The 69,351-nt window shown below is 28.2% G+C and overlaps 1 protein-coding gene across 1 annotated transcript; it reads left to right on the forward strand.

Annotated features, from left to right (window-relative positions):
• Positions 1-2,991: 2,991 nt before the first annotated feature.
• On the forward strand, positions 2,992-55,617 carry LOC107445848 (uncharacterized). The gene is made up of 3 exons (XM_016060337.4): positions 2,992-3,137; positions 48,413-50,974; positions 54,648-55,617. The coding sequence occupies exons 2-3, from the start codon at positions 48,735-48,737 to the stop codon at positions 55,555-55,557; spliced, it is 3,150 nt and encodes a 1,049-aa protein (XP_015915823.3). The 5' UTR covers positions 2,992-3,137; positions 48,413-48,734; the 3' UTR covers positions 55,558-55,617.
• Positions 55,618-69,351: the final 13,734 nt, after the last annotated feature.

A 69,351-nucleotide genomic window follows, 5' to 3' on the forward strand; every position in this document is an offset into this window, starting at 1 on the left:
TATTGGTCTGATGTTCCCGTCTTCGGTTAAATTTTCCTGTAGGAATATCTCACTGAAATTCGCTGCAGAGTAAGAGGTGGTGGCTTTTTCATAAAATTTGATACTTAATTTATCTGTATGTTTTGTCTATTGCATCTATTTTGAGGTCATAATGCATTGTGTCATTTCTTACGAGCCGTCTGGTTTATTCTGGTTGACTATTAATTTATTTATCTGAATTTATCTTATATTTGTCAAGACTGGCGAGACATGTGTAAGGATGGGGCGGATCATGGATAAATAGAGCAATCTTTAGAGTTTTAGTGCCATGTTGGATTGATAGAGTTCGCTGCTTGTGCTTTGCTGCTTATACTTTTGATGTGATCGTTCTAGTTGAATTTGATATAAAGGATGAGTCCTAGGTATTTGCCTTTATCAGTTATTGGTATCACTTCACTGAATATAATTAACTTGCTTTGTGGTAGTACTTTCTTCCTTTTTTATATCGGATGATTAGAAGTCGTGATTTTTGGCCGTTTACTTGAAATTTCCACTCCAGGCGCCACTTTTCTATGTCCTGTATCTTTTCTTGCAGTTTACTGAGGGCTCTGCTAGGATTTTTGGATTTTACTATTAATTGGAAAGTGAATGAATGAAGAGCTTGTATACAATGCCTTATGCAGATAAGGGGGCCTGCTCTACAACGCCCTCTACGCTTCATTTTTTTAAGGTTATTGGTGGGCAGTCGGGAACGCTACTTTGCATAAATCAGTTGCTTCTTAGCAATTGTAAAGCAGTGTAAGTAGCTATACTGATCGAGAAGGTCACAGTATCAAATTACTCGCATTTATTCTAGTTAAAGGGCGCGATCTTGAATGAACAAAAAACCAGATATCTTTAGTTGTTGTCAGAAGGAAATTAACAAGAGATATTATATTGTGTTAGAAAAATTGAACACCCTGAATAACTCTTAACCTAATAATTGGATTATCATGTACTAAAACTCCGAAGGTTAAGGGTCCGAAACGTCACAATATCAAATTATTTTTCTTATTAATGAAGAAAAATTGCATGACATAATCCTTATTAAACAAATAAGAAATATTTTTAGTGATCTCCAGCATGAAATTAACAAAAAAAATATCGCCAAAGTGAGCAATAAGTTAATCAGGGTGTTAATTACCTGAATAACTTTTGATCTAATTATAGGATTCTCAAGCAATATTACATCATTTCGGATACTAATTTCCAATCTTAATATTTCAAGGACCTACTCTTAGTAAGTGCAGACTTTATTCTAAGTTACAAAGTTAGTCTCAAACACATATAAGCAAAACTTTCTCTGAATAAACATATATTTATTTTGATGGATTATAAATAAAAATATTTGGGGCAGTTGCAATCTAGAAAGTATGATCCAATTAATTTAGGCAGGAGAGCGAATGAAAGTTTAGTCCTCAGAATGTTTTTCTTTCTTTTTTGTACATTTCTCTATCTCAAAGAAGTAGCATTTTTTAATTTTTATTTCACTTTTCCGCACATTTTGCTTTCTTAAATAAGTCATATTGTCACAGAGAAAAAAGTGTGGACAAAGCTACTTGAATACTGAAAAATTTAACGCGTTTCTGGCACTATGGGAATACCAAAAAACTAGATAATTTTTACCGAAGCGCTTTGGTAATGATCGAGTTCGGTAAAATTAACAATAAAATATAGATTAATAACATGTGATGAAATTTTTAAATTGGGTGAGATCTGGCAGTTTTACCATGATACCTTATCCATAAAAACAATTATTACCATACATAAATATTGATAAAACTTGATACTTAAACGCAATGTATTCCATTAAATTTACTTTCCCTATGATTTTCAGTTTTGTATTTTGTACTATTGATTTTTTTTTAACTTTTTATTTTCCGATAAACCATTAATGTATGAATGGAAAAAATTAACACATTAATGGTTTAAACAATTAACAAAGTTCCGGTGAAATGGTTTGAGTAACGCATATTCCGGTTTTATTAACCAAAATTCTTTTTTTTTTACCAGAAACGTATATATATATATACAATATATATATATATACAATATATATATATATATATATATATATATATATATATATATATATATATATATATATATATATATATATATATATATATATATATATATATATATATATATATATATATATATATATATATATATATATATATATATATATACAATATATATATACAATATATATATATATATATATATATATATATATATATATATATATATATATAGTCAATGCTGATGCTGATTTTGAGTTAATTTTAAAGACAAATGGTCGTTATCGAAGCTAAAAATATAAAATGCGTGAAAGTGTTATCAAACGTTTAGAAGTTGTTGCAATTTTAGAGAATCGCGATAGGGATCAGAGATTGGAGCCCGATTTGTGTACAATATTGGATTCTTTCTTGCAAACCTCAAGGTAATAAAAAACTCAAATTCAAGTCCAGTTATGATTTTTAATTTTATTTGACACACATTTAGTTTTATGTGAATACTATTTATACGTTGAAAACTATAAATAAAAATACACCGAAACATATCTAAAAAAAAATGCTAAATAAATAAATCTAGTCATTTACACTCTGTGCACGGACAATAAAATTATCAATAAATGATGGCATTAAAAAAAAATTAGAGTTTAATTTCAAAATAGCAAACGACAACAAGGATGATCTGGGGGTCATCATCCTCATCAAACGTACTGAAGGCAGTTTAATTTAATTTCCTCAAAAAAAACCCTCTCCATTTCATGCGTTCCAAAATATCACGGCATTAAAAAATTAACACACAGAAGTACAGTTTTTATATCATAGATATCTTCAGCACGCGTAGTCAACGCTGTCATAAATTTAAGAAGCATGTGGAGGAATAAAAAATGAACTCATCATTTTAGAAGAAAAAAAATAAACCTGTCAGTGGAACAACAAGAGGAAAATGGCAACCCAAACACCGCATGTGTTGTCAAAAGCTTCGTTCGAATTTTTTCATTTCTCCTGACATAACTGGTCTAGAGATGAACGGATGAGAACGCACTCCTGTCAAACAAATTTTAACAGTTGGAATACACTTTTTATAACAGTGATTTTGCGCGGGTGAGTAAAATATTCTTTTCCTTTTTTTATTCTTTAGATCTTCAATTACGATAAAAGTTTTTGTTTTCAATAATATAATAGTAGTTTTATAAAATTATAATTGTTGACAGCGATATTGTTGTAGAATAGTTGGAATATATTTTTTTCAAATTATGATTTTGCGCAGATGAATAAAATATTCTTTTTTTCTTCCTCCTCTTCTTATTTTATTTTCTAGATCTTCAATTATGTTAGGAATTTCGTTTTCAATTACTTTGCTTTTTGTTATGATTTGCCTTGATTATTGCAGTTTCATTAAAATATAAATATTGACTAAGATATTAATAAATACAGAATAATATAAATTAATTATTTTAATCATGATTTCGTGCGAATGTGTAAAATATTCCTTTCCTTTTTTTATTCTTAGATCTCTAGTTACTTTAAAACTTTTTAGTTTCAATAATATAATAGTAGTTTTATAAAATTATAATTGTTGACAGCGATATTGTTGTAGAATAGTTGGAATATATTTTTTATAAATTATGATTTTGCGCAGATGAATAAAATATTCTTTTTTTCTTCCTCCTCTTCTTATTTTATTTTCTAGATCTTCAATTATGTTAGGAATTTCGTTTTCAATTACTTTGCTTTTTGTTATGATTTGCCTTGATTATTGCAGTTTCATTAAAATATAAATATTGACTAAGATATTAATAAATACAGAATAATATAAATTAATTATTTTAATCATGATTTCGTGCGAATGTGTAAAATATTCCTTTCCTTTTTTTATTCTTAGATCTCTAGTTACTTTAAAACTTTTTAGTTTCAATAATTATAGTGTTATTGAAGTATAATTGTTTACCGCGATATTGATGCCGAATAATTGGAATATAATTTCTTCAAGTAATGATTTTGCACAGATAATAAAATATTCTTCTTTCCCCTCCTCTTTTTCTTATTTTATTTTCTGGATCTTCAATTATGCTAAGAATTTCGTTTTCAAAATTATTATTGCAGTTTCATTAAATATTATTATTATGCAATTGAAATTTTGCATCGATATTAATCGATACAAAATAATTGAAATAAATTTTTTTAATTAAGATTTCGTGTGGATGCATAAAATATTATTTTAATTTTCTATTCTTATATCTTCAATTAGGTTAAAAAAAAATTTCATTTTCAATAATATATTTGAAGGGTTATTAAAATATAATCGTTGACGCTGATATTAAAACGGAATAATTAGAATATATTTTTAAGTTATGATTTCAGGAGATGCGTAAAGTATTCCTTTCCTCCTCCTCTTATTTTATTTGTTAGATCTTCAATTGTGTTAAAAAAATTTATTTTTATTATAGCAATTATATTAAAAAATAATTATTGATTGAGATATTAATTGATACATAATAAATTAAGTGCATCTTTTTATTGTGATTTTGAAAGGATGCGTAAAATATTCCTCTGTTTTTCTAGAATTTTTTTCAGATTTTCAATTACTTTGAAACGTTTGGTTTTCAAAAATATAATTTTAGTTTTATTAAAGTATAATTGTTGACAACGATATTGTTGCAGAATAATTCGAATCTATTTTTTTTAAATTATGATTTTGTTCAGAAGAATAAAATATTTTTTTCGTCCCCACTTCTCCTTATTTAATGTAAAGTATTCTTTTCCTTCTTCTCTTCTTATTTTGTTTTCTAGATCTTCATTTATTTTAAAAAATTTTGTTTTCAAAAATATTATTGCAGTTTTACTAAAAAATAATTATTAACAGCGATGTTAATTGATGCATAATAATTGATATGCACCTTTTTTAATTGTGATTTAGTGCTGATGCGTAAAATATTCCTCTTTAAATTTTTTAAAAATTTTCAATTATGTTAGAACTTTCGTTTTAAAAATATAGTTGTAGTTATATTGATACAGAATAATTAGAATATATTTTTTAAAAAAAAATTGTGATTTTTTAGAGATGAGAAAGAATTCTTTTCCTCTTCTTATTTTATTTTCTAGATCTTCAATTACGTTAAAAAATAAGTTTTCAAAAATATTTTTACTGTTTTATTAAAAAATAGTTATTAACTGAGACAATAGGTACAATATAATTGAAATGCATCTTTTTAATTGTGCGTTTATCCGTGTGCGTAAACTATTTTTCCTTATTTTTTTAAATTTTCAATTACGTTAGAACTTAATTTATTAAATTATAATTATTGATCTCGATATTAAATTATTAAAAATAATTGGAATATATTTTTATAAATTATGTTTTTGTGCTGATGAGTAAAATATTCTTTTCAATTTCTTATTTTCTAGATCCTAACATCGTTTTCAAACATATTATTGCAGTTTTATTAAAATAAAATTATTGACTAAGGTATTGATAGGTACAGTATAATTGAAGTCATATTTCTTAATTGTGATTTTCCTTGGAAATATTCTTCTTTATTTTTTTAGATCTTAAGTCATGTTTGAAAGTTCTCGTTTTCCAAAATATAATTAAACTTTTATTAAAATATTATTATTTATAGAATATAATTGATAAACACGCAGAATTGTTGGAATGCATATTTTTTTTAAATATTGGAATACACATGTTTTTTCAATTTCTTGCACGTGAGTAAAATATTCTTTTCTTCTTCTTCATCATTTTTTGAATCTTCAATTTTGGTAAAAGTTTTCGTTTTCAGAAATATTATTGTAGTTTTATTAAAGTATAATTATTAGCAACAATTTTAATGGCTACACAAGAATAATAATTAGAGTATGCTTCCTTTTAGAGTGTGCTTAATTTTGCCCCGATGAGTAAAATAATTTTCTATCTTTTCTTTCTTTTTTATCATCAATTATATTTAAAGTTATATTTTAAAGAAACTATAATATTGACAACTATAATTATTGACAGCGAAATTCATTGATATGCATTCAGAATGATTGGAAAACACTTTTTTTAACTGATTCTCTGCAGATAAGTGAAATATTGGTTTCTTCTTTTTTTTTTTCTTCTTTTTTTTTTTTTTATCTTTTAGATTTTCCTCAATCATGCTTAAAAGTTTTCATTTTCAAAAATATTATTGAAATACAATTATTGACTACGACCTTATACTTTTACTGAATAATCGATTTGCACTTTTTTAAAAATGATTTTGTACTGGTTCGAAAAATATCATAATAGTAATTCATTCATAAATAAATAATAAGTATTTCTTTAAACTTAGTCTCAATATTAAAAATGATCGATTTCAAAATTCCTAAGGCAGTATTTTTCAAGTACTGCGATAATTATTGATTCAAAACAATACGTGAAAATTTCTTTAATTATGAGTATGAGCTTGTGTGAAAAATATTATTATTCTTCTTCTTCTTTTGAGGATTTTCATTTCTGCATTAAAAGTTTCATCGTGTGAAAAATATTTTGAAGAAGAAGTGAGAAAATATTGTTATTTACATTTTTTTTAACTTTTAAAATCTTCATTTTAAAAGATTTCTTGTATAAATCGTATTTTTATTTATCTGTTCCAAAGCCCAGATATTTTTTTACATCTAGATGACATATACAGTTAAAATTCATAGCTTTGCTTCGAGTGTAAAGCATTTAAACTGAGGCTTTTTTATTTTCCTTGGCGAAAGACCTAGCTAAAATGTCTATATTTAGTTATGTAAAATGTTTGGAAATTTTAAACCAAACCTCTTATTTTTTTTCTATTTAATGACTTTATTATGACTTTTTTAATGTGGTCACTGATTAGTTCTGTATCAATGCAGACAAACTTTAAAGTAAAAAGTTTTAGTTCCTTCAGTAAAATATAATGTAGATTCAATTCAGGAAATTCATTTGTAAGTGTGTAGTATTGTTACTCTTCAAAATTTGTCGTTGTATTCTTTTTATTTCTTTTTATTTTTATTCTTTTTATTTCTTTTTATTCTTTTTATTCTTTTTATTTCTTTTTATTCTTTTTATTCTTCTCATTTCTTTTTATTATTTTCATTTCTTTTTATTCTTTTTATTTCTTTTTATTCTTTTTATTTCTTTTTATCCTTTCTGTTTCTTTCTATTCTTCTTTTTTTCATCATTTTTATTTCTTTTTATCATTTTTATTTCTCTTTCATTATTTTTATTTCCTAATTAACTTCCAGCACTAATGTGTTAACCAATTAGCAAATTCTTTTAACTATTTATTCACACTATCACTTTTCCTTAATCGCCTTTGTATCGTTAGTTTCATTTCATTTCTTATTTCATGAAAAACAACAATGCTTTGTGGGAAATGATCTGAAACTCTGTGAAAAGCCAACACCATAAGTTTTAATTTCGTATCAGATTTCCTACAAAATATTTATTTTACGGTAAGAATGCATAAAATTACTATGAAAAATATCATATAAGATTTATGTCAGTTATGCCTCCATTTTAACGTTTAATTAGTAATTGTTTTTTTAATTAATATGTTTTATCTAAATTATATTAAATATATCTTTACATATTTTTTGAAACTAAATTACACTATAATATGGTTCAACTTGAAATTATTTTTCAGAGATATTAGTTATTATAGATGCATTAAAATATAGGTTATTTAAATTGCATTATAATGTATTTATGTTAAAATATAAATGAAATAAATCTAAATATATGTTAAATACATTTAAATATAAGTTAAATATATTAAAATATAAGTTAAATATATTAAAATATAAGTTGAATATATCAAAATATAAGTTAAATATATTAAAATAAAATTCCATTAGCTTAAGCTATTTTATGTGAAACAATAAATTAATATTTATTCTTAAACTTAAATTTCAAATTGCGTTTTGTGCATTTTTAAAAAAATTTATTTTCGCACTGAACTATAAGTTGTTTGAACCATATGTATAGTATACGCTTTACGAAGAATAGTACAAAATGTATGAATAATAATTTTATACAATAATAAATAATAACAAATAATAATAATAAATAATAATTATAATAATATAGTAATTATGTGCCATATTAGGATTTGTGAAGATTAATAAGAATATTGATAGATAATTCATGAAGAGGTATATGACTAAAAACGAACCTCACTTTAAGTTAGTTTAAACACAATTTCTTTGAGCCAAATTTTAAATGAACAAATTCCTACCAGATATTCATATAATACTTAATCAACTTTAACTGTAAAAGTTTTTTTATTTAAAATCTTTTTAATCAAAAGTATTTTTTAAAACTAAATAACGACAACCTCGAGTGGGCTACGTCAAACACTTTGTTGGTATACATTTGCCCGTAAGCGTAAGATGATATATTACTTTTTTAAATAGTTCCATAATAATTGATTAGGCTCTTTACTAGTTAATTTTTTTATTTTTTCAAGCAATTTTTAAGAAAATATGCTTAATTTTTATATAACGCACAAAATAGCGTGATTAAAACTATCTATATTTAAATAATTTTTGTTCATTTGTCTTACAAAAATATACTGTTAAGGTATTTTGTTTTACAAAAATAATGATTTGAATACATTTTTATTTCCTATTTCAGTTTCTTTGAATAATTCAAACAATCGTGGGTTCAATAAGAAAGGTCTTTCAAAATATTTTTGAATGCAAAATCTTTCAAAATGTTTTTATTTCTTTTTACTAACTTTCTAATTTAAGAGCTTTTTAAAAAGTAGCTTGTGTACGCATAGTTAATTAATAATATAAAGATTTGCACTAAAAAATCAATTTCTTTTAATATAAATTACCTTTATCTTTTAATACTAATAGAACTACTATAGTTAATGGTGTTAGTTATTTACAGCTTGTTTATCAATTATCATTAATTTTATTGGCAGCCGTATTAAGCCGTATTAATTAAATAGACAAACATTTCTTTATGTGCATTATTTTTCACAGCTTTGAAAATTAGTTAAAATTTATTTATTGGAAAAGATATTATTTTGTTGCTTAAATTCTTGTCAAATGAAGTTTATACATCAATAAATACTTTATTAAATCATCATTTTTATTTCACATTAAAAATGAAAAAAAAAAATAACCAAATACAGGATGGTATTTGTGATTGTTATTTTCGAAACAATATGTAACTGAATTCGAGCCTTGAACGAGTAAAATTATCAAAACTTATTAGGAAAATTTTAAGATAAACTAGCTTTTATTTTAAACTCCTTTTGCTTAAAATCACATTAATTAATTTTTATTGAAATTGTATATAATTAAACCACTATTATCATGATAAATTTATTTATTTGAAGGAAATACAAATAATGGAACACTTATTCTTACTGTAGAAACTTATTTCTAAAATTTTTGATTTGATCAACTAGATGAAAACAGAATATTTTTTAGAGGTAAGCGAGTTCCTTAAAATTTAATATAGGAATTAGATGTTTCAATTAAACGTAATTAACATTTTTTAGTGCATTTTAATTATATTTTTAATTCTGAAAAAAAAAATTTTAAGTTACCTTATATTTAAATAGTGTTGGCCAAAAAATAACTGCTTTTTTTTAAAACTTTCATGCCCAGACCCCATCGCATTTCTGTTCTTTTGTGTTAATATGAATCAGAACATATTTAAACATCAATAGTATCTTTTAGTCAGCAGTCTAGATTAATTCTGTTTGAAAATCTCTTTGAAACGGCTCAATCTCCTGCGTAAATTATTATACAAGTTGTGTGAACTATTTAGCGTTATTAAAACTAAAATTTAGCTTTTTATAACCAGCATAAATTATTAAGTATAAGTGAAACAAATATATTAAATAGTGCTTGTCAACTTATAAGAACTGTTCGGTTTCAACTTCTCTTATCCGGCAAGCTTTTAGCTGAGGTTCTGCTTCCAGTTGCCAATGCAAGAAAATAAATTTGATCGGTTTTGTGACCACATAGATATGTAAAAGCGTTTTATAAAATATAGAGAAATTAATATATTAAATAAATAATATATTAAATAAATAATATATTAAATAAATATTCTGAAAAAAACTGAAGTGGTAAGAAATTATTAAAAACTTCATTTGCTTCATGTAAATAGGAAATAACAGTTGGCATGTTTCAAGCTCTCAGAAACAGGAGTTCATTTTCAAGACTTCCTTGATGAAACAGAAGTAATTTGAAGTATAAAATGAAGAGTTAGCAATGAAAAATGGAAAAATAAAGGGGAGAAGCAAAAATGGGAAAACCGCAGTGGTCGAGTGGGACAAATCTGGGTAAAATGCATTACCACGAGCTAGAGGTGGTTGAGAACTAATTTCGTCAACAAGGGAATCAGCATCCATATAGATCATAAATAGTTTTGGCATTTTTGAAATTAAATTTATATCCAAGATTCCAACAATGTGCAGCGATTGATGATTTCTTCAAGAAAAAAAGGATTGAAGAAATCATCCATTTATGCGCATTGTTTCTCACATTTATTTTTCCATTTTCCATTGGTAATTTTACGTTTTATATTTCAAATCACTTTTGTTTCTTTTTATTCACGTCTGTAAAGTCTTGAAAATGGGTGTCTGTTTTTGAGTGCTTGAAACATTTTGACTGTTATCTCCTATTTAAATTGTTTTTTGAAGCGAATGAAGTTTATAATCACATTAGTAAGTAATAGATGCAATCAAACAATAGATACACGATGTTTTTCTTACTTCAAATTTTCAAACTTATTTATTGCTATCTTCTTGTTTTACGGCAATAAACAATTTCGAAATTTATAATGAATTTCTCTTCATATTTGCGTGTAAATACCGTGTATTGTATCTTTTCATCGAATTATTTTTGCTGCTCTAAATGTTCAAGCTTTTGAACCCGTTATCACTAATGATAAACTCGAAGTAGAAAGAACAACCTTAAAGTATCGGAACTCGCATGGTTGTCCAAGCATGTCTGATATCTATCTTTTCCATCAACAGTCAATGAAAAGACATTGCGTGAATTATTACAGTTTCACTTGAAGACTCTCTTAACTAGTCCAAATTAGAGTTCTTTTTCTTTCTTTTTTTGTTTACAAAAAGCTGTGGAATAGAGTTATTTTTCTGTTCTTTGCATTGAAGTTTCTGAAGTATAGGTCCGGTAGTGTGAAATTAAAGTAAGGCAGAACCTTTCTAACTGTCAGTTAAAAACAACCGCGAAAGTGTTTTTTTTTTAAAAAATTCTAAAAGCCGAACTATCATTAGTCGATAAATACGAAGAACTTCATTTAAAATCGTAATAATTGCGTAATTTTGCTTAATTGTAGTTTCGCTTAACTAGTTCTAATAAAATTTTTATGTTTCAATAAATTGAAGAATAAAATTACTTAAAAGAAATTCTTGAAAATTAAAAATTTAAATTACTTATAAATTAAGTTATTTAAATGTCACAGCGCAACGTGCAATACACTATCTTAATGTTACACGACTACGTTTAAACGAGTGAAGCTTACTCTTACCTTTAGCAACAAATTTAAAAAAAAAAGAGATAAAATTTTCAAATTTAAGTATCTGAAGAGTTGTTATCCCTATCTTTGATTCAAGCAAAAGCCAATAGAAATGCGGAGGATTAAAACATTTGCTTATATTCATTGCAATGCATAATTACAACTTGCGTCTTGAATCTTATATATTCTACACTTATTCATTTTTTAAAAAACGGAATAACTAAGCACAAATGAAAGTAGTTTTCTTTACCGATTCGAAATGTGAAACTTTCTGTAAATTCAATACGTAACGCTTGCGAAATTAAAAAAAAATGCAAATATAAGTAGTAAGTGGCAATCTTTTGTGTTAAATTGTTAATTTTTAATTATTTTTCGATTAACAATCTCGAAGATCTTTAAACGGTGCGCAAAAAAAATTAATAAATGGACCACCCTGAATAACTTAAGATCTAATGATCGGTTTTCACGTTCTAGGACTTAATTTTGATGGTTTGAGGCGTTGATCTCAAATATACTAATTAACTAGTGCAAAATATTAAATTACGAAATCAGACACAAAACACGTACTTTCACAGAATAAACATACCTTTTTCTCGACTTATTCGGAATTTTGAGTCCCAAAATATGGAGTACTGCCGCAATCTAGGAAATAAGATCCCAGCATAAGTTGGGTCCGGAGCAAAACCACTAAGCTAAACCACTTGTCTAAAGTTTGAACCACTTAATGTTAATTTTACTTTTTTCCGTACTTCGCCAAATCTCGAAAACTTCTTAAGTGAATTGAAAAATTCAAAAATTCTTTAAAAAAAACACAATTAAAAAAATAATGAAAACACAATCAAAAATTATTTTGTTTAATGATAATTTTATGCAAAAATAGCTTATAGTAAATATTTTCTTTAAATTATTTTATTTAATGGTAGTCGAAAACTTTTTGAAATGTAAGGCATACAATTTTATTACATCTTTTAAAGTATGTAATTTTTCTTGGCAAAATATAACGTTTGACTGAATTTGGTCAAACAGTTTGCGAGAAATCAAATTTTAAAAATCAGATTTTTTTAAATTTCGATTACACAAAAAATATTCGACCAATTTCACTCAAACTTGGTATCTTGCTTAACCCAAATTTTTTGAGTTTATTGATGAAAAAAGATTACAAAATGACATTTCACTTATCAAAATCAGCTTCCGGTCGCCATTAATTCAGAAAATTTACGTTCTATTGTATATCATAAGGCTAATGAATCCATAAGTAATAAATCATAATAGCTAATAGTTGATATTAAGAGATAACTGATAAGTTAAAAAATGAAACCGACAATTTTCATTTGTTTGAAATTCTTTTGCCATTTTATTTCATTTAAAAAAAAATGAGAATTGCGTGTTTTGAAACTAATATAGTTATTTAGATCATATGTTACAGACAAGAACTGATGCCTTAAAACTAATTTTCTTCATTTTTGTCCTAAATTTTATTTCTTATTTAAATTGCATTTATTTTTATCTAACGTAACCGACATAGAGAGATCATACGTGATAACAAGCACAATAGCGGCCATCTGCATGTCATTAAAATGTAGATATCAAAGCTAATATAATCAGTTGTCTCTTCGATTTGAAAATGGGAAATGAGTTCATTTGAATGAAAAAAGGTTAATTGCAATAAAAAATAGTAAAAGGACCAAGATATCTCGAAAAGATATAAAAAAAAATATTTTCTCGGTTAGGTATTAGGTTTCGTTATAAAAATGAAAATTATATGATAAAAAATATGCAAATTTTTTCTTATCCGGTTTTGTAATACCGCGATGAAAAATTACCTTTCCTTTATATGGTGCAAAATCTTAAAAAGAAAAAATGGAGAAAATGAGTTTTTTCTGTAAAAATTAAAGAATAATAAAAAAACCTTTATTCAAGAAAAAAATGAATAAAAGATTCAATTGGAACATCCTGGATTTAAGATAAACAAGCATATTTTAATTTTTGTAGTTTCTGAAAGAATAATTGTCTTATTAACCAATCAGTTTTTTTTCGTTTAAATTTTTTTGAGCTGTTATTAATGAAGCTTTTAAGTAAGTATTATTATTTCTAGATATTTGGTTATGACCCCGAAGAGCAAGAGCATCAGTAAAAATTCAGAAATATTTATTAAAATAGAATCACATGAAAAAAAAATTAGTTGGAAAAACTAATATTATATGGGAGAGCTAATTTACTATTAAGTTAACGGTTACATTTTTTGATCATTGAATCCAATCTTTAGATTATTATGTAGATTGCATGTTAGTTTAAGGTTTTCGTGTAGGTTTTGGAATGCCTAAACTTTATGCATAATGTTTCTTACTGTACTATTTCTTTATATTAAAATTATATTAAGCATGTTTTATATTTAGGCATTTAATAAAAATTAAAATTTTCATTCTCGAACCCCCCCCCAAAGGGAAACTTTAAGTCTATTACAAACTACACTCTTTCAAAAGGAATAAATTTTTATTTATTTATTTACTAATTGAGTACTCGTATTTCGTACGTGGTGGGAAAACCGTAAATAATCACCAAAGCGTTATTTATAAACAATTATGCATTAAACTGAAAAACATACTTTTCGATACAAGTACTCAGCTAAAATGATTCAATGGTTTCTTAAATTTATTATTTTTTCGCGCATCCTCCATTAAGGAAAACATGTTTTTAGTAGCTCATCTCAACAAAATGAAAATTAACTGTATACAGTATCATTTGTCTTGATACTGTTGCTCCAGACGAATTCATAATAGTCAGAATTTGCCACAATCAAACAATTTTTTTGGGTACTTATTTTTTTCGAGGAATTGAAACAAGCGTCTTTGCACAATATCCATACTAAAACTGCACAGTACTGGTGCTTCTTTTAATAAGAAAGAATTGCGCTCATATAATATTTTGTACCTATACTAGTATTTTCTTAACTGCATCAATTACCATAACACCAGTAGTTTCTATCAAAACTAATTACCATTAATAACTAACTATCATTCAAAAAATTATTACCAAATTTTTTTTTATTGGCTATAATAATAGTAAGACGATTTTTTCTACTATTCTTAAGTTAATTAGCACCTATTTACCATTAATTTTGCTTTTTGTCCAAGGTTTTTTTTTAAATTTCAATTAGTACCTTCAACCAAAACTAATGAGGCATCATTGGTGTCATATGGCGAATTTTACGTTTCTCCGAAATGAATTAGTGTTTTTTCTCCATTAATTTTGCTTTTAAGTAAGTTGTTTATTTTTTTATTTCAAATTCCATTGACTTTTCCATTGACTTGATTTTTTTATTTCAAATTTAGTTTCATAAAAGCAAAATGAGCCCTTGATTTAAGATAATTGCTTTTATGACTTCCGGAGCTGGGTCAGCTACGGTTGTCATATTTATCCATTTTTTCATATTTCATTGCTTCTTTTATCATTCAAAAATTTACTACCAAAATTAATTATCATTGGGTATAATAATAGTAAGACGAATTTTTCTAGCATTCTTAAATTAATTAGCGCCATTTTACCATTAATTTTGCTTTTTGTCCAAAGCTTTTTTTTTTAATTTCAATTAGTACCTACAACCAAAATTAATGAGGCATCATTGGTGTCATATGACGATTTTTTACGTTTCTCCAAAATGAATTAGTGTTTTTTCTCCATTAATTTTGCTTTTCAGTGCGTAGTTAATTTTTTTATTTCAATTTCCATTGATTTCAAATTATTTAGTTTCATAAAAGCAAAATGAGCCCTTGATTTAAGATAATTTCAGAAATACTAATTTAGTGATATAATCCATCTATAGTACAAAGATCATGTTTATAATTGATACTTAAATGAAAAATAATTAAACTATAAGGAGCGTGCGAGAAACTCCTTTTTCGGTCAACGTGAACTATAACTTGGAAAATATTACTGATTTTATCTATAAAATAATTTATAAAACTGAATCATATATAGTTTAGTTGAAAAAATTAGATAGTTCTGAAAATTTCAAGCGTAACCCAGAACTATCTAATCGAAACTTCTGAACGATTTTTAAGATCGGCATCTAAAAACTGCCCCTTTCATCCATCGGTCACATTACCGGCTGCGGTCAGTGTGCGGGTGGGTGACCACTTGGATCAGTCTGCGTAGGGACCGAGGGTGTGCGGTATCGGTCCTCGTTAAACTGTGCTACCGTAAAGTGTTCGACTTCTCGTGCAGGTCGTTGGGCTACCGAAGGTGCCATCCCCTCTGCAGAGGATCAAAATTGTCATGGCGTGTCCTCGGATCATCCATAGGGATGTTTCCCAGACCGTCGCCAATAACCCATTGTGCAGCTCTAGTGCGACGTAAATGAACTACAACAACAATCATCCATCGGCCAAATTTTAGAACGCTACACTGTTCGAAAGTCCGGATCAAATTATGATGAAAAACACAGGCGCTCACCGTAAAATCACTTAATCACTCTAAATAAATAATATATTTCTGTAAAATTTACGGTATAATATTTTATAGTAAAAATGAATTTTACGGGTGATGCATCCAAAGTTCCGGTATTTTATACAGTTATTTGATCTGGGTTTTTTATTGTAACGAAAACAGTTCTGGAGTTATAAGAAAGAAACACAGATAGACAAACTCTTCATTTTATTACGATGGATTAATATTAAAGGTGACCATTATAATTTTTTTTTGTCTTTAGTGACCATTGCAAATCGAACTTTATATTTCAAAAATAGTTGTAATAATATTTTGGGGGATTTTGCATTTTCTATCATAATTAAGAAGAAAAAAATTCAAACGAGAATGTCAAGATTACTTTCAGCTTAATTTAATCTCTAAGTCTCGTGTGTGAATATTTTTATTGATGCGTATCTTTTCCGACATGTTTCTGTGTGAATAGCGGAAACTGGACGTTTTTTTTTATTTAAATGACAATTCTTATGCTGCCTAGTCGGAAATCCTTTTTGGATGATATGCATCAGTAATTAATCAATGTTATTTTTCTTCAATAAAGGAAATCAAAATAGAATGCTGCATAAAAACATCTTCACATTTTTCGCAACTTATCATAAAAAATAGATTTAACAATTAAGTTGCCTAAAACGGAAAAGATTGGTAAATTTCATTCATTATGTTGCTTTATGTAAAGTGAAGTGTGGGATTTTTTTGAGTAATTAATGTGAATTATGAATTAATTTTATGTTTATGGCTGCCGAAATCCTTTTTCCTTGTTTTTATTTTTAGCAACTAAATCACGTTATATTTAGTAAAATGATGGTTTTTTTCCCATATCATGAATAGATTAATTTTTATAGTATTTGTTGTGCAGTTAAAGAAATGTAAAGATAATTTTTTATAAAATAAATTATTTATCATTTTAAACAAAACATTTTATCTTGCATAAAAATATAAGACCCTAGTCGTAAATATGTTTATTTTAAACTAGCCTTTAAAATTTATATATTTTTTTAGAATAATAAATTTTCCTATTTTAAAAATTAATTATTTTTACGTTCTATCTAAATTAATTTTATTCCTTAAAAATTTGCTTTAATTCTAAAAGACAAGTAGAAAGTTGATTATAAAAATAGATAGTTTAGCCGAAAGCAGGAAAATTTACCTATTTTTTTATTTTTTTAATATTATTACATTTTTAGGTTCTTAAAGAATAAATTAAATAATAAGCAAACAAAAGGTGGCTGGGGGTTTATATTTTTGGTCGATTTTTCACTTGCACCTTGCTAATCAAAAAAAGTACCTAAAAATCTGTTAAAAATGTAACTAACAAATATATTCGTCCATAGACTAAGACAAGATCGAGCGGAGTGTAATGTTTTATGACCAGAATGCTCTTTTTCAACTGGTTTCAGCTTCAGTCTGTTTATGCATGTTAATAAAACGTTTTTTTTTTTTTTTGTAAAAATATATATAAAAGCTGCGTTGTATTTAATAAATATAATTTTCAATTTATTTCTTATTTTAATCGAATTAAAGTAAGAATATTCTGCCATGGGGAAAATATTCTCGTAAAATTACCGCATGTTAATGGAATTTCTAATTAAAAAAGCAATATAATTCTGGCAATAAAAACAGAAATAATGACCTAGTGCACAGTTGCTTTAGTATATTACGTTGCTAGGTTGAAGCATATTATCCTGCAAAATGATACTTGTTAAATTCGATGACGTGTTGCCAAGGTTTAAATTAAGTAGGAAGAGGTTCAATTTAAGACCCTATAGTCAATATGATTCAACGATCTACGACCATATGATTCAACACTGTACCGATTTTCCAAGAATGTAGAATCATTAAAAAAATTGAAATGCTATTAATAAACACAGAATAAACTATTTGAATCTGCTTAATCAGAATGCTAGTAACGCTGAGAAGAATTTATACTAAAATTTTATCAATGTTCAATTTTTAAAAAAAATATTTAATATGACTGTGTACATCATTGAGTTAAATTAGAAAAAATATAAAAGGAATATTGAGTTTTTTTCTTCAGAATTGTTAACCTAAAATAAATAAAACATCCCCGTAACAGCCCGTTACTTTTTTTTTATAACCGTCGTTGAACAGCCGACCCAAATATAAGATTACGACTATCAGTCTTCAGTTCCGTAGCCTTTAATTTTGCACTCAATCCAGAAGACAAAGTTTTGGGGGAAAATTGCCTTCCTGAAGGTCTTTTTTCATGGAACTAACCCACATTTACGTTACATGGAGAGGAAAGACACTAAAATCTCTTACGGTTAGTATGATTAAAAGAGGACTCTAACCCATGATCCGTCTTACACTGAGGATACTTTGCGTCAGGTATGACCCGTGAGCGCTTCATCCTCTGAGCCACAGCTGCTCATCAGCCTTTTATTGGATTAACAGTGTTTCCCAAGGTGTGGCACGCGTACCCCCAGGGGTACGGGAACAGTTTAGCGTGGGTACGCGTTCTTATGCGAAATATCTTGCAACAAACGAAAATGTCAAAAGTTTTTATTTAAAAACAAAGCTAGTCATGAAAATTTACGATTACGTATTTTTCTATTGGCCATTTTTTGCAGAGTTAACAGTTAATAATTAGTGGTGTCAGCAGCCAGTTGTGATTTTTAACTTTTGTGCAATTTTTTATAGTAAAAAATTCATTCATTTTTTTTTATTAGAGATACTCAGCGTTACTAAAAATTTAGAAAGGGTACACAAAAGTCATAAGTTTGGAAAACACTGGATTAAGGGGACATTGGGCTTAAGGCTCATTAATTTCAAGAGTAACGATGACTGTGGTAATGTAATCAGTATTGAAAATAACCTGCCTTTACTTACCAGACAACCTGGAACCCTTCGATCTGAAAATGTTGGGCTTCAAGGCACCACTGAGGATTGGACCCCAGTCATTCACAGAGACAGTTCATTGCACTTAACCTCCGAGCCCATCATAACAAAAATAAGAAAGGAAATACAAAATTTTATTTTCAGGTGACTAGAATATTTTCTTCTAATTTGAAAAAAAGCATTCGAACATTTTCTATTTTAAAACGCAGCAATGCCCCATAACAGCGGGAAATATTGTAATATTTTACGACCACACAATATAAACGACGTGTTTCTTTAACAAAGTATTCATAATAATAGAGTTAAATAGCTTAAAAATAGAAAGTGTCGAACGTTTGAAATGAAAAAAATTGGGTTATTAACACGCATACAAAGTCCTAGGTCACGAAAAGTGTTTTTTTTCTTTCTTTAAATCAAATCAACATCAGAGCATCTCTTTGCTAAAAAAACACGTTTAGCGTTAAACTGTTAATAAAAAAAATCTTTTGTTAATAGCATTTTGCTTTAGGTGGTTTTTCATTATAAATATTCATTAGCACGAACACACTTCATTTTGTTTTAAAAAAAGAAAGTGTTCTGAGATTTGCATTGTTTATTTTTTTGTGTGTCAAGATTGTGATTTATTTTGAAAACAATGTTTCTTTAAGTAACATCATAAAGGTTTTTTACGAAGATCACATCAGAATTTTTACTTCTTTTACCAACCTTTCTTAAGATCTATTTCAGACATTGTTTCTAAATGATAAGTACTAGAAAATAAATTATTTTAGTAGGAAAATTTAAATGAAATATTTATAGAGTATCAGATAATTTTATTTCACAAATTTTAAGAAACCAGCAAAACATTTTGGATTTTCTTGCGCATTCACCTATTTGGATATCATATATTAAATAAATGTAAATATTTATTTTTTTAATACTGCTAAAATATCTTATATACATTTATACACATTTGTTATTAATTGTAAAAATTAGTAATACTTTTAAGACTTATTTTAACGGATTATAATGGAAAAGAGAAAATGAGAGAAAATTAAGTTTATGCAAATTTATCAGTATAATACAAATTATTATACATATATGAATATCAAATAAATATTTTTAATACTGCGAAAATTTGCGATATAAATATTTCGAGTGTCGAAAAATAATGAAGAAATACTTTGATTTAGCAAAAATTTCTTATACAATTTTTTCATTTTAAAAAATAAACTATTTATTTTTCATGGTTTAAAACTGTTAATTTAATTTCAGTTTGATGCTTTTTTTTGGCTTTCCTGCAAGTTATTTATATATAAAAATATTATTTTTCGCTTTCTTATTTTTTTTAGCATATAGCAGTTACAATTTAGTATCCTATTAACAAGAAAGAAATAGTTTTAGTTAATATCTGTGAATAATGTCATTTTCTAAGAAACGGCTTTATTTATCTTTTAGTTTTCAGTCTTTTTGTAAAATTTTGCTTACTCTATCTTAAGAACAAAAATTTTATTGTATTTATGTTATCCTATATTTTGTACCACTATCGATAGTAGTAAAAAAAGAAAAAAAGATCTATTTATCATAGTTTTATCTTTTTTTATGGAACTATATCATTTTAAATGCGTTTAATATCATAAAATGCATTGTGATCGCGGCTAGACTTCAGTAATTGATAGGTTACAAAATTTCCTAGATACTATACAAAAACAAATAAAATCTTTACTCACCGGATTTCTTCCTGTTTATAATATATGTATCATATTTTCATTGTTTCTGTCCGGTGTTTGGGGCAATATTTTTCGAAAAATTTTATTGTTTAGTGACATTTATGTTTTAAAGACGTGGATTTTATTATCTAACCTATTTGAATCAAAATTTATCAGTATAATTCTTTGAAAATAAAATAATTCTATGCTTGCTTTTTTAAATTATTTTATTCTCTTTCTTTCATGTTAAGACTACGCATTTGACAAAGATGCATAATATCAATAAGAATAAAATGAAACATTATTTCTAACTGAAAATAGTCAACTATACCGGACTATAATGATCTATGTCTTTCCAATAATATATTCGTAATAACGAGGTAAATTTTATGAAATTTATCAGCAACGAATATTATTTAGAAAATAAAATCTATACTTTATTTTTTTTTAATTTAATAATTTATAATAAGATAGCAGGTTTACAGCATATGTAGTACATAGCTGCCAACTCTACTAGATTCTCTAGTAAACTACTGGGACTCTTTTTACTGTTTCTCCGGTCAACTGGTTTAATTAAAATTCTGCTTGTTTTTGTACATTTAAGAAAATTCCCTAAAATTGAGTGAGTTCCATAAAAAAATTCTCATTGAAATGGAATTTTTGTGCAGATTATTGCTTGATTGCTTGAATATTTAAATAAGTATTATTGATATATAATGAAGCGAACCTCATTTATAGAAATAAATGAAAAAAAATTTTTGTTGTAAAATGTTCAGTTTATTTCTCTCGTTTTAAATTAACCAGCGGGTGACCGAGCTCCGCTCGGAGAAAACAGGTATCGAAGCTAACTCGAAGATTTAAATTTTCAATTGTGATTTATCAAAACAATACATGCCATAAGAAAATTTGTGAAACCATTGGTGAAAAGATAACCGGTTAAAGTGCACCATTGTAAACTATCTAAACAGAGTTTGGAAAGGGAAATATTCTATACAAAGGTAAAGTTTGAAAAGTCATAGAAAATAAAATGTAATTGATAACAAAAAATTATACAATTAAAGAAATGGTACAAAGTGAGCAGTGTAAAGATTGAAGTGTGTTGAAGTTCAATATTTTTGACAAATTTATTTAGAAAAACCAAACATATATACATACATAAGAAACATATTATAAACCTATAACAGCATAAACATAATAAACATTAATCATCGATTGTGAAGTCTTCCATGTTGTCCAGGTAGTTTCTTGTCGGAGAGGCAGGTGCGGCTGGTGAGTTTCTCTTGTTCAGGACTTCCTTCCATACGACGTTTCGGGTGTGGGTTGGATTCTCAGGAGGAAGCAGGACCTTCAACGCACTTTGACGCTTGACGCTTGAAAACGCGACGTAGAGCATTCCGTGCACGAAGACCGTCGTGAGGAGAAGCACGCCGACGAATTCGAATGTTTGGCCTTGTGACTTGTGTATCGTAATGGCGAATGCTGGAGTAACTGGGAATTGGTGCCGTTGCATAGTTGCGCCAAGCTGTGATTTGCAGGAGTCGAGCGTGATCCTTGGAAGGTGTACTTGTCGGCCTGCGTGTTCACCGGTGATGATCTTAGCCTTGATGGTGTTGTTGCGAAGTTCGGTGACAATCTATCGTGTTCCGTTGCACATTCCTTCAGAGACGTCCAAGTTTCGGAGAAGCATGATGATGGCGTTCTTCTTGAGCTTGTTCGGCGTAATGGAGAAGCATTCTGACAATGACGGTATCTTCTAGTTGTCCATTTGCGGGTAGAATTGAGTTGATCGCTTGTTGTTCCAAAATTCCGGCTCCTTGAAGAATTTCATGTAGAGGTGCGTTCTGCATGTTGAAAATGTAGCTTGAAATCTGATGAATGTTCCTCGTATTATCAGCTCTACGGAGTCTTTCATTACGGCGGCGTTGTTCCTCTAGGCCAGGGGTTTCCAACTGGCGGCCCGGGGGCCGCATTCGGCCCGCGGAGCCTTTTTTGTGGCCCGCGAACTAAAACACATTAGTTGTCATTTTTTGTGGACAATTTTCGTAAAAAAATCTATATGGGCTTAAAATACTTTTCTCGATAATAAAAACCTAATTTCTTCGTTTCTGTGAAATTGAACATACCAACGATGCAAAAAAAATTTATTTCTCAGGTTTTGCATCCAAGAAAATATTTATTCAAATACAGAAATAATTGTGTATGTTTGTCTTTTTTTATTTAATTTTTTTTGTTTTTTGTGAATATAATTTAGCATGTGTGTATCAGAAATTTTCTCGAAGAAATTCTCCGATTTAACTTTTTGAAACCATTCATTTACACACACATTTGTAAATTTTAAATTTAAATATCTATTCTCTGGTGGTTGCAGCAGACAAACCTCAATTTTCTCATTGAACATTTTGTATGGCTCTGTGTAAGTAAAAAAGATTAATTCTAATTTAAAGATTAGTCCTTAAAAAAGATTAATCCTTTTTTAAAGATTAATATCTAAACAGTTAGATATCTGTTGCACATTAATTGCTTAATACATAGGTGCACATTAAAGTTATTGTAGCCCGAATTTTTATTATTTATTTAATATTTTTAAAAATATTATTAATAACAATTAAATATTTTTAAAAATCTACTTCTTATTTTAATTTGTAATTCAATACTTTTGTTTTGTACAACTTGGTAAAAATCCAACATAAAAGAGTCCTACATAAAATTTTGACAAAGTTGCGGCCCGCCATTTGATTTGTGTTTTTAATTGTGGCCCCCGACCTCATGTAAGTTGGAAACCCCTGCTCTAGGCGAATGTTGCGGCCCCTCATTGTTTCGTTTTTTCGTCTGCGTCTTTCATAATCGCGGTATTTTTCTCGTTGAGATGCATTAAGTTCCATCAATATATCCGAGATTCGTTCCTTGCTACGCTGCTTGACTGCTCTTGTCGGGCGCAACGGCGTTATCATCGGGTCTTGGATATTCAAAGCGTGCATATTGGTCGAAGATGTGAAAGATGCGGCTTCAGATGGTCCCGACATGTTCAATTGGTCACTGTTCACAACGAATTCGTAAATTTGCTTCCGTTTATCCGCTTCTTGAAAATTCTTGTCCAAGAAAAGGCGTCGATGAGAGAGGTATTGTCGAGCATAAAAGACGATGTAAACTCCGCAGGAAAACGCGTCATCTTGGTGGTTGTAAGCGTTGCGATTTTTCACGATGCATCCTTTCAGCTTTTCATTCGTAACAACGGTATTCTAAACGTGTCGCAGTATTTTTCTCAAAACAGCATCGATGGGCAGCGGGTTGTCGACTGGATCGCAGACTAATAGTTGACGTTCTCCATAGCTTGCTTCGTAAATTCCTAGCATCCAGTGCTCGCTTCTATCCATTTGAGCTCTCTTGTGAATGGGAATGAGTAGCACGTCGAATCCTTGTTGAACGCCGTATAGATAGTTGGAAGCCTTGTTCTGGTCGCTGATATCGTTGAGAAGAGCCTTCATAAGCGCCATCCGCTGTTGTAACGTAGAAGCGTGCGACAAATTCAGGGTGAAGTACGGCAACTTTGACGGTCGGGTAAGCTTGTTCGGCGTAATGGAGAAGCATTCTGACAATGACGGTATCTTCTAGTTGTCCATTTGCGGGTAGAATTGAGTTGATCGCTTGTCGTTCCAAAATTCCGGCTCCTTGAAGAATTTCATGTAGAGGTGCGTTCTGCATGTTGAAAATGTAGCTTGAAATCTGATGAATGTTGAAATGTCGGACTTTGTTGACGGTGATTTTAACACAAAAGTTAAACTTTTCTCCACTTTGATAAATGTAAACTAATGCGAACCTTACAATTAAATTATTAATTCCTTCGTTTATTATTGGTTTAAGTTGTCGAAAATTAATTTTTCAATTGTGAGGTTCGCATTAGCATACTTTTGTAAGAGTGGAGAAAAGTATCTATTGCCATTATGGCGAACTAATAAAGTTTGAAAATATCCTATCTGTAACTCCGAACTGCTCGACCGTAGCGCTTCAAAACCGGCGCCAATCGATTCCTCGTGGCCAAAAATCCCAGACCCCCAAGTTTACCGGAGTTTATTAATTCTGGGGCGTTTTTTCGACTTGGCAACCATTCCTCGTATTATAGTATAAGATTAAAATTTTTTTTAACTATCTTTGACGAATTAAAAGCCTTTTAATATTGGATAATATATAACATATCAAGTATGTTTAATACCAATCATAACTGGGAAATATTGCAATTTTTTTTCTATTTTGATGACTATAAAAATCCCTTAAATTCCCTAAGTGTGAAATATTTAGTTCATTATGCAACAATTATCATCAAATTTATATTATTTCATAAAATCTGCTGAATTTTCAGAAAAAAGAAAGTGTTGTTCATTGGAACCAATGCCTTAATGTACAATATCCTCAACTACATAAAATAAGATTTTATAATGTGTGATAAAATTTGGTGAATATGGTGGAGTTCGGTAATTTTTTCATGGCACCTTAGAGCAGGGTATAACAACAATTTTTTCGATTAATTACTTTTCAGTCTTATATTTTTTAACTAAATAAGTGGTAAAAAGAACTATAATTTTGATAATCTGAATTTCAGAAATACTATTGTTATATGAACGAAAAATTACCAAATGGACGGTTTAAATACTGTACATTTTAGTTTTATTAACAAGAATTATGCTTGTCGTTTTACCAGAAAGGTCATTACCATACAGAGCTTTAATTTTACTGGATTTTTTTTCTCTGTATACTTGATGACTAATTCTTTTTAATCATTTCGATTTGAAAATAAAGCCTTGTAAAACTTAAATTTGATTGCAAACCTGAAATGGATAAGTATCACACGTTAGACAAAGTATTATTTTTTAAAAAAAAATACTTTTGTTTGACCTAATGAGCTTGAAAAAATGCTTATTGTATCTTGAACAAGTTTCAATACTCTAACTTGGATCAGTTCTAGATATGAACAATAAGTTCCGTTTGCACAAATATATTTAAATGGGGACTTAATCTATCGCAATTAAGATTCTTTTATAAGCCATAATAATTTGATAAAATATTAAATAGTATTGCATTTATGTTTTTCTCAGCTTACACAGGCTGATAAAATTAAATTTAAATTGCATTAACATCCAAAAACAAACAACTAACTATTTAAAAGAAAAGAACTCAAAATGGGTGCTATGTAAGAAGAAACGTACAATAATCGAAAGTAAAATGCATTGGGATCTAACATACAACACCTTCTTGTACTTTGAACCAACTATATATATATATATATATATATATATATATATATATATATATATATATATATATATATATATATATATAAACATATACATACATATACATTATACAATATATATATATATTTTTTTTTTACCAAAAACACTCCCCTATACTGCCTTCTACCATTACATTGCTCTGCAATTTTCAATTAGTTTGTAAAAAAATACATCATAAATGTACATCAATAAATACATCATGAAATATGCTTCTGTTAAATTTGGGTTGATATTTTTAATTTTAAAAAAAGATGCTAAAAATAAATTCAGCGATTACCTTTTCTTTCCCACAATATCATTTTTTTCTCAACAAAAACAAATGATGTTGACGAAATCTTTTCATTTTTTTTCTTTTCCATTACGGTCAAGATGATAGTAATAATATTTTCCCAAACATGTATTTATTTTTTCATCAATGAATCTCAAAAAAACCTATCGTCTGAGGCTTAATCCCAAAGAATACATGCTCATATTTTCTGGTTGAGTGATTCTATCCTCTTTGTAAGCTTGATCAGTTTGTATGTCACGCGTATCAAGTTGCCAAAAAAGGAACTTAAAACTGACTTGGGTTGTTAGAAATGTATAATTCTGCAGGAACTTATATGGATCAAATAGGGATATGAGTTGATTTATGGTAGGAAATTTGAAATTTAGATACTGATTGTTCGTGATGTTATGCTTGCTGTAAGAATCTATTTATTTGGAACATCTCTAATGTATGGATTAAAGAAATCCAATTATTTGGAATACTTTTTGAAACTTTCTTGTCAAATTAAATGTGTATTTTGTTAGGAGCATTTATATTAGTTATACATAAGTTATATAAATTTTTAATTTAGCTGTCAGTATTGTTAAAAGTTTGAGAGTTTTGATCCGTAACACACTGTAAGGAATTTCTCGGGAAAAATGGTTAAATGACAATTATTTGATTGTTATTTTACCATATACAAACAAAACAGTCAAATAACCATAAAAATGATTTTCAAATTGTTATCTGAGAGAAAACCGTTTATTACCCTAATACGGGTAATGCCTACAGCAATAATAATACGGCTTTTCCATAATCTAATAATAATTCTCTTTCGCGGCTCCCAAATTTTGGCTGTATTTCTTTTCCGCCGGTGGCAACGTTTGCTTTGTTTTGTTTACGTTATTATTTCTCTTACACGGCGACAAAAAAGTCCTCATTACAACTCCCCGAATGGCAACGCTAGAATATCGACCAGTGATTGCCGCTAAAAATATCACATGCCAAATCTAGCTGAGGTGGCTCAACATATAGCGCTTTTAAAAACGGAAACTGAAATAACCAGAGCATCAGCTGCGGCAATCTCATACTATTAAACTAGGCAGAAGTGAGTAGTCTTTGTCGATAGATCTCTATTTTAGTATTTTGTCGAAAGCGCTTTTTTTTCACGAATTTATATATTGCGAATTTATTTGACGATTTTTGATTTATATCACGATACTATAGCACATTTCTAATAGATTTAACGAATTACATGTCATTTATTTGAATTCAAATTTATTTTAATGACTTAGTATTTACTAAAAAGATGTAATTTTTTAAAAAAAAAAGTTTTTATAAGGATTTGAATGATTGTTTTGAATTCTTAGAATTTTGTGCATTTGCAATGTACCTAAGTTAGTAGCGAACGAAGCGAGCTTGGTTTACGAAGCAAACCATATAAGATTGCGTAGCAATTTACGTGGGGTGGCGAGCGTTAGCGAGCAGGGAGCGCAGCCCACTAGTATGGTTAAATTGTTTATCGCACCACTTACGCCCACCTAATAAAGCCATTTGGTACCTTGCAGCTGGGTACATATTATAATCAAGAGTTTATTATAGTGTATAGTAAATTCATAAAGGTGAAAATATTCTATTTTGGTGTAAGCTGTATCAATTAAATGAGTTTGAATTTAATTAAACGCTTTAAAGTGAGGATGAATGCATTCGGTATTAACTTGAAATTAAGCACAATTTTGAGAGTTTTTCAACACCAAATTCTCTTAGGTACAGTGGTAAACCGTCAAAAAAACTTATTTTTCGCATCCATTACGCTGTATTATCTAAAAAAAATTTTAAATTGTTTAGCTGATTTCACTTGATCATATTCCGTATTTCAGATTTATACTTTGCAATTAAGAATGATATACTGTATTCAAAATAAATATTTTACATTTCCGCCTTCTTTAATTTATTTAATTTAAATTAAAAAGTAAGAATCTTGAAATGCAATAGAAAAAGAGTAAAACGCTTCTTATAACAACAGCAGATAAATTTAATATTTTTACCATTAGTTTTCATTAAACTGCACTAACTATTTTATATATATATATTTTTAACAACTGCTATCAATCAACAAAAAGAACTTTAGATAAATAATATTGCATTTTTCCAGATCAAAATTAAGTCTGTTAAGCGAATTTTTAAAATTTAGTTTCAATATACAAGCATTCATTGCAAAAAACACGCGCTTTTTAAAATAATAATAACAATGAGTAAATTCCATGGTTTTAAGCATATCAAACAATCTTGAAATAAATTTTCACTTCCACCTTAATTTCTTATGGTTCGAAAATATTTTTCTAAATATAAATTTATATATTTCTATTTATATATTTATATAAATTTCTTTGTTTCAATAAAATGATAGGTCATCAACCTATTTCTTCTATTATTTATTCCTTCATTTATCAATTTATTTAATTGCTTAATTTAAGTTTAAATTACGAATTTGTTAGAAATTCAAAAAAAAATTATTTTTCAAGGCATCATAGTAATTATTTTAACAAAAATTAATCAGTTCTTTGCATGAACTTAATAACCTTTCTAATTGACAGAGAGAACTTTAAATAAGTAATGTTACATTTCCTTTTCACTCGACTTATTGCTTATCAGGTCAACATATAAATCTCAGTGAATTTTTAAAGTTTAGGGTAACCATTTAAATATTCAATGCAAAAACATACCGCTCTTTTTAATGTAATAATAGCAAGTTACGTTTTCCCCATGGTTTCATACGCATCAATCTATTTTAAGTTTCTTGACTTCTTATGAATTTCTTATGGTTCTAAAATATAATTTAATAGTCTGTTTCAACAACGTGACCTGTCATCAACAAGCACAGTTTTGTTCTTCTTTATTATTTTATTTATTTGATTGTTATTTAAATTAAAAATAACAATTGGATAGCAATACACATAAATCCATTTCTTTGTATAGCAGCAAAATAACCGTTTTAGTAAAATTTAAACAACGGAATTATATTAGAACTGATATAAATAACTATTAGCAACTAACAAAAATCTAACAAAATAAGTAATGTTACATTTTTCGTCCACCAAGTTTATTATTTTTCAAATCAACCTATAAGTCCGTTAAATGAAGTTTTAAAGTTAAGATTAGTATATCCATTCAAGCATTCATTACTAAAAATAAAAGCATTTCTAAAAATAATAAATAATAATAAGTAGCTTTTTCTCCTCTGTTTTTCACACCTCAATTACTCATAATTGTAACAAATATGAGGATTGTTTTTTTAAAAAAAAAGAAAATGGAAATAAGCATTAAATAAACAATAGCTAAAAATATCGCTCCATTTTTCGGCCAGCTAATGAAAACAAATCTTCCACGCTATGCTATTTCAATATAATGATTCCGCATACTGAATATATTTTGCATTTTAAAAATCACTTAAACGAAAGTTTTAATCTATTGTAAAACAAACTACTTTTGCTTCCTGCCAGGAAAACTGTGAATAGAATCAAAACAATAGAACAGGAAAAACAAACCGTCAAATAACCCTTCTTCTTAATACTAATTTGTTCTTTGGAAGTGCCAAGTATTCATACCTTCCCCCTAATTATTTTTTTGAGGAAGCAATTTAGAACAGAACAAAATGTTTCGAACCTTCGAAGAAAAGAGAATGTGTAAGGACAGGTTAGGCAAATAGAATTTACACGAGACCTTTTTTGCGAGTGTAACACGCTTTTTAAAGTCCTGAGCCAATCACCATTAGACCGCAAAGAGAAATGGCAATGTTTCCGTTTTACGATTTGGCATTGATGGCGCAAGTCCGGCTTGTCGGTGTGGACAAGTTGAACGAACTGGTAAACACCAAGTGCCGATTCATTATTTTTGTTACATATTTTAGCTATTTTTCTGTAGCTGGCGGATGATCTCGATGAAACGAAGAAAATTTATCTATTTTTCGATAATTGTTTCAACCTATAATTTAAGTTCAAGTTCATATCAAAGATGAAGGCTGTTTTAGTTTTAGAGGAAATTTATTAGACCAACTGGAAATGTTATTAGCGTTCGATTGATGTGGTATGCTAATGAAATAATAAAGCTTTTAAAGTTATTGTCACAGATTGTCTGTCAAATAAATTTTTGATAATTTTTCCTTATATTATTAGAATTAGTTGACTAAAATAGTTTTATTTCTTATCCAGTTTTTTGACTACACCTCTGCAAGTGCTAATAAGCATTCTACATTTTTGAATGCTATGAATTAATTATGAATTGTGAATGGCTTGGAATGCATTTTTATGAATTATTTATTGAGGTTACGTGTAGTATTCTAAATTTAATTAGATTTTATAAGCATTTTAAATTTGTTGGATCAATAAACTTGTTCGTTCACTCATTTAAAATGAGTGATGGTTTCATTATTTCACAACTTTTAAACTAAATTGATAATAAATGAAAATAACAAAAAGCGAAAGTAAAATGCCAGGACGATATTTTTTCAGACATTGCACAAGAAACTATAGAATTTGCGTGTAAATTATAATGTGTACGGTTAAATTGCATTATCGAAAAAGCATTGAAAGTCCAAACTTTAAATCAGATCAAAGACAAACTTAACAATAAATGTTTTTCATTAAGTACTTAGGATCTTTTTCATTTCTTGTTCTGAAAAAACATATTTAAATATTTTTCAAACTGAAATTAAAAAAGAAAAATTCTAGAAATTATTTGTTCGATTTAGCATTGTCGACAACATGATCTATTTTTTTTTTTTTTTTTTTGCAATGAGTCTATAAAAAGTTATCTGAATAACTATTTAAACTACTTTTCTAATTAATAAGGGATTTAAGTGTTAGGAAAAGCTTAACTAAATAAAACTTTCCTTGTAGCTCTTTGACTACGCTTCCAGAAACACTAAGAGGGAAAGTAACTTTCAGAATATGGTAAATTTACCGTGTTTCTGGCTCTAAGGAAACACCAAAAAGTTCAGTAACTTTTATTCCATTATATTTCCAGGCAGTTATTTTAGTAAAATTAACAATAAAACATGTTTTTATTAAATGTGATTAAATTTGGTAAATGTGGTAAAACTTGGTAATTTTATCAGGATACTTTAGAACATGGCACAAAAACCATTTATTTGAACACATTTATTTTTCAGTTTTGTTTTTTTCTCAATGAGTGGTATTAAAATGGGTGAAATATTTCGGTGAAACATAATCACATGACTGGAAAAAATACCAAATTGAAGTTTTAAATATCGTTAACTTTTGTTCTTATTACCAGAATTATTATTATTTTTTTTTTTTTTTTGGTGCCAGAAATGTCGTCATAATACAGTACGGTGATTTTTCTAGAATTGTTTGATTCGAACCCTTTTTATTTATATTTTTCCTGAATTTCAAGTTTTAATGAACCTATTATAAAAGGAAATAAAAACTGCCCTTAATAGTTCATAAATCTAAAAGTAAAACTTTTCGTGCAAAAGAAAAAGTAGCGTATGATACACTTTCATCAGTTCTTTTGTTCCAGTACCATAATCACACGCAACACAAAAGAAACAAAAAAGATAATAATAATACTTCGTTCTTAATCAATAGCAGACCAGTTCCTGACAGGATGGATACAATTACAATAAACGTGCTTGACTGGAGATCGCTTCCCATAACCAATCGTGAAACTCTTAATTACCGATCGGTGATCGTGATTGAGTGCTTTAAACTCCGATCGAGTTCTATAGGAAGTAAAGTGAGATATTGACCAAAGCGTGAGTAAAACTTCATTTTCAAACTTAGAGAAAAAAATGAGTTTTGTACATTGTAAGCTGAGGAAACGATAAGTTTTGTTTTGATATCGCTGATTTGGGGGACCGCTCATAAAATAAATTTGCAAAAATGGCATAAAATTCAAATCTTTTCCACAGTAAATAAATAATCCCAAGAAACTGAAGCTGCAAAATAATATTTTATTTAAAACTTCAAAGATATATTCTCATTGAAATTTAGATTTAAGGAGCACGATAGATAAGAATTTGAAAAATCGTCAATGGCTGCGCATTGTTGGAATCTAGGTCATAAATTCAATTTTTTTCATTGCATAAATCTTAAATTAATTACTATACCAAATTATATTATTTACAAATATGAATTCTCATATTTAAAAACTCATAAATTCAATTTTCTTCATTGCATAAATCTTAAATTAATTACTATACCAAATTATATTGTTTACAAATCTGAATTCTCATATTTAAAAACTAATCAAAAATAGTTTTTTGCAATTTTGTTTTCTTTTTCCTAATTAAGAAAAAGAAACTGCTTCAAGGAATTAAAGTGCGTAAAGAAATTTAAAATTGCTAAATTTTTAATAAATTTAATTCAATTTTGATTTAAAAAAAATTAAGTCATTAAAACTTTGTTCGCAGAAAGCAAAAGAGTTGTTCTTTTCTTGTATTCAAAAGATCAAACCGAAGTTGCGAAATAGTCATTATAAAGAAAAAAAGTACTTATAATTAGCATTTTTCCATTAAATAAATTTTAAGCTAACTTCTATTTTTTCTTCTTCAAATTTTGCTTTTACATCAAACTACGTTTTTTTATTATATAAATAAAATGCTTTAAGAATATAAAACTATTTAACAAAATTTTAATTTTGTGTTATATTTTTTAATTATAAAAAAGTGCAAAATAATTTATAATCTTTATTTTCAACGAAACACATTTTTTCAGTTTCTTTTATTGCCTTCATGAAACCTATCAAACACTTCAAACTATAAAAAAAAATCATATCTACATGAAAGTCATCGATGCCAAAGAAGCAATATATTTTAAAGTCAGCATTGTCTAAACTAAATTCTCGAGATTTTCCTTCTTTATAATAATAGTATCGACTTGCTTGTCATAACGGGTTTCTGAGCTGACGTTCTGCAACGTTTAACGCAACGGTATGTCACCATTTGTGTCAAACTAAAGAGTGTATACGGTGTCAGGTAAAAGATTCAACTTCTGATGCTTCTAAACGCTTCGTTTCCCGGTGTATTCATCATCTTTTCAATGCTTCATTTCGAACGTCAGAATAAGATAAGTTCTATTTAATGAAAGATACTTTATTTAAAAACTTGATGGGCTGTCCGGAAATTAGTTCTGGTTTAGCGCTGGTTTAGTAGCCATAAACCAGCAATAGAGAATTTGCAGACAGTGGGTCACATAGTGACATACACCATGATATTTAATGACAAATTAGGAATTCGGAGATAAATGCTACTTTGTTGCCATTTATGAAAATGAAGAACATACACAATGCATATTTATTTTTTTATAATTATGAAGTATAAAAATAACTTTATCGAAAATATTTCAAAATTATAAAGAATATACATTTACCATGAACCTGCAGGATTAAATACTGCGCGCATATTTTTAATTTTATTTTTTTTTTAACTTTCTGAAATACAGTATTTGATGAAATATTTTATTAGTAAAACCCATAATTATGCTGTAAAAAATGTCGCGTAGCAACTATTCGAATTTGAAGTTGAAAAACTCTGAATATTGTAGGCTTTTTCAAGTTTAAATCGAATCATGTGTTTATACACTATTTAAAAGGTGTAGTTAAATCTTCGATAAATGAGAAAGCTTACACAAAGATTTAATGCGTTAAATTTTTTTTTGCTTCCGAAAGCACCAAGGTTGACGCATTTTAGATATCTCCAGTAGCTTGTTTACATCGAGTTAGGGTTTGTATAAGTTTGTTGTTTTCTGCTACCGCGCCGCTAAACAATAACCACTGAGAAAGAAATTAAAATCTGTATGTATATTTTTAGTTGTAATACATAAATAATTATATCTTAATTTTTAATTATCTGTTAGCTGTATTAAATAATATTATAATATTCAATTTTAAACCAAAATTCAATTAATTGTTAAACCTAGTTTAAATTCATACCAATATTCTATCTCTTCTGTGTGCATGTTTGATTCATAAACCAATTTTATTTTTAAAATAATTGTATGTATGCACCCTAAATTTATGATTTTTTATTAATATTTGATCGTAAAAATTACTCTTATGTGTATCTTATCATACTGTAATTATAAATTTTAGTTCCTCTGAGTTATGAAAATCATGGCAAATATTAATGCAGTCACAATTTCTCTTTACGTATTTACTTTTTTAAATTTTTTTTATATTTATTTGCTTTATGCATGTGTATGTATACTGTTAACACATATTTTCAAGCGCATGCATTGGAATCAATTTAGATATACTCTCATATTCGAAATAGTCCTTCCAAGCAATTGTTATTTTGCAAGTTTTACATATTTTTTTGCTTGATAAGTTATCGAGCAAAAAAGTATATATAAAAAAGACAAAATAAGAATTATTTGAAAGAATTAGTGCGAATATATAAATAAAAATGTGCTTGTTTTTTTAAACGCAATGTCAAACAATTGATATGAAGCTATTAAATTGATTCTTATGTGTATGGAAATAGGTGTTGTTAATGCAGTATAAAACTTTTTGGTGAATACTTGCCATCATTTTTAGTGTTGAGGTAAACTAAAGACATTTTTAAGTACAGAATTGCAGCAATCATGCTAAATTTTGGATAAAGGTGACAGAATAAGAATTATTTAGAAGAATTAGGGCGAATGTATTATTAAAAATGTGCTTGTTTTTCAAACAATATGTTTTGTAAGGAAGCCGCAAATTAAAGCCTTAACCATAAATTGAAAAATAAATAAAAAATGTGACTACATGCAATGAACAAAACTTTAGTTTATCTCAACACCAAAAAATAGTAGCAACTACTTTTTTACAGTGTAATGAAACATCTAGATTCAAGAGTTATGCATGGTGATTTACTATTTAACTTCCGGTGTGAAGTACTTTTTTTTTTGGCGTTGAGATATTGTGAAATTTTTTTCAGTGCAGCCAATCGGTTGAGGAAAACGTGGCTTTTTCTAAATTCTCTTTAATTTAGACCATTTATATGTTTAGAATCAAAAATGTGCTAAACAATACTAGCTATAAATACTAAACTAAAAAAAAATTTATAGATTAGATCATTAGAATTCGATTGTTTTTTTTATAATTTGAGTAACATAAGTCTGATTAAAAGGGACATTATGATATTTTTAATTACGCAAATATTTCCATTATTTAGTTAATTGGGCTTTTACTCTTTACGAATGATAATTAAAGACAATCAAAAATAGACTGAAAGTTCTTTTTTCAATTAATAAAACTGATCATTTATGACGCTAATATGGTTAAATCTCAATTTTTCTTAGCAATTTTCATAAAAATCAATATATTGCACTTCTTCAAACATATTTGCTGCAATCACAATACACTTAAAAACACCCGATTTTTCACTAAAAGGATTAGATCAATTTTCGATTATTCACGTTTTTAATTTTCATAGTTCAGCTCAGCAAGGTAGGGAATTATTCCACTCTTCAAAAAGAGCAGGAATAATAAATAAATAAACAAATCATAAAATACACAAGATAAGGTGGTAAATAAATTAGCAAACTGTGGAAGACTATTTTCATTAACTGTTCTTTAGTAATAAAAGTTAGTATTCTTTTTATTAAGCCGAATATATTAGTATTTGCTTATTTGTTTTTAAATTTCTTAGTTGAACTCAACTCATCATTTATTTAGCCCATTCTTCATATTTAAGAATAATAAATGAACAAAACAAATCACAAAATACACACGACAAAAACAGTTCAATTATCTTATAACATTGTTAAAGTACTTATATTTTCAATCATAAAAGTAACAATCTTTATTATATTTGTTTTTAATTTTCGTTATTCAATTGTACGAATCATACAAACATCCTATTCTTCATATTAAATAAAATTAATAAATGAAAAAAAAAGAAAAACTAATCGTAAACCACGAAATACAAATAGTTTAAATATCTAACTAATCTGTATTATTTCCAGTTATTTTAATGCGCACTTCTGAAAGCATTGACAGTGATTACGAACCATGATTTTAATCACCTTCCAAGATGAGTAAAACATTCAATAAACGAATCCGATTAGGCAAATTGGTATGCTTGGCTGTCTTCAATGTTCGTAAACATCAACCGAATATTACAAGTTTAGACCTAATGTACGGAAACCCTTCTTAGCCCACTGTCAAAGAATAGGCTTAAATTACTCAGAATTAACAGTCTAATTATATTTCAACTTTTTCAACTCCCATCTTAAGTTCCCGCTAATTCAGGCCTGGAGCCGTTATGACAATTATCAAGTGTACTTCCTCGTCTTCAATATCATACGTAAAAGGTCAAATGGTTTCGAAAAATGAATCCCATGCCGAGCTTAAGATTATTTAAAAATGTGTTTAAAACACCGGAACGCCCGTTAAACGAAGCTATTTAGCTATTCCGCTGGAATTACGCCGTCACACTTCGTTAACGCAAAAGAGAGATTTTCTTTCATCTTTTTGGCAACAGAAAAAATCTTAGCTTTTATTTCCAACCGAGTGAATCTGTGTTGCCAAATTGCCCTTCAAACTTTTGAAACGGAAGGTGAACTTTACAACTCTTGAAAAAACTCCGTGGACTTTCGTTTCGACCACTACACTGAAAGTGCCTCCTTTGTAATGTGGCAAATAATATAGGACAAATATGGTGAATGGAACGATATTGAATAAGAAAAATCAAAAAGTAGAAATACAGAGAAATCAATTACTGAAAGGGCATTGAAAATCAAAGTAATAATGTTTTCTAAGGCGTTTTATAATAGAATTTTAATATTTAGGTGAAATTGCTTGTGGGGGCATATTTCTTCTTTACCGAACTCAACTGTCGAAGGGTTGGTCACGGGAGAGAAAATTCAAAATATGCTTTCACTGTATTAACTGATGATGGATATATTATATTCCGTAGTGTCTTTCAAAAAATGCAAATGCATGACATTTATTCATTTACAATTTAAGATTAAATGCGTCCAATATTTTAGATTCTCTATTGATTTTTTTTCTTCAAAAAATTATGCCAATACAATTCTGCAGACAGCTTTTTTTGGAAGACATTTTACTATCATACTTTTGGATTTTTAATAAATATCTTTAGTTTCGCACTCTTAACGCTAAAGCATTTTTGTCATACGAATCGGTTTTCATAATCTGAACTGAAGTAATATTATGAAATTAAATTTCAAAAAATCTAAGAGCAGACAAATGTATAGTTTCAATTTACTGACTCTAAACCACAAATCGCATAGTTTTATTGCTTTATATTTTAAAAAAAATCCATATAATTTTCAAAAAATTATAAAGTCTTACTTCTCTTATTCAAATTAAGTAATCCCTTTATTTCCAATCGAATAACACTCTATTGTCAAAAATTTGTTAAATACGAAAATAAAAAATAAAAATACAAAATAAAAACCACCGATAAAACGCAATGAAAATTTTAGTCTGAAATCCTAGACTAAATCCAAGATGGTGAGGAAATGGGCCTCTTAAGAGCATACAAAATTCGAAAACCCTATTCGAATTTTAGTCTAAAATCCTAGTCTAAAATTCGAGATGGTGAGCCTCTTAACAGCGTACAGAATTCGAAAATCCTATTTTAATTTTATTCTAAATACAAAATGGTGAGAAAACGCACCTCCTAAGTGAGGTCGGAACTCGAAAACCTTAAAAACGATGAATTTTTTTCATTACTTGGACAAAGTTGCTATTCGCTTTCTTTCAACACAGCGAAAAAAAGCATGGTCCAAACTACCAGAATGCACTTTGGTAAAGATTTTGGTAAAGCTAACAACAAAATATGGGGATTATTTATTTTTGTTTATCTTTATACTCAAAACCTATCCAAGATAATTGCACACATTTTGAAATATCTTTAATTTATTTTGCTTTAGTTTAGTATAAAAAAACGTTTTAGTCTTTAAGTTTTCTTTAAGTTTTGGTTTTTGATTTTTAAAAAAATGGAATGACGTAGATATTTAAAAAGGATAATATATTAAAATAGAAACTTCATTGTTTAATTTTTAAAATTAATTCATTGAAACATTTGAAAAAAACTAATTAATGAATTCCCTATTATTTTTTTATTTATCAATTATTTATTAATTTACTAAAATAGATAGAATTAGGCAATAAAAAGGTGATATTTTGAAAAAATGAAAAAAATATTGATAATAAAGTTAACTCAGGAAATAAATTTTTTTTTTGTTGTTTTGTGTTGCATAACATTTTTGTAACAGATATTAAATACTTTCCTATCGCTTACTTTAAATCTGCAATCGCTTTCTCTCTCCAAGCTGTTTCTTTTTTAATATGAAATTTTTAGTCTATTTTTTGTCGAAATGCACAGTTTTAAAAACATTATATGTTACAGAGCGTCGCATGTATATTGTGACAAACTTTTAGTGGAGTTAGAACACATTATTAGGATTAAAATTCCATAGCAATGCATGCCAGAAAAATGTTGTCATACACCACCATGGGCGCTACCCGATAATGAACTGTTTCTCTGCGCTTTTGCACAAGAGACAGAGTAAACTGAAAATGTTATTTTTTAAACAAATCTTTAGCTTTTGAGGTAGAACTAATATCAGATTTGAAATTCTCATACCAGATTTAGGCAAAATGAAGTATTTGTATAAATCGTAAAAAAAAATTATTCACTGGTGTAACTTATTAAAAAGTGATGAAAAAAAATAAAAATGACTAAGCTTGCGCTTATACAGTATTTTAAATTATTGTTTAAAAATCCATCTTTTAAAACAAATTCTCATTCTGATAAATTATACGTAAAATAAAGTTTTAATTATCTGAAAATTCTGATTCAATCTGATAAGGCACTTAGTTTCAATAAAATTAAATTCCATTGCTTAATTCCGATATCCAGAGTAATATTGTTGAATTGAGAAGACCTTCAAACATGCAAAAAAATTTCTTATAATCATTAAATTACTAATTACTCAAAAATGAGATTACTGATACAAATTCTAAAGTAACCAGAAAAATAATGAGGGATTAAAGATTTTATTTAAAATGCATTTAAAACCCTGAATTTTTTGTTGATTCAGTAAAAAGTTTTGAACCAATTCCTTTGCTATGGGTTTCATTAATTGATTAAAAAAATTTAACGAATCAAAGAACAGTAAAATTTTTCCGTTAAAAATCCACGGACAGAATTTATGAATATACAAATAAAGAAAATATAGAGGTAGAGGAAATACTTGATATCCTGCTTATTATTTCCAAAAAATATGATACCCTTTATTATTATGCATCATAAAGAAACTAAAATCGACATTTTCTCAATATGAATTTTAAAATATCCGGCTTTGATAAAACCAAACAAAATCCTCAACGGCTTTTAAACAGTCCAACTGCAAAAACGAAACACAATTACAAAACTCACCTAATTCCCGGCTATTATCAGTTTTTTATTTATTTTATTTCGATGATCTTTTTTTTTATAAAAAAAAATGTAGTAAATAAACTGATCCGCCGTGTTCGCAACCTTTCGCCCCAAACAAAAATCACCTAAAAGGTTTGGTCAATAAAAGAAGGGGCCCTAATAAAGGTTATTAAGTGTCCGACCCGAACATCCGTTAGATGTTCTTTTTCAGAAATTAGGACAGCGCGAAAAATTCCACAATAGAGCTGTAGTTGTAGAATAGAGCTGCAAATAAAATAAAAAGCAACTTATTATAATCTCGTTTTATAATTTTTAATCCAGGAAATAGGGGTTCATTTTGTTCTGATTCTGATCCTTATATTGCAGAGGAAGTGTAGCCAAAAAATGAAAAGCTTGTTTTTTAAGAACAATAACAGGTAAGCGCGAAGATATGGTAATCAGCCATCGTTCTACATTACTCAATTGATTCTTTTTCGGTAATCAATTTGGCTTTGTCCAATTATTTAATTCGAATTATACAATGGTTATTGAAAAAGTCACTGATAGTCACTTTTGAAAAAGTTTAATACACTGTTAGTTACGAACTGGCACTTATGCGTGCAGCTGTTGAGATCATATTATTAATTATTCTTTTATATTCTATTGTAATTTATGATTCAGATATCCTTATAACAATATCTAAAGGAATATGTAATAAATCTTTATATTATCACAGTCCTTTGACAAAATCCTATTTATTTTTTCATTACCATTGTGAATAGTATTCTAATACGGAAATATACTTTAGAATTATTTGATTCTAAATTTAGACTGTCATATGATTGGTGTTGTAAATTATCTTAAAGATATTAATATTTTTTAGATGCCATTAATACGAAAATATTTTAAGTAAATATAACTCATAAGTCACAAATTAAATATCATTAAAACTGATAAATATTAGTCTTCATTAGCTAGCATTATAACTTTATAACTCAGTTTTATTATTTATTATCTTAAATACAGTAAGTGTTCACACAAAATTTTCTACATTTATTTGTGCTCTTTCTTTAGATTATTTTCGTAAATTTCATAAAAAAATTTCTAATTTTTAAAAAAAATTTAAGTATAAAAATTACGATTAAAAAATTCATGCAATAGTCTTGAATAAGATTTAAATATTTAATTGTTCTAAAGAGCTCAAATAAAGTAACTCAAAATTAGAATATTCTTAATTTAAGTTAACGCAGTACAGTTACACTGAAAAATTTCCGGATGAGACTACGGTAAATACCAACACTCAGGATGGTACTATTTTTTACAGTAAAATCTATTTTTACTGCAAAATTTTCGGAACCTCAAAGCTGATATTCGCAAGTCAGTATATTTTGAGATAACACTTAAAATCTTCAATTTGGTAACCACTATTTTACATGGAAAACGCTGGTTAATTTTGCTTTTGGTTGATTAGTTTTTTCTTCATTTCTATATAAGATGACATCTACCTAGCTTTAAAACTATAAATAAATGCATATTTTTATTAAATGAATGTTTTTATAAAATGTATATTTTATTAAATGTACTTATAGTGATAATTTTGAATCCTGCCATCAACCTGAATGTTTTTTGTGATGGCCTACTTTGACGTGTGCTATATTGTTCAATTATGCAAGGCCTAATATTTTTATTTTATTTATTTCTTGAATACCAAATCTTTTTATATTTTGAAATTGAAACTAAAATATCATTTTTACAATTAGTATGATTAATACTTAACCGTGCACTGAATAAGTTAATCTTCAAGTTATTATATTTTCACACCGCACATGAAATTTTTGCATTACGTATAACTGATACTTTTTTTTGTATATGCCAAACTATAGAAAATATTAATTTGTGCTCTTTGTAATCATTAATTTTTGTAAATGTTTAAATATAAGCAGTGTTAAACTAGCAAAATTTTTAACATTTTTTTAATTAGAGGAAAATGTTTTCAATTGTTTAAAAAATTATTACCTATAAAATAACCGTGCATGTAAATTATCCAAGCTATATGCTTTACTTAAAAAAAATAGGGTAGTATGACTCCTTTTATTATTGTCCATGGTTATTTATTTTCAAACTAAATTATCCAAAACGAAGCATATTCATTGGAGATATAAAAAAAAAGGGTTATTAAACATATCATCTATCCATAACTCCTATATCTTCTTTCCAGCCATCTTGAACAATAAAAAAGAAAACTTGACAACACTATATAAGTAAAGCTCATATTTATTTAATTACCACCAATATGCGTCATGTTTTATTTATAATTTCTCAACTTTACGCTTTACTTATTCACTTAAGCAAAGGTTACATTTCAGAAAATATTCTCAAAGCAAATTTTACGGAAAACATCCTCAAAATGCCTAGCTAATATCTCCCTAAAGATTAATTCTGAAGACACAGATTACAGCCAAAGGCGCACAAATTAACTCATCCAGTATTTTTGGCGAAATATCGATACGCCAACGAAGCGAAAAATTTGATTACCATACCTAAGTTTTACCCTTCAATGACTATATTAAAGGTGACGTTCATTATATCAGTTATAGTTTGTCTTTTTTATCAGTTTGATATTCTTTTTGGCAGACAGCTCATTATTTTTATAAAATTGAGAAAACAAATTCAAGTTTACTTCAGCATTGTAGGAAAATATCTGAACTCAAACGACCAGTTAAGTATCTGATTATTTTTATTGTTCGTTGCGCATGCTAAGCTTCAAAGATGAACGTAAACCTGCTATTCGATATTAATCACCAATGCGATATTCAAATTCAACTGATGAGTGTAAACTTACAGTTTTATGTAAGCAACCAACGCAACACGAGAATAAAAAATTGCTAATTTAAATTTGGACTTCGCCATATGCAAAGGACATTACAGTAAAATTAATGGTTAATCCAACATTCAAAATTAAAAATAAACTTCAATAATATAAAACTTTGATCAGAGTTAAATTGTAAAATTATCTCTTCTTAAAAGTAGTAAACAGTTGCAAGACACCTCGCGTCAAGTTTAGACCAGAAGGATCTAGACCAGAAGGATCTGCTATCTAGACAAGTGAGGTATTGTTCCCTAGGCATAATTTTACTTAAAGTTGAACAAGACCGAACCCATGTCTTTATTGCAAATAGTTTAGGTAATAATGGTTTCATGTAAAAAACTATTTTTCACTTTTACTTACAGTATTAAAGAAACTTACAATAATAAAATAACTCCCAGTATATTAGTATATTTAAAATGTTAATATTAGAAATATAAATTTAGACTTCTGAAATAGCTATCTATACAAATAAGGTAATGATTTCAATGTATGTTTTGAAACAGATTCGAATGAAACCAAACTCGAAGTCATAGAGGGAGTAAAGATAGTATGTACTCTGTTTTGACAGTACTTTCTATTTTTATACATACTATACTGTAACTATGTGAATCTTGTACTGCTATTTAATTATTATCAAGTCAACTTTCCTACGTAGTTTTGTGCTGACTCAAATTAAGGCTACTATACTAGGGTCTAATTCAGGGACTCTAACTCAAATGAATCAGAACGAAGCCAGTTGGACATTTTATTAGTTTTTTCTTCACAGTATTATTGTTTATTTGTATCTCGCCCCGCCCTATTTAAGGGCATGCGAGAGTAGATACATACAACATACATAAAACTTACACAAAACATCAGAAATTATATCAACAACAGGAAGAAAAAGAATAAAACACAAGCGAACAACAGTTAAAAACATGACCCCAAATCCAGCCAACACATTGAAAATCGCAAAGATCATAATTAAAAGAGTAAAAACAATATATACATAAAAGTGAATAAAACATCCATATCGTGCGTGGTAAAAGCAATGCATAAAAGTAAAAGATTACATAAGGAACAAACTGGAATAAAATTTACAGTTGATACATGACCCAAAACCAAGTCAAACATGAATAAAACCGATCATATAAAAGGAATAAGTAAAAGTGAAATATTACATTAAGAACAAATTGGGATATAAAAAACTAACAGTTAAAAACCTGACTCAAAACCAAGTCACACAGGTATAAAACCAATCAAATTAACAATAAACGCACATAAAAAAGCTTGAGACACCCAATTTGGAGTGCGGGGTTCCGAATCCTTAAGTGTCACTACCCAAAATATCTTCAAGTGTCTTTTTTATGATACATTTAATAATACCCCTGCAGGTCGAATTAGCAAAACATTGAATTTGATTGAAATTTTTAAAATGTTCTCCGCGGAGCGTTCGGAAGCGTGGACAGTATAAAATTAAATGATCAATGCTTTGAATTTCTCCACAATAATTCTTCACAGTATTATAGAAAATTTATTGAGAAAATTTAAGAAAGTTTATTACCAAACGTGTAAAATTTATGTAAGCTGAAGGTAAAAATATCTAATATTACAAAAATTTCAGTTTGCATAATTTATTTCTACTTAACAAGAAAAATTTTCTTAGTTTTATAATAAAAATAATTTAAATATCTTTTAAGTCGATTATCTTAAAAATTTGCTAGTTTGTACACAGTAAGATCATTAATTTCTCAATCCTATCATCAATCTTAATGCATATTTCTATGTAAATTTTAAATACACATAATGAGAGAATCGTGTGGTCAAAGTACAGAAATATAGTAAAATTTGCTGTGTTTCTGGCTCTGTGGGAACGCCAAAAAATGCTCGGTAATTTTTACAGAACGCTTTGGTAATGATTTTGGTAAAATTAACAATAAAATATGCTTTTATAAAATGTGATACAATTTTGGCAAATTCTCATGATACTATAAAGTCTTGAAAATATCTGGCTAACAAAAAGCATAAATAAAAAATACATATAACAAGATAAATTAAAGATAAAAGAGACAATTTATGGAACATCAGAGAGTTGTTGATTTTTGATGAGTAGAGTTTTTTGTTTTTGAATTTAAGGTTCATGCTAACCCGTTACGAGTTTTTCAATATAATTTGAAAGGTTAATACTAACCCGTTACGAGTTTTTCCATATAATTTGAAAGGTTAATACTAATCCGTTACTAGTTTTTCCATATAATTTGAAAGGTTAATACTAACCCGTTACGAGTGTTTCCATATAATTTGAAAGGTTAATACTAACCCCTTACTTATAATTTCATTACAATTTGTTTAGTATATGTGTGGTTGTAAAATAAATGTGTTTTTATTAAAAAATAACTGTTTCTTTAATGTGGCTTAATTCATTACAATACCTTATTGTTTGGTATATTTCGGTTAAATTTGCATCCCAGTATTGTTTTGTTTTCACTAAATTTCTGACAATAAGAAGTAAAAGTTGGAATAAAGAATTTCTGTTAAGTTGTTCTCATGCAAATGGAAAAATTTCCAAATGAAAGGTTTAAATATCTTTAAATATCACATATTTCGGTTTTATGAAAAAGGATTATAGTTTATTTTTTCTTCAGTAGAAATGTCATTATTAAAAGTAATTAAATTTTGCCAGTAATTTTTCTTCAATACTCGAAACAATGTTTGAAGGAGATCTGGAACTATCTTTAAATATTTTTAATTGAAAAAAAACACTCCTTTGGAATTTTTTATTTAGTTTAATCATTTAATAAATATACTAAAAGATTAACGTCACAAAAATATATGTTCGCTAAAGAGACTTACAAACATTTTAATTCATTAAAAAAAAGTAAGTATGCGTTGTTGTGTCATGCGATATAAAGCAAAAACTGGATCACAATTATAAGTCATAACGTTTTTAGTATCCAACTGCTTCACATTGAGACGTCGTCACGTGTTGGCGGTCAAGTATAAACATACCAGGTCAACTGACCATTTCATATGATTAAAACAAAAGTCAACATGCTCCATTTGGTTTTTACTAATATGTGAATCATGAAAATTATGTTTTGTTATGTATTTGATGACTGACAGCTTGAAGTACTTCTGTGTCATTTCTACGGAAATTAAGCATGCTTTGTAGTGCATCAGGGATAATTAACTTTTGGCTATTGTGAAGTGAACTTGATACTATAAGAAAAATATAAATACCTTGAATCTCAGAATATTACGAGCTAAATTTCATACGATTTTATGCATTTGTAGTTGACCAATTCAATTGAAAATCTTTCGTCCCGTCTAAAAAATGCCTCAAAACAAATATCAAACATTTCTGACGAAAAAGGCATCTTATATTAAAAAAAATGCATTCAATAATGCTTTTATAAGACTTCTATTGTAACTAAACTTTATAAAATCAATTTTGTCTCTCAAGTTTTTTTTTCCTTACTGATTTTAAAATTTAACTAGTGGGCTGCGCCCCCAGCTCGGTAACGCTCGCCAACCCCCGAAAATTGCTACGCAATCTTATATGGTTTGCTTCACAAACCGCTCGCTACGCTCGCTATTAACTTAGGTACATTGCAAATGCACAAAATTCTAAGAATTCTAAACAATCATTCAAATTCATATAACAACTTTTTTTTTAAAAAAAATTACATCTTTTTAGTAAATACTAAGTCATGGAAATAAATTTGAATTCAAATAAATGACATGTAATTCGCTAAACCTATTAGAAATGTGCTATAGTATAAAATCGAGAGATAAAATTTCTAAAACTGATATCTCTTTAAAAAGGTTAAAATTTTGGTTATAATTAAGTCTAGTAAAAATTGAAATAAGTGAATTGCAATGGAAAAACCTGCATGAACAAATAAATTCTAGTAAAACAAATAAATTTGTAATATAAATCAAAAATCGTCAAATAAATTCGTAATATATAAATTCGTGAAAAAAGCGCTTTCGACAAAATACTAAAATAGAGATCTATCGACAAAGACTACTCACTTCTGCATAGCTTATGCTCTCTCTGGTTATTTCAGTTTCCGTTTTTAAAAGCGCTATATGTTGAGCCATCTTAGCTAGATTTGGCATGTGACATTTTTTGCGGCAATCATTGGTCGATTTCCTAGCGTTGCCATTCGAGGAGTTGTAATGAGGCTATTTTTTGTCGCCGTGTAAGAGAAATATATATATAGATTTGAAAATAGTCAATAATAATAAAGTTGAAGAATATTAAAGCAATACAAAATCACCTTTAAAGAATACAAAAGTGTCAAAATTCATTAATTAATTCAATAATTGTTAAGCTAGGAGTTTTTCTTTTAACTCAAAAGTCACCGAAGAGTTGAAGCACTAAAAGAGACATTTTTAAGAACTTGACACGAAATTTTTTTTCAATTCAATTTGTTCGAAGGTTATTGCTATTTTGAGTGTTTTTCTCTCCTCTTTACTTGATAAGTACTTGATTAAGTACTAAATATGTATCCATTATTGTAGAAAATTTTTTTTATCTCACTCGAGACCTTTATTATGCATGCGTGCACTTGATTTTATAATGAAAGTAATAAGGGGCGTATATAAGAGAGAACTTAGATTTTTCAGATATAACATCTTAACATTCATATTAAAATTCTTAAAAATACTAAAAAAACTTAAGTTCCCCAAGAGTTTAAGATAGATTAAAACTATTTCTTATTTGAATTGTTATAAAGGTTGTATGTAATGGTTAATGAGTAAAACTACTTATTTTTTAATTCTCCTTACTATGTCATACAATTTTTTCAAGTACAGTCCATTATTTTTCATAACCAAGTAATTTATTTTGTTACGGTTTACATTTTAACACATTGTGCTTACATAAAATCAAAATAGTTATACATTTTGTTAACAAAATAATGATTGCTTTTATGAGAAATATCGACTTTAAAAGAGAAAACAATTATGAAAACGAAACAAACTTGGAATTGGCGAACAGGAAGGATAGCTTCCTAGTTATAAAAAATAGTTATATTTTAAACATATTTTAAACATTTAAACATTTTTATAAAACAAAATTGTTTTAAATTTTGAAATATAACTAAAAACCTATGTCACCATTTGATATTACTTAAAACACCAAGTTCAAAAATATATTTCTTTCTTTGTTAAATTTGATCAACTTTAAAAATAAAATAATTTATTTCTAAATAAACCTAAATTTAGAAAAACGTAATTTCAAAAAGTTAGTCACTAAGTGTACCTATGTATGAATCAATCTTGTAAATTTTTTTTTGAATTTTTCACACTTTGTTTTGTACATTGATTGGGAGTACAAATATTTGTGATGCTACATAATTTAATTTTGTAAGTACTTTAGGTAACACGATACTTTTTTTAAAAAATTTTACTGCCGAAATATGCTTGGTGCTTTTAAACATATATGATCTGTGTAGATATTGATGTGATTTTTGCAAAGAAAAAAAAATATATATATATACTTTAAATAAAAATATATACTTTAAAAAAAATACTTTTTAATACTTCTGTAAATTTTTTTGCTTTTTTCACACTTTGTTTTGTACATTGACTGGGAGTGCAAATATTTGTGATGCTACATAATTTAATTTTGTAAACACTTCAGGTAACACGGTACTTTTTTTAAAAAATTTTACTGCTGAAGTATGCTTGGTGCTTTTAAACATATATGATCTGTATAGATATTGATGTGATTTTTGCGAAAAAGAAATATATATATATATATACTTTAAATAAAAATACTTAAAAAAAAAATACTTTTCAATACTTCTGTAAATTTTTTTGCATTTTTCACACTTTGTTTTGTACATTGACTGGGAGTACAAATATTTGTGATGCTACAAAATTTAATTTTGTAAACACTTCAGGTAACACGGCACTTTTTTTAAAAAATTTTACTGCCGAAATATGCTTGGTGCTTTTAAACATATATGATCTGTATAGATATTGATGTGATTAAAAAAATATATATATTTATACTTTAAATAAAAATATATACCTTAAAAAAAATACTGATTTTATTATCCTTGTCTTTTACAGGTCTGGAACTCTGGGATAAGGTAAAGATTAAGCATTGGATGAATGAAAACGCAAAACATGAAAACAAAATTACAGTGCACTGTTCTGTTCAGTTCCGGCTCCTTATAAAAACAGATAATGCTTAAAAAGCAAAGTGTTAATTCCTGAATTTCATATCAGAATGTTTTCGTTACAAAATAAAACATTTTCGATCAATTTTAAGAAAATGTAATTCAAAAACTACATTAAACTTATGATTATAAATCCTCTAAATGAAAATTTGAGCACTTATGTAATGAGTTCAAGAAATCAATTCAACACTTCAAATTTAACATGAGGATGAATGCATGGATCTGAGAAGTCAATGCAACTCTACAAATGCGGCAAACTCATAATGAAAATTGTGAGTCCCTTAAAAGTGGGACTCATCCTATTTACTATATTTGGGGCTCTTTTAGCCTCAAACTCCTCATCATCATCTTCCAAACCCCAGTTTCATAAATTTCCAGGCCCACCAAGAGCCTTAGATAGTTATACACGCAGGAGCTCATTTGAAGATTCATCAATCAGCCTTTCTTCAAGACAAGGATCCTTTAAAAACTTTAAAGCAACAACCACCAAGCCTATTTTTGCACCCAAATTGTTTCTAATACTCAGCGCACATGAATACGATTCTCAATCTAGTGTTGAATCCAGAGAACATTTGGATCCTCCAATGTATAGGCAGGAGAGGCCTTTTAGAACTGAAAATAAAAATGTGCGTAGTAGAAAAAATGATAAAAAAAGACTCAGACCGAGAAAAAGAAATCCCAATCGCAGAACAACTCCAAAAAGTTTCCTTAGTACAGAGAACTTTAGAAATCATCCTTTGAATAATAAAAAGGTTATTTCTCGCCAAAGAGAAGGAGCTCTGCATCTGGAAACCGCCACCAATCCTTATATCCTTCTCAAAAGTACAAAAAGGAAACCAAACCTTGGAAAGCGATATAGTAATCCGTTGATAGAATACAAAAGTGCCAACAGTTTTTCAAGTTTTAAAAACCTCAATTTAACTCACGTGGATAGATTTCCATTTATAAAAAACCTGACAAGTCAGACTGTGATAAATAACCCTTATAAAAGTATAAAAAGAAAAGGGAAAAGTTTCGATATAGGTACCATAAATTCCAGGGAAGATTCCATAAGCTTAAAAGAGTATGGCACAGCTGTGCAAAATATAACAGATCAAACTAGGAATATAAATAATCAGGAAAAACTAACAGATCAAAATAAAAATATTGATAATCAGGAAAACCTAACAGAGCAAATTAAGAATATAGATATTCAGGAAAAGTTAACAGGTCAATATAAAAATATTGAAAATCAGGAGAAACTAACAAGTCAATATAAAAATGTCGATAATCAAGATAAACAAACTAGACAAAACAGGAAAATAGATAATCAGGACAAGCTCTTCAATTACACTTATCAAATGTCAGCAATGGAGAGAAGTTCTTCACATGTTCAAGATCCGCTTAGTAGTAGTGAAGTTTCTAGAACAACGACGCCATTTCCAAATTTTTACAATATTTCTCAATTTTATAATGAATATCGTTTTAATAAATTTTCATTCAATCCGAGAAATATTACTATTTATGAATTATTAAAACCAAAATTAAAGACAACTGAACTAGCTAAAAATTTGCAAAAGCTTGGCTTAGCTCGCGGAGATGGGAATTCTAAGATTTATGCAGAAACTGAAAATAAAGTAAGTAATGAAACTAATATTAAAACTTTAAATACAGAACTGGATAATGAAACAAAAAACCAACTTAAACATCCGATTATAAACCCTAATGCGTCTATTACTTATGAACTGGATAAAATGACAGCAATTCCAATCATTAATGAGAAGCAAAATGCAACTTCAACAAACTTGAATAAAATTCCTTCTATATTAAGCCGAAAAATTCCAAATTCAATGATAAATTCAAATTTGCATTTGCATCAGTTCAACGAAACATTTACGAACGATTGGTGGCTGAATAGTTTCAATCCACAAAATTCAAACGGTGTTATACAGGACACGGAACGTTCTTCTGATAAGCCAAAACAGGAACCTCTAAATTTAAACTCTTCTGCAGTTTTAGATACCGAAACCAAACATGTAATTATCACAACTCCCGCAACAACAAAACCTGTCACTTATAGTAACACTGAATCGGTTACAGATTTGGAAAATGCAGACACTATTCGGGAAGCAAAAATGACGAACTCAAATAACACCGACAATACTGCTCACCCTAAAATGGATCCAAAAACTTTCTATGAGTATTTTATGAAATCCAATCGAACAAAAAGTTCTACAAATCACACTGGATCTCCAGATTACAAGCATGGTGGTATTTTTAGATATTCGGATATATTTAGAAGACAGCCTGTGTTAGGGGGCTATGGGGTGACTCGCCGAGCCCCCTTCTTTGCAATTCGTACTGAGACCGTGATGCCAGTGACTGGAGTGCCAGATACAACGCCAACAAGGTTTGAGTCTTTACGAACAACTACTGCTCGTGTTAGAGTTCTGAGTACATTCTATCCAAATAGGTGAGATAATCTCAAATGATTTAATCAAAACAATTTTCCTACTCAAACCTTTCTATAACTTTATATTTTATAACCGATGTTCAGCAGCCAATCCAATTCCGAGATACACAAACATTTTGCTTAATTTTATTATCATCGTTGAACAGCCGATTCAATTCTGAGTTTATGACTACTAATGTTGAACTCCGTAGTCTTGTAATTTCGAATTCAATCCGGGAGACAAAGACACTCCTGAATCAATTATTGGGAGACATTTATCTTAGTAAAGGATTGTCTGAGGGCACAAACCCGTATTTATGCTACATGGAGAGGGAAACCACTCCATGGTTAGCCTGGCTGTAAGGGGACTCTAACCCATGATCCACCTACCACTGAGGATATTTTACGTCAGCACTGAGTCGTCAACACTGAGACGAGTGCGGAATTCCTATCGACCAGCCATCGCTGGGATTCGAACCTGGTTTACCTCATTGGAAGGGAAACGCTCTATCCTCTGAGCCATCAAGGCTTAATATCAAACATTTTATCTTATAACCGTCATTGAACAGTCGACCCAATTTCGGGTTTTCAACTACCAATGTTCAACTCCGTAGCCTTGTAATTTGGACCCAATCCAGGAGACAAGGGAACTCCTGGATCAAGTATTTGGGAAAAATTTATCTTCGAGACTATTTGATGTCACTAACCCGCATTTGCGTTGCATGGAGAGGTAAACGACGAAAACCTTCCGCTGTCAGCCTGGCGGCAAGAGGACTTTAACCCATGATCCGTCTAGCATTGAGAATATTTTACGTCAGCACTGTGTTCAGTGTGAGCCGGGGGCGAAATTCGTATAGACCAGCTATGGGTGGGATTCGAACCCAGTTCACCTCATTGGAAGGCGAATGCTCTATCCCCTGAGCTGTAATGGTCCATACTCGAACGCAAACGAAGTTAGGAAATTATAAACATGCTTATATGATATTAAATCTAAAATTATTTATCTTAAATAAACTAATAAAAAGGACGTGGGCCTGTCCTAATGATAAGTGACATTTTGAAGCTGTTTGGGTAAACGTTTTTTAGAAGCACTTTTGATGAAAAACAAAATACCACGATTTCTAAATAAACAATAAGATGTTTCTATGTATTTTGCTATTTTCTAGGGGGAGTTTTGGAAAATTGAAAAGTACCCATTAGGAAACTATATTAAGAATTTGCTTGGAGTAAAAATTTCGTATTTGGAAAAACTGTGCTTATCGCCATATAGCTCTAAACCAGGGGTTTCCAACTTACATGAGGCCTGGGGCCACAATTAAAAACACAAATCAAATGGCGGACCGCAACTTTATCTTAATTTTATGTAGGACTCTTTTATGTTTGAAGGAACATTAAATATTAATGGCAAATTTTTACCAAGTTGTACAAAATTATTATTATATTATTGTATACAAAATTATTATATAAGTATTGAATTGCAAATTAAAATAAGAAGTAGATTTTTAAAAAATATTTAATTGTTATTAATAATATTTTTAAAAATATCAAATAAATAATAAAATTTCGGGCTACAATAACTTTAATGCGCACACGTGTATTAAACAATTAATGTGCAACAGTTATCTAATTGTTAAGATATAAAACTTTAGTAAGGTTGGTAATAAAATTTACATAGTAGCACACAAAATATTCAATGAGAAAATTGAGGTTTGTCTGCTGCAACTACCAGAGAATAGATATTTATATTTTAAATTAAAAATTTTAAAATGTGTGTGTAAATATTTTCGTCCAAAATGAGTGGTTTCAAAAAGTTAAATCGGAAAATTTCTGATACGCACATGCTAAATTATATTCACAAAATACAAAAAAAATAAAATAAAAAAGAGCAACATACACGATTATTTTTGCATTTGAATAAATATTTTCTTTGATGCAAAACCTGAGAAAAAAATTTTTTTTTGTACCGTTGGTATGTTAAATTTCACAGAAACGAAGAAATTAGGTTTTTATTAACGAGAAAAGTGGAGTTTTTACCATGTAGTTTAACGAAAATTAACCGCCAAAAAATGACAACTAATATAATTTTGTTCGCGGGCCACAAAAAAAAGTCTTCGCGGGCCGGATGCGGCCCCCGAGCCGGCAGTTGGAAACCCCTGCTCTAAACCCTTCATATTTATGTATTATATAAAACCGCATACCTTCAAACCTAAAAAAGTATACGGTTTTCAAGCCAAGGAAAACTTATATAAAAATTTAGTAAAACAATTAAGCAAGGTAAAATCATTTTTAAAACAATATCTTGTTTTAAACAAATATTACCTATCAGTACGAGCTTATGAAAGGTTTTAGAAACCATAGATTGTCTCTCATTTATAAAAAGAAATAAACTTGCAATTAACGCACAAAATAAATAAAATTCAAATGTAATATTTATAGAAGTTATTTGAAATATACCGATAAACTTTGTTGAAAATATATAAATTTATCAGTTCTTGTTATAAATGAAAATATCTTCGTAAAAATTTAAATTAAATTTCAAAAGTATTGAAATCTTATAGTTATACGCTCATTTTCAAGAGAAAAAAGCTGTTACTTGCACTAATTGACAATTCTTGAAAGATTTATTTATAGTTTCCATTACTTTTTAACGATGTATAAATATATGAATAAGAATAATGAAAATTTATGGAATTTGCCAAGATTTGGTTATTTCGAAGATACTAGAAATTTTTGTCTTTGGTTTATTGTCTAATGTTAACACTTGTTAAAGTTCTCGAATGTGAAATATATTACTATTAGGATAAAATCCAGATTTATTTCATAAATAGCCTCAATGAATGAAAATATCCCGAAATCAACTGGCTTTAGAAATTAACTTAATGGTAAAAAATTAATAGATTTATCATTTAAGTGCAGAAATACGTATTTAATTATAACTAAAATTATACGCGTTGAAAAATATTTGTTATTAAGACTTACAATTAGAAAGACATGTAATAAAAACAAGTGATTTAAGATCAGTGAGAATAATATATCATAGAATAGTTCAACTAACCTGTATTACTTTTTCCCCCACATAAAATTAATTAAAAGAAAAGTTTCTGGTCATTTTTAATATACAGTTACTTTAAATATCAGCCAATTAAAAACGTACCATCATACCTGAATTTAATAACTAAATGATAATACATTCTATCTATTTTGTGTGTGTAAAAATATTTCATTTTGTATTGTTGACTAATACACAGTATAATTATTGCAATATATGAAGAAAAAAATATATAAACCTTTTGAGCTGTTGGAGGGATTAAGTTTAAATTTTGGGCTTAAGTACAAAGCAAATTGAAATTATAATTTATTTTAAGCATGCGAGCTTTTATTCATTGCTGTTGCTAATTTTTAGGTAAAAATGTAAAAATACAATAGTCTTAAGAGCATATCTATTGTTATCTAAATCGGTATCTCGATAAATTTTGCTATTCATCTGCGACATGTCATAGCCAATGATAGAAAGCATGCCAAACACGTCATGAGCTAAATCCAGAAATCTACAGTAAATTTTAAAAATTTCTAAAAAGCTTTTACAATTAATTTTTGAAAAGCTCTTACCTCAGTAGCTGACCCCAGCTTTTTCTTCAGGTAATCTCATAAAGTTTTCACTAGTATGACTTATTTTGTTTTTATTACATTTCAGAATGCGAGACTTTACAATGAGATTTGCAACGGTACCAGATCCAACAGCAACAGTCCCCAATCTCTTTAATAAAGACACGGGGCAAAGTAGTGAAGAAGGTTCTGATGAAGCAGAGTTCCAAAACGCTATAGAGCCAGGATTTACAATGGAAAAACTTGCCTTTCTTCTGATTGGAACTTGCTGTGGCTTGAGCATTCTGTGCCTATGCGTTGTCGTCATTGCCATCAAATGCAGACGCGTTTTCCAAGAGAAAAAATTCAAAGAACATTTCCGGAGGAGGATGTATCAGCATGAAGCTCTTAAAGACGCGTCTAGCCCATGGCAACAGCAGATTTACGATCATTTTGCCTACCTGAACAGACACCCAGAAAGTTCGCGTTCAAGTGCGAATAGCTGTAACTGTCACTGTGTTACATGGACGCTAGGGCCTAGGAACCTGGAGGGCTCGAAACCTCTATTTGGGCATCATAACAGAAACAGTACTTTTTTGGGTGGTCAGAAGAAATTACCGTTTGGTGCTGCTTCAACTTTGAGATACGAGTCCATGATGGGTCGCAAAAGAGCTTCACCGGGCATGACTCAAATGAGACATGAACCTCCTGTGTCTGACTCTACTCCAGAAAATGATTCATTAGAGCAGCCGGATTCAGACTCGCGCGACAGTGAGGGTCCCAGGCATTGCACTTGCGTTGATTATACCATGTGGCCCATTTCAACAGATGTTTTGAGGGGAATGAACAGGATATACCCATCCTCTAGGCATTATATAGCTGGTGACTGCTCCCAGCATGGTGCTATTGATGAGAGGCCATTGCCAAGAGACTATCCCCCTCCTGTTACGGGATCGAATTATTTGGATCGCTCTGAGGGAGTTGTGTATTGGACTTCTAATAATGAACGCCTTATTTAAAAGTTTGAACATGTTTTATTATTGTTTAATAAAAAAAATAAACCTTCATTGTTATGCTAATTGTAAGATTCTATGTTGGTAATTGTACAGTTTTATTAAAGGAGGGTAAGTATGTCCTTTATTTACGTTGTACTAGAGCTGCACAATGGGCTATTGGAGATAGATGATCCAAAGACATACCATCACAATTTGTGATGTTCACTTCCTCAATTTAGACATTGATCTGGAGGTGAAGGAAATTTTCTTCAGATTGCTGGGCGCAAGGTTCTGCTTAAGGAATTTTGATTTTACAGAGTTTAAGAGCATTTATATGGCATGTACTAGAGAGGATTCGAGGATCGAACCCCAAACCGAGTCCAATTCTCTACCCATTGAGCTATCATAGTCTCAGTTAAATTAAAAACTAGCTATTTAACTTGGTGTTGCTTAGATTTCCGAATAAAGATTTCATTTGGCAGGAGTGACTAAATTTTTGTACAGAAAGCGTACTACTGATATATTTCTTTACGTATAAGTTTTCTCAACTCATCTTTACTTCGTAATTATATTTTTGTTTTTCCTATTAGCTTTATTAGATTATTGTTATATTATTTATTATTAGATTTATCGAAACACATTTTAATAGTGTTATTATAACTGGAAAAAAAACACCAGTTCGCTCATAGATTTATAATTTCATTGATATAGGAAGAATGCAAGGGAAGACCATCATGTAGATAAATATTATACTCGTGTCGTTGCTACGGAATTAGGGGAAAAAGAATTTTCCAGAACTTCTTTTTCTATAGAATTCATCACAAATTTTGATTCCTTCATCAGTAAACACCAACGCCAGTCTTCCCTCTTTTAAAAATTATTACTAACGAGACTAGCTATTATTATCATTTTGAAATAAAGGCAACATTTTCTTATCATGCAGCATGCCTTGAATCAATACAAACAACAATCGATCATTTTGAGTGCTATTTCAAAAAAAAAATGGCATTATTCTGTCGCTTCTTTGCATTTCATTTTTTTTTCTGCGGCAAGTGATATTCCGGTAATTTTTTTCATTTTATAGGTTTTGCATTCATCTACATAAGTTTTGTATAAAACTTCCTAAAATTTTATAAAACAAATTATTAGAGACTAGACTTTTTTTTTTATGTGGCGATACAAATACTGCATGAGAAATTATAGGACACCCAATACAGGCATTATATATATATATTTAAAGCAGCTGTATGCGACATACAGTAAACATGAAAAGCAACGGAGTCTCTAAACAAAGCAAGGATAAAAAATAAAATCTACACTTCTCAACAATTTTATTTGAAAAATGAGCATTTCACTTTTGGATTCATAAAGCTGAAATCATCACATTGGAAAGCTTCTGAAAATTCTTCAGCATTTTGCATAATTCCAGTCATCCTATGAGACAAATAAACACACACCAAAATCATAATATAATTGAAAACCACATTATTAGAGTAGCATTCAAAAGTATAATTTAAAATATCAACCCCCACATTTCTAAGAATCTATATCTATATTTCTCTTACACGGCGACAAAAAAAAGCCTCATTACAACTCCCCGAATATCAACGCTAGAAAATCGACCAATGATTGCCGCTAAAAATGTCACATGCCAAATCTAGCTGAGATGGCTCAACATGTAGCGCTTTTAAAAATGGAAACTGAAATAACCAGAGAGCGCATAAGGTAGGCAGAAGTGAGTAGTCTTTGTCGATAGATCTCTATTTTAGTATTTTGTCGAAAGCGCTTTTTTTCACGAATTTATATATTACGAATTTATTTCCTTTGTTTTTCCTTTGCAATTCACTTATTTCAATTTTTAATAGACTTAATTATAGCCAAAATTTTAACCTTTTTAAAGAGATATCAGTTTTAGAAATTTTATCTTAAGATTTTATACTATAGCACTTTCTAATAGGTTTAACGAATTACATGTCATTTATTTGAATTCAAATTTATTTTAATGACTTAGTATTTACTAAAAATATGTAATTTTTTTTAAGAAAAAAGTTGTTATATGGATTTGAATGATTGTTTTGAATTCTTGGAATTTTGTTCATTTGCAATGTACCTAAGTTAGTAGCGAGCGAAGCGAGCTTGGTTTGCGAAGCTAACCATATAAGATTGCGTAGCAATTTTCGGGGGTTGGCGAGCGTTAGCGAGCAGGGGGCACAGCCCACTAGTTTAAAAAATTTTCTTAAATATGTAATTTTAACCGGAAGTAAGAACTTCTACGTATACATTTCCTAAACACAACATTTTTAGTCCTATTATGAATGATAGTTAAACATACTAGTTTTCAGCTAGTTCATTTAAATTTTTGAAACCTATGCTAAATGTTTATACCGACAATTTTTTTTTCTATTTCATTTATACACTGCAAAAAATTCCGGATGAATTTACAGTAAAAAGTACCGGCAATTTAGATGCATCATCCATATAATCCATTTAACCGTAAAATTTTATACCGTAATTTTCGCAGTAATATTTATTTAAATACAGTGGTTCAGCAATTTTATAGTAAATAATACTCTAAAAATATGGTATATCAGGTTCTTTGCCCGTAAAATTTTGCAAAAGAAATATATTTTAAGGTATAAAGTACCAGCACTCTGAGTGCCTTTACTTCTTAAAGAAATTTTGAGCCAGAATTTTTACATACAGTGTACGGTTTTAAAAACGTCTTACTTGCCTAAATCTTGCAGCAGTATGCTTATCTTCAAGATCCATTTCTACTATTTCAGTTTCACACCAGAGCTCAAAATAAAACAGTAAATCTAAGAGAAAATAGTCCATTTTTTAAGTTAATTAATTATTCTACAAAATGCTTTTAATTTTAAAAAAATATTATAAGCTAACATTTAGGAATAAATCAATTTGCGAGTTTCTATTCGTAATTAAAACTTTTACGTTTACAAATTTTAAAAATTTCTTACCATGACTGCGAACAAAGTTAACTTCAAAAGTTACAAAGAAGTGTTTTTAAAGATGTATCGAGAGTTCAAGAAAGTATGTAATTATAGCAAAAAAATAAATAAATAAATTTTCAAAAAAAATATTGATAATATCAATGCAAATATCAATGCAAAGCGTACATATTTTTTTATCGCACTATATTGAAACACTAAAAGAAATAAACTATATTCAAAACTTATAATTAAATTGTTTATTTAATTTCAATACAATTGAAATTCAGGGTATTTTATAAATTTTGTATTCCATTCAAAGTGAAATACAATGTAAATTTTTTAATGAAAGCTAATGATTAACTAACGATGTATATTTACCTATGTGATTAAGATGTAATATAATTGTCTTCTCGAGTAAGGGAATTCTGGCACACAAGTTGGTGAAAATTCATCCCTTAGCAAGTGAACAGCCTACAATAAAAAATAATTTTTTGTTAACTGTAAAAGCATGTAAATCTATGAATGCATGTAGTACAATTTTTTTTTCTGTTGCATGAGATTTTTGAACGTATGTCAAATATTTTCACGTCACTGATTTCAAATCTGCAATCTGTTTCTCTCTTTTTGCTACAGTTTTTATGCAATTAAATAATGTATTCCAAACCAGGATTTCTTGAAGTTTATCCGAGTGAATACTGTTTTACTTCTCTGTAACGTAGGGAGTAGTAGGAAGAAGGCGAATCTGCAATCTGTTTCTCTCTATGAGCTACAGTTTTTATGCAATTTAATAATGTATTCCTAACTAGAATTTCTCAAAATTTATTCGAGTGAATACTGTTTTCCTTCTTTTCTGTAACGCAGGGAGTAGTAGGAAGAAGGCGATAATGCATCTCAGTTTATGATGCGATACGTTATGGTTATACATTTTTTGTCTTAAATGTTAATATAAAAGAAGCAGACAAATATAAATGTATTTATCTAAGCCTACACGTTCCTTATAAACTTGCACATTCATACAAAAAGTAAACTAAACCGAGGACATCATTTTGAAAATAACCAGTAGCTTTCGAATGAAAATCAATTTCAGAATTAAAATTCCCACACTCAAATTGGGCAAGATCATGCTCTGAGAGAAAAAAAAATTATGGTTAAAATTACCAGAATATGGTAAGATATGGTGAGGATTTTAAATGTTTAAACCGGCTCTATGGTAACACGAAAATGCTCGCTAACTTTTATTGAAGCGCTTTGGTAATATGATTAGTTTTATAATCTGTGGTGAAATTTGGTGAAAGTGAAAAAATATGATAATTTTATCATTGATACCTAAGCATGACATATATATATATATATATATATATATATATATATATATATATATATATATATATATATATATATATATATATATATATATATATATATATATATATATATATATATATATATATATATATATATATATATATATATATATATATATATATATATATATATATATATATATATATATATATATATATATATATATATATATAAATTGATGAAAAACCTAAAGGTTCTTAGCATTCCTTTACGTCGGTGACATTTCAAAACATTTGAAAAGAAAGAATTATTTTTTAGGTGGATAATAAAACACTTTAGCAGCCTTCTAATCTGTAAGCAAATAGATTTTTTATGATAAAAAAAGAAAGTAATAAAGGAGAATATTTGAAACTTACAAATAAATCATGAAACTTTTGAGCATACCATTTAAAGACATTTTTGTTTGGAGCCATGCTGATTTGAGAAGGATGCTAAAATATCAAACATTGTTTTAGATGCAAATTTATGCACACAAAAAAAAAACTAAGTAAACAATAATTAATAAGTAAAAAAAATTAAATAAATATTGAAAACGATTAATTCTTTAGAATTATAATTATGAGTCTCATAACCGGTGAGGAAATAGTCAAAATGAGTCATTTGGTTCAATGACATGTCGAAAAAAGGTGTCAAAATGGAAAGTCAAATGAAGTATTTACAAGATAGGCAACAGACATAGAATTAGTGCTTACATCTGTATGTTTCTTAATCAGTATTTCATCAAAATAAATAAATAGAGAGCTAAAATGAAATATTTATATTAAAAGAATTAATACGACATTTTTCTGTACTATTTTAGTATTTATAACAGTAGCAATGAATTATCTATTCACCTATTTATTTTCCTATCATATGAAATCACATGATACACCAAAAAATGATTGCTTTTGATTATCTCTTCAAATGCTGACAGAATCAGTCTTATTGAAAATGAAAAAAAAAATGAGAAACGTAAATAAATTAAATATAATATAGTAAGTTAAAAAATAAACAACATTTACGTAACTGAAGCAGTATAACATAAGTAAGAAGGAACAATTTAAGTAAAAGAGGATAATTGAAAAGGACGTCTTATCGGGAGAAAAATATTTCGTTGCAAATTCTCTTTCAACACCATAATTAATTTAAAATTTAAAGTAAAAAAAAGTTATTTCAGACAAACCTAGAGTAAGCAATAAAGTTTGAAATACTAAAAAAAAATTCGTAAAATATCCAAATGAAAATAAATTATGAAATAATAACTTAAAACTCTATACTTATTACTCAATAGAAAAGTTTTCTTTCAGCAATTTGTTTGTGTTTTGATTTTTTAAATTTTTTTTCGGCGATTGAAACTTTATGACTTACTCGTGACTAACTTCATGACTTTGTCTGAACTCGCTTTCTCTTTAATTTAAGTTTTATATTAGTAATGGAGATGAAAGAGAATTTGTGACGAAAAGTTTCTCCCGTGGTATGGAGCCCTCTTGAGTAAAAGAGAAAACTTAACTGCTTAATATAGAGTAATAAAGAATAAAAGAGAATAAAAGAGTAAAAGATTTAATAAATGCATAAAACCATGAATAAAATTTAATAATGAGTGCATTAAAGAGTTGAAAACATTAATTATTAAAACAGACAAATAAACTCTTTCTTTTATGCACAATACGGCTTTGAGCTGTTTTGCAAACGGAAGAACATATGACAAACCAGCTATACCAGTCAAAGAAAAAATTTCTGTATTTTGCTTCGAAAATCACAGAAACCATTCAATTGTACAGGACGTACAAAAAATGACCGATTATTTGAAAAACAAATAAATGTAGAGGAAGAAAGATAAGAACGGCTCTCTCTGTTTTGCATAGGAAACAACTATCTTTTCTGACTAAATATCAAAATTAGTTATAAGGTTCTTCAATAGTAAGCGCTGTTAACTGATAAAGACTATAAAACTATGTTTTCAAAATAATCACTATTTGCTGCAACAAAATGCGCTGCCTGGTCTAAAAATTCAGACAGTTACGCAAATATGTCAGTTGTAATGGTCTAATATGTAGAAAAAATATTTGTTTTATATCCTTTTCAACAAGTTAACGGACATTGTAACTACAGTTGGACATCTATTTAACGAAATCGCTAAATTCCGATTCGTTATAGGGAAAATTCGTTAAATAGAAGATCACCTTTTGAAATACTTAAACCACACAAAACAGGTTTTTATATTAATCAACATTAGGCATAATTAAATTAAAAAAGCAATTGATGCACCTTTATCTAGTGAATAAGTATATACTATTTATTTTATAAATCTTAACCACAAAAGAAATCTGTATGGAAAGCAAGAAAGGAGCAAAACATTATCACAGTCACTATCATACTACATGCATTTTCAACTAAAAAGAAAGCTAAATTTATGCATAAAATTATAGCTGCATTTATTATAAAGTAATTTTAAACATGCATTACCACACGTGGTTTCAAGTTTAATTGCCATTGATAAAATTCATTGATTCGGTCTAAGTTTTTTGTTTGAAATACAAACAGAAACGGAAAATAATTTTACTGATTTCTCTAAGATAACTTCTAGAGAAAGCAGTAAAATATTACATAAAGCAGTGGCTTCGAAAATTAATTCACTGTCATTTACCCCCATAAAATGCGTTAACAAGTTTGAAATGTTCTGAAATATTTTTAAAAATAGCCTAAGTGGATCTCAAACAAAGAAAAGTTTGTTAAACAGAAAATTCACTTCGTTATTTGAAAGTTATTTCGCAAAGAAATTTCCAAATTTTTTTTTTTTATTTTTTTTATTTTTTATTTATTTTTTTTTAATGGCGGGCACTTGGAGCTATTGTCCATTGGCCACAGAAAGTGCCAGAACTGCTAATTCTCTTTTCGTTACCCAGTGGGCACCTGTGGCGAAGCCACGGCGGTGGAACAGCGTCGCCCACGTCACACTACCACAACCCGTTTATAGGGCGGGTCACATTCACACACAAAGAAGAAAGGACATAGAACACAGATAGAGGGAAAGAAGCATCCATGCCTTGCCCGGGATTCGAACCCAGAACCTTTCTGATGCAAGGACAGTTCCCTGCCCCCTACACAGACTGGTCGGTAATTTCCAAAATAAAAAATTCCTCAAAAAAAAGAATCGCAAAATGGAAGTTCGTTAAATAGAAGTTCGGCTGTATTTTTAAAAATTGTTGGAAATAAATACTTGGTTTCCTAAGCGGAAGGCAGCAAACCGAATATATTTTTCTCATTACATATTTTTAATAGATTTATTAAACTGTTGGTTACTTTCAGACAGCCAGTATTTTCCTACGATTTTCAAGGGAATTAAATTTTGAGAAAGAACTGATGCTATTTGATTATTTTGGCCAATTGTTATTATTTTTCGGAGTATATTTATTTAGTCAAAATTCTCCGAAATTTGTTCATGCTTTATAATTTTATATACCCACATTGTCTTCGCCTTTTGTAGTTTGAAATATAAACGAAATGTATATTTTATTGGAAAAAGAGGGATTACAAACCTTTTTCTTATTTTCTTTTTGTGTAAAATTTGAATATTGTCCAATAAGGCAAGTGGCTGTTGAGTTTATCTTCTGTAAAGCTTCATCATTGATTTCATTTGTTTCTAAGACAAAAAAAAAATGACGACTGAACTATAGAGTCTTTAAAACAAATCTTTGCTTATTAGAGAATAAAAACATAAAATAGGTTTGTTAATATTAGTTTATACATTCGATCAGTTTATTTTCAATAATATTATTTGACACGAAAAACAAAGCTATACTGTGAAATGCCAGCTTATGGCCAACAGTATAAGACAAGCATTGCTAATTTAATGAAATGACACATCAATAACTGTACTAATATTCATCCAATATCATTCAGAGTGTTACTTAATGGCCACCCGAAATGCATATTTTCAGAATTTTCCAGAAAAAGTATGCAGACTAGGTGTCATAAATTTATAAATTAATATTAAAACCGAAGAAAAAAAAACGCTGTCAGAAACTAAGGAATCAATGCAGCTGAAACTATCCTAACCTGTTCGATGTTTTTATCAATCATATAGGCATAGAAAAGCGAAAAAATAAAAAATACTTCGTTGCATTAGGAAATCGTATTCACTTTGTCGTTTTTATCCCACCTTCCTGTTTAAAGTTTTACGAGGCCCTGATAACGTTTCTGTTTCTCTCTTTAATTTATAATAATATTATCTTAAATATAATCTGCGATTGTTTTTTTGCTTTCCTTTTTAACTAGGAATCTAAATATAATTTAAGTGCTGTCATTACAGAACACCCTGATAAAATGTCTGCCGTAAATGTTTCTCAGATTCTATCTTTATTTATTTAAGTGTATCACACTATTTTAATCCCAATTTTTTAGCACACCATATTAAACATAATTTTTATCAGATTTTCAAACTGTGAAACTAGAGCATTTTACTATAACAGGGCAAATTTCTTCAGTATATTGAGATATAGGAGAAACTTCTTGCGAAATAATGATAAACCGCTTTTTCGATATTACGGTATTCTTAATCCACAAAAATATGGGTTCAACATAGATCTTAAACCATAATATCGTATAAAATTGCTGAAATTTCATTCACGTGTTAAATAGAACCACATATTAATTCAACTTGAGCCTAGGTGTTGAACAATAGCGTTCAAAAGCTTATTACTTTAATTTGGCAGTTAGGTTTTTGCTTAATTAAGTTTGCAGTAAATTTAAAGGATATCATGAAGTATTCCGTTACTTCTAAGAGTGGAAAAAGCATAAGTGTTGATAAAAAAGTTTTACGTTTTCTGAATTTAAGGAAAATTAAAAATGCAAAATAATAATATCAGTTAGATTTATAATAAGTATTTCCTGATGCGAATTGCAGCATAAATTGAAAGAAGAGCCTAAAAAATATCAAAAGCATGTATTTGATTTTTAAAAAAAAATAATAAAAATCAATATTTATTAGTTATACGTTTTTGAATGAGGAAAAACTCTAAGCATTTTAATCTTCCAACATATAACGTGAGAAAATTTCAGTGATTGCTGTGTTAAGTGGCGTATATCATAAATATGTGTGTATCTCAAATTATGTAATTATAATTATGCCTCGCTATATATCCTTAACCGGTAAAGTAAATTATATTTCCATTATTACATTTTGTCATGCATAATTAAGCGCAATAATTTTTTTCACTTTTCATGTTTCTCTTAGGCTTGTCACTGGCTAATTGAAAAGAAATAAATTTGCCTTTGAAGTCATTTGTAAAGGGAAATAAATTATTTTAAATCGACTACATTCTTTATAAGGAAGTAAAATATTGAATTTTTAATGAAACATTTTGTTTCTAAAGTTATTGTTAAGAAGCGAGTTTTAATGAATAGATACTTTACCATTTTTTATTCCTCATTGTTTATGTCATATGAAAATGCGTCACAAAAAGCAGTAAAACAAAGAAGAAAAAAAAAGCCGTAACAAGATATGTATAAAAATATATATATATATATATATATATATATATATATATATATATATATATATATATATATATATATATATATATATATATATATATATATATATATATATATATATATATATATATATATATATATATATATATATATATATATATATATATATATATATATATATATATATATATATATATATATATATATATATATATATATATATATATATATATATATATATATATATATATATATATATATATATATTAAATGTCACTTAGTACCTTCTTATAAATAGCTTTCCTAATTATTTTTAGTTTTATGATATTTTTCAATCACCACAATTATTTTAGAGGAAAAGTTCTAGATCATCTGATCTCTGAATTTATTTCAAAAGTATGCGAAGAAAGAAAGAAAGAAAGGAAAAGAAAATACCTCTTAGTGGATGAATAAGAAAAGTCATCAGGATAGTGATGATTTCATAAATGATCTTTATTATAACGAGTGAATAAAGAAAGTAGAAAAATTAGTGAGAGAGAAATTAAACAAATTAATGAATTAGTATAATATCAGTTATTTTTTGACGTTTTAATTCACGATTCGCTAAATTACTGCATTCCTTATTTCAATGGAGCATAATGTTGGATGGACCATTTTATAAATTGTTATAATCTTATGTTTCGTTGAGAGGGAGACGAAAGCGGCTAAAATATTTAAATACTTTTTATGCCATCTGAAGAATAATTAAGTGTTTATTATTTAATTTTTCTCACAAAAATTGTCAAAAACAAATTTTTAAAATACATAAATATTATTCTTATTGCTTAACATTGATCTTGTAAAATCAGTTTCTTAATTCCTATTAATCCGACTGTCAAGCTTCTGCTACTATACATCAGTTTTATGAAATTTATAAGATGGTGAGATTTTACATTATGAATATAAATTGATGAAAAATAATTTTTTTTAGCTATTCTTTATTTCAGATATAAAAAGATATTGAGAAAAAAATATGTATAAATTAAATGTGTTTGTGGAGATTATATGTAAAGATTTAGATGATTTTAAAAAATGTCTTTTCCTTTCTCTCTTCATTAAGATTACAAAAGCAGCAACATATAGTGCTGCCATCTATATAATTAGATATATATTTCAACTTATAGATAAGGTTAATCCACTCTTTCTCATTTCGCTACGAAATATGGGCGGCAACTTATAGTGCTGCCATCTATAAATTTAGATACACATTTCAATTTATAGTTATTCATTAATATGATGCTTTTAAAACTTATAATTATTTTTTATGATTTAATGAGTAAACTTTTTCATTTAAATTCAGAAAATTAATATTTGCACTAAAAGAAAAGGTAATCCAATCCGCATTTATTTAACAAGGATTGATTAGCCATTACTAGGAGGAACAAAGAGTTAACCTGAATAATTTTAAATTTATTATTCGAATTTTGATATACTAAGAGGAAATTTTAATATCTTTAAAGAACGCTATTTTAACACGCAATTTAATTATTACTATTTATGAAATAGGTTGGGTATTTTCGGATAAATAAAATCTAAGAATTTTTTAGTTTTCAATTCTATGAAAACTATATAAAAAATCTTGTAATAAATTTTTATCCCAATTTAAAAATATTTTTAATTAATTTAAAAAAAAAAAATTTAATTAATTTAAATCAATTGAATTAATTTGTAAACAATCAAAATTAATTTTTTATTTAATTACAATTAATTTTTTAGCTTTTAAAATTAAATTTTAATTAAATTAAAATTAATTTGCAAATTATTTTTCCTAGAGTGCATATTAGTATAATTATTATTATATAATTAATAATAACTATACTAATACATTTTAACAGGCAATTCTTAAACAAGCTACTTAACTAGTGCTGACTGATAATTTAATTAATCTTTCTAAAAAAATGTAAGATTTTGAATAATTACAATCACGGTATTTTGTAACAGATTCTTATTCCATGTGTATTAATTTGTTTCGATTATATTATTTTACTAATTAAAAATTGTTATCTCTGAAACAAACTACCTTACTAAGAGAAAAAGTGCAATTTTTAAATTAGAGTCTCAGATTCGACGAATTTATTGAACCCTTTAAAAAGAAATTTGCGAAAGTCACGAATGCATGCAGGAAAGTCCGAGGTGTTTGCAACAAGAGTCTGCAATATGCATTTCCAATTCGTAATAATGGAAAATATTCAACAATTCACATTTTTTTATACCCATAAATAAACTCTATACTGCCTAAGTAATAATAGAATGCTACGTAAGAAATAGGTAGTTTACTTAACTAGTGCTGACTGATAATTTAATTAATCTTTCAAAAAAAAATGAAAGATTTTGAATAATTACAATCACGGTATTTTGTAACAGATTCTTATTCCATGTGTATTAATTTTTTTCGATTATATTATTTTACTAATTAAAAATTGTTATCTCTGAAATAAACTACTTTACTAAGAGAAAAAATGCAATTTTAAAATTAGAGTCTCAAATTCGATGAATTTATCGAACCCTTTAAAAAGAAATTTGCGAAAGTCACGAATGCATGCAGGAAAGTCCGAGGTGTTTGCAACAAGAGTATGCAATATACACTTCCAATTCGTAATAATAGGAAATATTCAACGATTCACATTTTTTTATACCCATAAATAAACTCTATACTGCCTAAGTAATAATAGTTCTAATACTACGTAAGTAATAGGTAGTTTAGTCACTATTCCCACATTCCTATTGAATTCATGATGTTTCACGTCTATTGAATGGTAACGCCAGAAGTAATAGTAGTTTGATTAATTTCCTCCGCGCTTTTTTTACCCGTGGACTAACTCTCCCAAAAATAATGTTAGTTGTCAACATGCGAAAATGCTAAGCACCTTTTTTTTTTTTAGAGATTTCCTGGGAACAGGGAAAAAAATGAAATTCGGTCGTTATTTTGTAATGTGTGGTTAAGTTTAGGCGGTCTAACGGCCGTTAAAATAATTCGATTTGTATTTGGAAGAAAAAATGGGACTTCATGGATCGGTCGTTATAATTGTAGGTTTGTAGTATTATGGAGAGGAGCATTGTACTAAAGAGCGTAGCCTATATCTATCTATATATATAGTTATTATTATTAAAGATAATATGTATGTATATATGGGCAAATCTGTAGAACCTTTAACTTTTCATAATAAAAAGGAATAAAACGAAAATAATAGGCACACTATTTTTACACCTCCAGAATTGTTTGAAAATGTATGAAATATCAGAAAATAATCGTGAACATCGAAAATTTTGATGCCCTTATTTTACATAACAAAAAATTAAAATTTTTGAATTTTCCTTATTTACCCTTTATTTTTCATCAAAAATTATTAGTATCATAAATGAATTGAAAACTTTTAATATTAAGTTAAATTGCTATAAAATGTATAAAAAGGCTTACTTTAATTATTTTCAGTCAAAAAATATTTTCAATTAATAAAACATAGGGAAAAAACTAAGTTCTGATATGTTAAATTCAATTAATTAATCCTGAGGTTACGGTTTGACAGGTTACGGTCTGGACAACATAGGGAATAGATCGAAAACTTTACTCAGATGCAACACAATGCGATGCACACAACACAAAAAATAAATTGGGCAATGACAAACGTGTGATCAAAATTTTGATTGATTTTAACATTTACTTTTTAGATCTGCGTCAGGTTACGGTCTTGACATCGTTACTGCTACCTCACCGATCGTCGGGCTACCGAAGCGGGGGTGCCATCCCCTTCGCAGAGGATCAAAATTGTGATGGCATGTCTTCGGATCATCCTCCGGGATGTTTCCCAGACCGTCGCCAATAGCCCATTGTGCAGCTCTAGTGCGACGTAAATTAACAACAACAACAACAACAGCTACCTCACCGAATGACAGTTTGTGATAAATTCGATTGATTTATAATTACTGCAAATAAAAATATTTATCTATAATAATGATACAAGTTTGTTCTACTTTTAATAAGCTTTTGGAA

Source organism: Parasteatoda tepidariorum, chromosome 10, assembly GCF_982258835.1.
Source record: "Parasteatoda tepidariorum strain Cologne lab strain chromosome 10, Ptep-v5.0, whole genome shotgun sequence".
Taxonomy (NCBI): domain Eukaryota; kingdom Metazoa; phylum Arthropoda; class Arachnida; order Araneae; family Theridiidae; genus Parasteatoda; species Parasteatoda tepidariorum.

Bases quoted from the DNA above. Each gene is read 5' to 3' on its own strand.
- LOC107445848 (XM_016060337.4), top strand. From the start codon at position 48,735: ATGCATGGATCTGAGAAGTCAATGCAACTCTACAAATGCGGCAAACTC. The intron at 50,975-54,647 runs GTGAGATAATCT...ATTACATTTCAG, and splicing joins AGTACATTCTATCCAAATAG to AATGCGAGACTTTACAATGA.